The sequence below is a fragment of the Mustelus asterias genome, chromosome 13 (assembly GCF_964213995.1).
Source record: "Mustelus asterias chromosome 13, sMusAst1.hap1.1, whole genome shotgun sequence".
In the NCBI taxonomy this organism is placed as follows: Eukaryota; Metazoa; Chordata; class Chondrichthyes; order Carcharhiniformes; family Triakidae; genus Mustelus; species Mustelus asterias.
In genome coordinates this window covers 98,115,662-98,187,750 of record NC_135813.1, presented here as the reverse complement: position 1 = coordinate 98,187,750, position 72,089 = coordinate 98,115,662, and positions in this window count along the sequence as shown.

Here is a 72,089-nt window from a genome sequence, read left to right as displayed (position 1 = left end):
GTTTTATCTGAAAATCTGCTCAGACGTTGCAAAAATATTTTGCCAACCCTTTGCAGAAAGATTGGATTACACCTGAATATTTGTGAGAAATTGGATGAGTGGGTGGGTGCATTACCAACTGCAGTTACTGCCTCCCCAGTGGCACTGCCAAGCAATGAAGTGTTGCTCACCTCTGATTAGCCTGCAGCTCTTGGTGTGCAGCACATAAGAACATAAGAACTAGGAGCAGGAGTAGGCCATCTGGCCCCTCGAGCCTGCTCCGCCATTCAATAAGATCATGGCTGATCTTTTTGTGGACTCAGCTCCACTTACCTGCCCACTCACCATAACCCTTAATTCCTTTACTGTTCAAAAATTTATCTATCCTTGCCTTAAAAACATTCAATGAGGTAGCCTCAACTGCTCCACTGGGCAGGGAATTCCACAGATTCACAACCCTTTGGTGAAGAAGTTCCTCCTCAACTCAGTCCTAAATCTGCTCCCCCTTATTTTGAGGCTATGCTCCCTAGTTCTGGTTTCACCTGCCAGTGGAAACAACCTCCCTGCTTCTATCTTATCTATTCCCTTCATAATCTTATATGCTTCTATAAGATCTCCCCTCATTCTTCTGAATTCCAATGAGTATAGCCCCAGTCTACTCAGTCTCTCCTCATAAGCCAACCCTCTCAACTCCGGAATCAACCTAGTGAATCTCCTCTGCACTCCCTCCAGTGCCAGTATATCCTTTCTCAAGTAAGGAGACCAAAACTGTACACAATACTCCAGGTGTGGCCTCCCCAGCACCTTATACAGTTGCAACATAACCTCGCTGTTTTTAAACTCCATCCCTCTAGCAATGAAGGACAAAATTCCATTTGCCTTCTTAATTACTTGCTGCACCTGCAAACCAACTCCTTGAGATTCCTGCACAAGGACACCCCGGTCCCTCTGCACAGCAGCATGCTGCAATTTTTTACCATTTAAATAATAGGCCATTTTGCTGTTATTCCTACCAAAATGGATGACCTTACATTTAACAACATTGTACTCTCGCCCACTCACTTAGACTATCTATATCCCTTTGTAGACTTTCAGCATCCTCTGCACACTTTGTTCTGCCACCCATCTAAGTGTCATTTGTGAATTTTGACACACTACACTTGGTCCCCAACTCTAAATCATCCATGTAAATCGTAAACAATTGCGGTCCCAACACTGATCCCTGAGGCACACCACTAGTTACTGATTGCCAACCAGAAAAACACCCATTTACCCCCACTCTTTGCTTTCTGTTAGTTAACCAATCCTCTATCCATGCTAATACATTACCCATAACACTGTGCACCTTTATCTTATGTAGCGGTCTTTGGTGTGGCACTTTGTCAAATGCCTTCTGGAACTCCAGATAGCACATAGAGACTTTGATTGCAGGGAAGGCCCACCATTAACCTTTTAAATGCCTGATTGACACTTAATTCTGTAGGCATACACAAAATAGGTGATACACAGCTTTCATCAGCACTCTAGCCAATGGTGAGACCTCCTTTGCGTACATTATATTGTGCAAAATTTATTGATGATGCAGGTGAACACCAAAGCAAAGCCACACAAGCCTTTACATATTTACATTTCCAGTCACATATGTAAAGTAAACAGGCGGCACGGTAGCACAGTGGTTAGCACTGCTGCTTCACAGCTCCAGGGTCCCGGGTTCAATTCCCGGCTCGGGTCACTGTCTGTGTGGAGTTTGCACATTCTCCTCGTGTCTGCGTGGGTTTCCTCCGGGTGCTCCGGTTTCCTCCCACAGTCCAAAGATGTGCGGGTTAGGTTGATTGGCCAGGTTAAAAATTGCCCCTTAGAGTCCTGAGATGCGTAGGTTAGAGGGATTAGCGGGTAAATATGTGAGGGTAGGGCCTGGGTGGGATTGTGGTCGGTGCAGACTCGATGGGCCGAATGGCCTCCTTCTGCACTGTAGGGATTCTATGATTCTAGTGCATCTCTGGCATAATTGCAGTGGCAAAAATAGAAAAATTGTCTGCTGATGTCATATATATTTAAGTATTTTATATACCTTTTTTTTCACGACGAGGATGAAGATCTGATGATTCAGTTCCACGCTTAGAAGGCTTTTCATTATCTGAAATATGCATCAAAATTTGTATAATTAGCATTTGGTGAGGTATAAAAGATAACTCTTTCTTCTTTTTGTTCAATTTTTGTTCAGTTTCTTAATTCAGTTCAGCCAAGGCTATCTCAGTTACTTGCACCAGTTGGCACGAATAATGAGACAGACCTTCCAGCTTGCCCCACAGGCATAAAATTAGCAATACAGATATAGAGTCATAGAGTCATAGAGGTTTACAGCATGGAAACAGGTCCTTGGGCCCAACTTGTCCATGCCGCCCTTTTTAAAAAAAAACTCTAAGCTAATCCCAATTGCCCGCGTTTGGCCCATATCCCTCTATACCCATCGTACCCATGGAACTGTCTAAATGCTTTTCAAGAGACAAAATTGTACACACCTCTACTACTAACTCTGGCAGCTTGTTCCAGACACTCAGCACCCTCTGTGTGAAAAAATTGCCCCTCTGGACACTTTGTATCTCTGCCCTCTCACCTTAAACCTATGCCCTCCAGTTTTAGATTCCCCCATCTTTGGGAAAAGATATTGACTATCTAGCTGATCTGTGCCCCTCATTATCTTATCGACCTCCACAAGGTCATGTTGCATGATAAAAAATGAGAAAATCGTCCAAAATGAAAAGGTGATTTTCTTCTCACAATAGTCAGCCCATCCATAACACCATTTTAAACTAATAATCTACTCAAATGTTCCAAAAACATTTTTCCCACCCTTTACAAAAAGACTGGATTGCACATGAATAGTTCTGAGAAATTGGATGAGTACAGACTATTTAAGTGAGTGGGTGCATTACCGGCTGCAGTCACTGCCTTCCCAATGGCACTGCCAAACGGTGACGCATAGCTTTCATCAGCACTTCAGCCAATTGCAGGACGGCATTTAACTACATTATATTAGGCAAAATTTATTCATGATGCAGGTGAACACCAAAGCAAAACAAGGCCACACAAGGCAAAGTTGCTTTACATCATTACAGGTCCAGTCACATTTCTAAATCACACAGTGCATCTTTGGCATAATTACATTTGCAAAAATGATTCTCCATTGACGTCATATTTTAAAGCATTTTATATACCTCTTCGTTCACGACAAGGATCAAGGTCCGATAATTCAGTTCCACGTTTAGAATGACCTTCATTATCTGAAATATGCATCAAGATTTGTGTATTTAGCATCTGGTGAGGTATAAAAGATAACTCTTTGTCTTTTCTGTCAATATCTGTTCAGTTTCTTAATCCATTTCAGCCAATGCTATTATAGCCCTCAGAGATCTTGATTGCAGGAAAGACCACTGCACAGTTAAGTGCCTGATTGGCACTTAATTCAGTCAATATAGCCAAAAATTGGTGTCACAAAGATTTCACTGGCACTCCAGCCAATGGAGAGACCTCCTTCAGCTACATTATATTGGACATAAGTTATTGATGAGGATGCAGGTGAGCACCAAAGCAAAGCAAAGCCACAAAGCACAGATGCTTTACACCTTGAAACAGTCACACTGAGGCCCACTGAGTCTCCTCTGCAAATTCATATTGGCAAAAATAGAAAGATTGCCTGCTGATGTCACATATTTTGAAGTATTTCTTATACCTTTTTGTTCACGACGAGCATGGCGATCTGATGATTCAGTTCCACGCTTAGAACGGCCTTCATTTTCTGAAACATGCATCAAGATTTGTGCATTTAGCATCTGGTGAGGTATAAAAGATAACTTCCTTCTTCCTTGTGGATAACTTCCACAAAATTGGCAGGACTTGCAGATAGTGAGGAGCATTGTCAGAGGCTACAGAAGGATATAGATAGGCTGGAAATTTGGGCAAAGAAATGGCAGATGGAGTTCAATCCTGATAAATGCGAAGTGATGCATTTTGGTAGAAATAATGTAGGGAGGAGCTATACGATAAATGGCAGAACCATAAAGGGTGTAGATACGCAGAGGGACCTGGGTGTGCAAGTCCACAGATCCTTGAAGGTGACGTCACAGGTGGAGAAGGTGGTGAAGAAGGCATATGGCATGCTTGCCTTTATAGGACGGGGCATAGAGTATAAAAGTTGGGGTCTGATGTTGCAGATGTATAGAACGTTGGTTTGGCCGCATTTGGAATACTGCGTCCAGTTCTGGTCGCCACACGACCAGAAGGACGTGGAGGCTTTGGAGAGAGTACAGAGGAGGTTTACCAGGATGTTGCCTGGTATGGAGGGGCTTAGTTATGAGGAGAGATTGGGTAAACTGGGTTCTCCCTGGAAAGACGGAGGATGAGGGGAGACTTAATACAGGTGTATAAAATTATGAAAGGCATAGATAGGGTGAACGGTGGGAAGCTTTTCCCCAGGTCAGTGGTGACGTTCACGAGGGGTCATAGGTTCAAGGTGAAGGGGGGGGGAGGTTTAACACAGATATCAGAAGGACATATTTTACACAGAGGGTGGTGGGGGCCTGGAATGTGCTGCCAGGCAAGGTGGTGGAGGCGGACACACTGGGAACGTTTAAGACTTATCTAGATAGCCACATGAACGGAGTTGGAATGGAGGAATACAAAAGAATGGTCTAGTTTGGACCAGGGAGCGGCACAAGCTTGGAGGGTCGAAGGGCCTGTTCCTGTGCTGTATTGTTCTTTATTGTTCTTTGTTCTTTTCTTTCAACTTTTGTTCAGTTTCTTAACTCAGTTCAGCCAAGGCTATTACAGTTACTAGCACTAGTTGACATGAATAACAGGATAGACCTTCTAGCTTGCCCCACAGGCATAAAATTAGCAATACAGATATGTTGCCTGGTATTAAATTGACAAAATCAATAGTCAGCCCATCCACAACACCAGTTTAATCTGAAAATTTACTTAAATGTTGCAAACAAAATTTTTCAACCCTTTACAAAAAGACTGGATTACACGTGAATATTTGTGAGAAATTGGTTGAGTGCAGGCTACTTAATGGGTGGGTGCATTACCAACTGCAGTCACTGTCTCCCCAGTGGCAGTGTCAAACAATAAAGTGTTGCAGAACTCTGATTAGCCTGCAGCTCTTGGTTGGCAAGATAGCAGCGCATAGAGTCTTTGATTGCAGGAAGGGCTACCATTACCCTCTTAAGTGCCTCATTGGCACTACATTCTGTAGGCATACCCAAAAAGAGGTGTGGCACTCCAGCCACTAGCAAGACCTCCTTTAGCTACATTATACTGGGCAAAATTTATCAAGGATGCAGGTGAAATAGAACAAAGCAAGGCCACACAAGGCATAGATGCTTTACACTCGAAACGCATATATAAAGCAAACAGTGCCTCCTTGGCATAATTACTGGCAAACGGAGAACTATTGTTTACTGATGTCATTAATATTAAAGTAGTTTATATATCTTTTCATTTGCGACAAGGATCAAGATCTGATAGTTCACTTCCACGCTTAGAAGGCTTTTCATTATCTGAAACATGCATCAAAATTTGTGTATTTAGCATTTGGTGAAGTATTTCAATTTTTGTTCAGTTTCTTAATCCAAAAGCACTCTCACTCAGCCAAACAGCACTGAAAGTTTGGAAACAATTGCTGGAGTTCTCCATTGGCCTCGGATGGGATTTTATGAGCCTTGCCCGAGTGAGATCGTAAAATCCCACCCAATGTGACTGATATGTTTTTGTTCAGTTTTTTAATTCACCTCAGCCAAGGCTATTACAGTTGCCAGAACTAGCTGACATGAATAACAGGATAGACCTTCCAGCTTGCCCCACAGGCATGAAATTAGCAATACAGATATGTTGCCTGGTATTAAATTGACAAAATCATAAAAAATGAAGAAGTGATTTTTTTTCCCCCGTTACAATAGTCAGTACACGCACGACACCAGTTTTATCTGAAAATCTATTCAAGTGTTACAAAAACATTTTCCCAACACTGTACAGAAAGACTGAATTGCACCTGAATATTTGTGAGAAATTCGATGAGTGTAGGCCATTTAAGTTGGTGTGTGCATTACTAGCTGCAGTCACTGCCTCCTTTGTCACATTGCCAAGCATTGAAGAGTTGCTGGTTGCTAACAGTGGCGTTGCTAGAGGGGGAGCAGGGGGGGCGACTGCTCCCCCTGAGCACATTCTTCAAAAGTGGCGCCTTTTCGACGGGGTGTTCCTCATGGGCCCCTCAGATCTCTTCCCGAGATCTGAAGTCCTCAAGCCTGCCTCCATTTCCCAGTTGCTGATCTGAGAGCTATCAGCCGGAGGGTGTGGCCGACTGGGCGCGAGGCGGGGCGGTTGGAGTTTGGAAGGCGAGGAGCTCGTGCAGTCGCGTCGGGGCTGGCGCGCACGCGAGAGGATGGCGGCGGCTTGGAGGAGGGTCAATGGAGGAAGGGCAATGGAGGAAGGGGAATGGAGGGCTCACCTCCCTGGGCAGGAGAAGGATCGGGTAGGGTCAGTGCCCAGTCTGCTTTATCCGTCCACTTTAAATTAGTTGCTGCGGGAATGGTCGGAATGTTGCAGGGAGTCCAGTCCGCTGGCAGGATGTTTGGATGCGGCCGAGACCTCTCGGTGTGTGCCCGGGTTGCACTGTCCGTGTTGGAAGTGCCTTTGCCGGTAGTGGGCTCTACCAGCTTTGACATGTCCACCGCAAAGAGAGGGAACACCGCAGCCTGCCACAAGATTGTTTTTATTCCAGACTTGCCCTTTGGTCCAGCTTCCAAAAAGTAAATACACTTTTTAATAGTTATTAACTCTATCGAAACTTTACTACGGTGTCTGGTGTGGAGATGTAAGAGGATTAATTTCTCATATTGCTTCGTTTTGTTGTCATTTTACGTTTAAAATGTAAAATAATTAAATAACACACGTGTTTTCATTATGTTGTGATCTTAAATACAGAATACAAATGTATAATGAATGTAACATTATTTGGTATGCGTCATGGCACCCTTTTTATGTGCTCGCTCCCTCTAACTTTAGAACCTGGCTACGCCCCTGGTTGCTAATAGGTGTGCAGGACATCAAACCATGGAATCACTGATTGCGGGAAGGCCCAGCAATGCCCTCTTAAGTGCCCAATTGGCACTTAAATCAGTCAGCATACCCAAAAAGAGCTACAGTAAGAAGTCTCACAACACCAAGTTCAAGTCCAACAGGTTTATTTGGAATCACAAACTTTCGGAGCGCTGCTCTTTCCTCAGGTGAGTGGCATTGCAGGCCACCTGAGGAAGAGCAGCACTCCGAAAACTCGTTGGACTTTAACTTGGTGTTGTGAGACTTCGTACTGTGCCCACCTCAGTCCAACGCCGGCATCTCCACATCAAAAAGAGGTAACACATAGATTTGACTGGCACTCCAGCCAAAGACAAGATTTCCTTTACCTATATTATATTGGGCAAAATGTATTGATGATGCAGGTGAGCACCAAAGCAAAGCCACACAAAGCATAGATACTTTGCATCTTTACATCTCCAGTCACATATCAGTCACATTGGGTGGGATTTTACGATCTCGCTTGGGCAAGGCTCATAAAACCCCGTCCAAGACCAATGGAGAATTCCGGCAATTGTTTCTACACTTTGAGTGCTGATTGGCTGAGTGAGAGTGCTTTTGGAGTTGGGTGGAAACAGAGAGTTCAAGTGGTGAGTTATAAGGAGGTAAGTAGTCATTAAACTTGCTTTCAAGGTGAGCTAAATTGGCTCTTTAATTGGGCAGTTATAAGCTGCACTTTCGTTCATGCATTCCTGAATCAAGAGTCAGCGGAGTTGCTCTCAACTGTAGCTCTGGCTGGTTAAATGCACAACTGATTCAAACCAGTTGCAGGGCATTCTAAGTTGAAAGTTATAAAAGCAGAAGCCTCTCAGTGCTGTCTGGCTGCGTGAGAGTGCTTTTGGAGTTGGGTGAAAACAGGGAGTTAGGTGAAATAGGCAGCAGAGGCTACAAGACAGAGTGCTGATTGGTAAGGAGTGGGTCAGGCTGGTGAGTCTTTACAACTTTTATTGCTTTTTGTGGTTTGAAAATGCACATAGTGGTTCATAATCTGTAAGGGCTGGAATTGGTTAGATGAGGATAAGGAAAGAAGAGCTTAATTAATGCTAAATTTAGTAACTATTTATTTTGATGTGATTGATTAATTAAGACTAGAAATGTCAGTCAGCAGGGTTCAGTACTTTAACTATTAAGGGCAGGCAGTCAGTGCAGGATTCTCCCATGGCTGTCCCTCTAACAGGTATACTGCTTTTATTGGGAGAGAGAGAGAGAGATCTTGCATCAAGCATTCAGGGAGTTAGGCAATAGACTAAGGAGCAGGACCTCAGGTTGTAATCTCTGGATTACTCGCAGTGCCACGAGCTAGTGAGCACAGAAATAGGAGAATAGCACAGATGAATGCGTGGCTTAAGAGTTGGTGCAGGAGGGAGGGTTTTAGATTCCTGGACCACTGGGATCATTTTTGGGTAAGGTGGACCTGTACAAGCAGGACGGTCAACATTAGAGCGGGACTAACATCCTTCCTGGCGGGTTTGCGTGTGCTGTTGGGAAGAGTTTAAACTAGTTTGGCAGGGAGGAAGGGACCCAGACTGCAAGCAGAGTAGGGAAGCAATCCAATCAGAGGGTATACAGTGGTAGTAAGTTCAAGGGAGTAAGACAAGGCTGGAGGGTCTCCACTTTAATGCCAGGAGTATTAAAGGTAAAACGGATGAGTTAAGGGTGAGGATTGACACGCCCTTAATAGCCATCACAGAGACGTGGTTGAGTGAGGGGCAGGATTGGCAGCTCAACATCCTGGGATATAAAATCTTCAGGCAAGACAGAGGAAGAGGCATTGCATTTAGTTGAGGAGACAGTTACTGCAGTAAGAAGCGATGATATCTTGGAGGGGGCATCAAATGGAGCTTTGTGGGCAGAGCTTGGGAATAAAAAAGGGACAGCTATATTGCTAGGTGTACATTATAGACCCCCAGATAGTCAGCGGGAAATTGAATAGTAAATATGCATGCAATTTGCAGAGGAGTGTGATGTAAAAATAATAAGAGTGCAATTAGATTAGGTAATTTCAACTTTCCCAACGTTATTTGGGATAGCCATCATGTTAAGGGTTTAGAAGGTCTAGAGTTCTTAAAATGTATACAGGAAAACTTTTTAAGTCAATATGTAGAGGATCCAACAAGGGATGGCGCAGTGCTGGACGTGATTCTGGGGAATGAAGCTGTACAGGTGGTTGATGTGTTGGTGGGGCAGCATTTTGGTGATAGCGACCACAACATGGTTCAATTCAAATGTTATGGACAAAGAAATAGACAAGTTGTAGAAAAAAGTTTTGGATTGGGGGGGGCAACAGTAGATTGTAACAGAATAAGGCAGGATCTGGCCAAAGTAGAATGGAAAGGGTTACTTGTGGGGAAATCTAACGAACAGCAGTGGAGGGCATTCAAAGATGAAATGGAGAGGATACAGGCCCGACATGTTCCCTCTAGGGTAATAGCAAGGTGTGACAAACCCAGAGAACCATGGATGACAAGAGTCATTCAGGATACAATGAGAAGGAAAAGAGAGTCTCTTAACAAGGAGGGATTGGTGGAGTACAGAAAGTGTAGGAGGGAGCTTAAGAAATCAATTCGGAGAGCAAAGGGGGGGGATATGAGAAAGCACTGGATGGTAAAAGTAGGGAAAATCCTAAGATATTCTGTAAGTATATCAATGGGAAGAGGATGACCATGGAAAGAGTAGAGCACATTAGGGACCAAGGGGGCAATCTATGGGTGGAACCAGAGGACATTGGTAAGGTGTTAAATGAATATTTCACATCTGTCTTCACCCATGAGAATGAGGAGATAGTTATGGAACTCTGGGAGAGAGACTGAGTTTCTAGAGAAAACTTTCATAGGGAGTGACAAGGTATTGGTGGACTTAAAAGTGGATAAATCTCTAGGTCCGGGTGAATTGTATCCCAGGCTGTTGTGGAAGGTGAGGGAGGAAATTGCAGTGGCTCTGACCCAAATTTTTAATTCCTCTCTGGCCACCAGGTAGGTGCCAGAGGACTGGAGAACAGCTAATGTGGTCCCACTATTTAAGAAAGGTTGTAGAGACAAGCCAGGGAACTACAGACCAGTGAGTCTCACATCTGTGATTGGGAAACTACGAGAGAGGATTCTGAAGGAGTGAATCTATCTCCATTTGGAGAAGGAAGATTTGATCAGGGATAGTCAGCATGGTTTTGTCAGAAGGAGGTCATGCCTAACAAATTTGATTACATTTTTTGAGCATGTAACCAAGTGTGTAGATGAGGGTAGTGCGGTTGATGTAGTTCACATGGATTTCAGCAAAGCCTTTGACAAAGTCCCACATGGGAAACTTATTAGTCTGGAGGGGGTGCAGAAGAGATTCACAAGGTTGATTCCTGAGTTGAAGAGTTGGCTTATGAGGAGAGACTGAGTAGACTGGGGCTATACTCATTGGAATTCAGAAGAATGAGGGGAGATCTTGTAGAAGATTATGAAGGGAATAGATAAGATAAGATAGAAGCAGGGAAGTTGTTTCCACTGGCGGGTGAAACTAGAAATAGGGGAAATAGTCCTAAATCTGCTTCCCCTTATTTTGAGGCTGAGTTGAGGAGGAACTTTTTCACACAAAGGGTTGTGAATCTGTGGAATTCCCTGCCCAGTGAAGCAGTTGAGGCTACCTCATTGAATATTTTTAAGGCAAGGATAGATAGATTTTTGAACAGTAAAGGAATTAAGGGTTATAGTGAGCCTATGGGTAAGTGGAGCTGGGTCCACGAAAAGATCAGCCATGATCTTATTGAATGGTGGAGCAGGCTCGAGGGGCCAGACGGCTTACACCTGCTCCTAGTTGTTATGTTCTAATACACATGGGATACAGGGTGATCTGATAAGGTGGATTAATAACCGGGTTAGCTGTAGGAGACAGAGGGTGATGACAGACCACTCCTTTAGTGACTGGAGGCCAGTGACCAGTGGGAAGAAGATAACCATCGAACCACAGGGATCCGTACTGGGCCCCGTATTGTTTGTCATTTATATAAATGACAGATGACTGTGTGGGGTAGGATCAGTATGTTTGCCGATGGCACAAAGATTGGTCAGGTGGTTAACAGTGAGGTTGAGTGTCTTGGGTTACTGGAAAATATAGACGAGATGGTCAAATGGGCAGATGGAATTTAACCCTGAAAATTGTGAGGTGAAACACTTTGGAAGGAATAATTTGACAAGGAAGTATACTATGAAAGGTCTGACACTGGGAAGTTCTGAAGAACAAAGGGACCTTGGCGTGTTTGTCCATAGATCTTTCTTTGAAGGAGGAAAGGCAGGTTAATAGGGTGGTGAAAAAGGCATATAGCACACTCGCTTTTATCAATCGGGGTGTAGATTACAAAAGCAGAGAGGTCATGATGGAGTTGTATAGAACTTTGGTGAGGCCACAGCTGCAGTACTGTTGAAGGGTCAGTTACAAGGGGACACAAGTTTAAAAGTGAGGGGTGAGAGGTTTAGGGAGGATTTGAGGAAAAGCTTTTTTACCCAGAGGGTGATGACAGTCTAGAATGCACTGCCTGGGAGGGTGCTGAAGGTGGGATGCCTCACATTCTTTTAAAAAGTACCTGGATGAGTAACATTCAACATAACATTCAAGGCTATGAGCCAAGTGTTGGAAAGTGGGATTAGGTGGGCACGTCAGGGCCTTTCATGCATTGGTGTGGACTCGATGGGCCAAAAGGCCTCTTCTGCACTTTCGATGCACTGTGAAACAATCAGTGCATCCTTGGCAACAATATAGATATTGTCTTCTGATGTCATATTCATTAAAGTAGTTTATCTACCTTTTCGTTCACGACAAGGATCAAGATCTGATAGTTCACTTCCACTCTTAGAAGGCCTTTCATTATCTGAAATATGCACCAAAATTTGTGTATTTAGCATCAACTTTCACCAGCACTCCTGACAATGGGGAGATCGCCTTTACCAAATTATATTGAGCAAAATGTATTGATGCAAGCAAACACCAAAGCAAAGCAAGGCCACACAAAGCATAGATGTTATAAATCTTTCCATCTTGACTCCCATATCTAAAGCAAACAGTGTCTCCTTGGCATAATTACTGGCAACAATATAAATATTGTCTACTGATGTCATATATATTAAAGTATTTTATAGACATTTTTGTTCACGACAAGGATCAAAGTCTGATAGCTCACTTCCATAGCTCACTTCCATGCTTAGAAGGCCTTTCATTATCTGAAATATGCACCAAAATTTGTGTAGTTAGCATCTGGTGAGATGCTTTTCCTTCAATTTTTGTTCAGTTTCTTAATCCACGTCAGCCAAGGCTATTACAGTTACTTGCACCAGTTGACATGAATAACAGGACAGACCTTTCAACTTGCCCCTCTGGTATAAAACTAACCATACAGATCTGTTGCTTAGGATACAAATGACAAAATCATCCAAAATGAAGAAGTGATTTATTTTTTTCTTACAATAGTCTTCCCATCCAAAATACCAGTTTTAAATCAACTTAAATGTTACAAAAATATTTTCCAACCCATTACAGAAAGACTGCATTGCACCTGAATATTTGTGAAAAATTGGATATGTGCAGGCTATTTAAGTGCGTGAGTGCATTACTGGCTGAGGTCACAGCCTCCCCGGTGGTACTGCCAAGTAATGAAGCGATGCTTGTTGCTGTTAGGCCTGTAGGACATCAGCCAATAGTGGCTCTGATTGCAGGGAAGGCCCACGGTAACCCTGTTAAGTACCAGATTGGCACTTAATTCTGTAGGCATACCCAAAAACAGATGATGCATGGCTCTCACTGGAACTACATTATATTTTTTTGATGATGCAGGTGAATATCAATGCAAAGCACGACCACACAAGTCAGAGATTTTTTACATCTTTACATCACCAGTTGCATATCTAAATGTGTCTTCTTGGCATAATTACATTGACAAAAATAGAAAAATTGACAACTTTTAAAAAGCATTTTTTATACGTTTGTTCACCACAAGGATCAAGTTCTGATAGTTCACTTTGACAATTAAAAGGCCTTTCAATATCTGAAATATACATCAAAATGTGTGTATTTAGCATCTGGTGAGTTGTTAAAAATAACTCTTCCTCCTTTTCTTTCAAATATCTGTTCAGTTTCTTAATCCACCTCAGCCAAGGCTATTAGTTACTTGCACAAATTTGCATGAATAATGGGGCAGACCTTTCAACTTGCCCCTCAGGCATAAAACTTGTTGTACAGATCTGTTGCCTGATATACAAATGACAAAATCATCCAAAATGAAAAAATGATTTTTTTTTCTTGCGCAATCACCCATCCACAACACAGGTTTAAGTGAAAATCTACTCAAATGTTACAAAAATATTTTCCAACTCTGCAGAAAGAATGAATTGCGCCTGACTATTTGTGAGAAATTGTATCAGCGCAGGCTACTTACTTAAGAGGACGGGTGCATTATCGGCTGCAGTTCTGCCTCCCTGTGGCACTGCCAAGCAATGAAATGTTGCTGGCCTCTGATTAGCCTGCAGCTCTTGGTGTAAAGGACATCACCCCATCACTGCCCTTTTAAATGCCTGACTGGTACTTAATTCTGTAGGCATGCCCAAAAATAGTTATGATGTGGAGTTGCTGGCGTTAGACTGGGGTAGGCACAGTAAGTAGTCTCTCAACACCAGGTTAAAGTCCAACAGGTTTATTTGGTAGCATGAGCTTTCGGAGCGCTGCCCCTTCATCAGGTGAGTGCCCAAAAATAGTTACCGCACGGACCATCTGTACCAACAATATATTGGGCAGAATATTTTGATGATGCAGGTGAATAGCAAAGCAAGGTCACACGAGGCAGAAACAGTTCACATCTTTACATCTCCAGTTGCAAATTTAAGTCTCATGGTGCCTCCTTGGCATATTTACATTAGCAAAAATATGTCATCAGGAGACAATTACCTATGTTCTAAAGCATCTGAGATACCTGATAGTTCACGATAAGGATCAAGATTTGATATTTCACTCATATATAGAAGGCCATTCATAATCTGAAATATGTCAAAATTTGGGTATTTAGCATTGGTAAGATGTTAAAGATAACTCTTCCTCCTTTTTTCTTTCATACCTGTTCAGTTTCTTAATCCACTTCAGCCAAGGCTATTACAGTTACTTGCACGAATTGACATGAATAATGGGAAACAAAAACCTTGCTATACAGATCTGTTGTCTGATATACAAATTACAAAATCATCCAAAATGAAAAGGTGTTTTTCCTCCTTACACCAACACCAGTTTTGTGTGAAAATCTACTCCGATGTTACAAAAACGGGCTCCAACTCTTTCAGAAACACTGGATTGACCTGATTATTTGTGACTATTGTATCAGGGCAGGCTATTTAAGAGGACAGGTGCATTACCATCTACAGTCACTGTCTCCCCAGTGGCATTGCCAAGTATTGAAGTGTCGTGGCCTCTGATTATCCTGCAGCACTTGATGTGCAGGACATCAACCCATAGAGTCCGTAAATGCAGGGAAGGCCCACCATTACCCTCTTGTGCCTGATTGGTACTTAATTCTGTAGGTGTACTCAAAAATAGGTGATGCGCAGCTCTCACGGGAACCCAGCCAGTGGTGAGACCTCCTTTACCTACAATATATTGGGCAGAATTATTTGATGAATGCCAAAGCAAAGCAAGGCCACACAAGGTATAGATGCCTTGCATCTTAACATCTCCAATTGCTTATCTAAAGCACACAGTGCCTCTGGCATTATTATGTTGGCAAAAATAGAAAGATTGTCAACAGATGACATATCTTAAAACATTTTATATACCTGAGTATTCATGGCAAGGATCAAAACATGATATTTCACTGCCACGTATAGAAAGCCATTCATTATCTGAAATATACATCAAAATTTGTGTATTTAGCATCTGATGAGGTATGAAAGATAACTCTTCCTCTTCTTTCATCTCTCTTCAGTTTCTTAATCGACTTCAGCCAAGGCTATTATAGTTACTTGCAAGAATTTGCATGAATAACAGGACAGACCTTCCAACTTAGCCCTCAGGCATAAAACTAGCTGTACAGATCTGTTACCTGGTATACAAATGACAAAATCATCCAAGATGAAAGTGATTTTTTTTTTCTTACCACAGTCATCCCATCCACAAAACCAGGTTTATCTGAAATCTACTCAAATGTTACAAAAATATGTTCCAACTCTTTGCAGAAAGATTGGATTGTACCTGACCATTTGTGCGAAATTGGATGAGTGCAGGCTATTTAAGTGGGTAGGTGCATTACCAACTGCAGTCACTGCCTCCCCGTGGCACTGCCAAGCATTAAAGTGCATTAATTGTAGGCAAGGCCCACCAGTGCCCTTTAAGTACCTAAATGGTACTTATTTCTGTAGGCATGCCCAAAAATAGACGACGCGTGGCTCTCACTGGCACTGCAGCAAACAATGAGACCTTCTTTACCTACAACATATTGGGCAGTTTTTTGATGATGCAGGTGAATACCAATGCAAAGCAAGACCACGAGAAAGCATCGATGCTTTACAACTTTACATCTCCAGTTGCATATCAAAAACACACCCTTGGCACACCATTGGCCAAAATAGAAAGATTGTCTACTGATGACATATATTTTAATGCATTTTATATACCTGTTTGTTCACAAGGATCAAGATCTGATAATTCTGTTCCATTTTTAGAAGTACCTCGATTATCTGAAATATGCACTAAAATTGATGTAATTAGAATCTGGTGAGTGATAGAAGATAACCTTCCTCCTTTTCTTTCATTTGTGTTCTGTTTCTTAATCCACTTTTGCCAAGGCTATTACAGTTACTTGCAAAAATTGGCATGAATATCAGGATAGACCTTCCAACTTGCCCTTCAGTCATAAAACTAGCTATATAGATCTGTTGCCTGATATACAAATGACAAAAATCATCCAAAATGAAAAAGTGAATTTTTCTGACAACAATCCTCAGTCCCTCACTATACTCCTTATAAACCTATGACAGTGGCCAAATTACCCTCCAACACGATTTTTCAAGTTTTCTGGTGACACCACCATAGCGGGTCAGATCTCAAATAATGATGAGACGGAGTATAGGAAAGAGATAGAGAATCTGGTGAATTGGTGTGATGACAATCTCTTCCTCAATGTCAGTAAAATGAAGGAAATAATCAAGAAATTTCAGGAAGCGTTGTGGAGGATATGCCCCTATCTACATCAAGGGGGATGAAGTGGAAATGGTAGAGAGCTTCAAGGTTCTAGGTGTCCAGATCACCAACAACCTGTCCTGGTCCCTCCACGCTGATGCTATAATTAAGTAGGCCCACCAACATCTCTGCTTTCTCAGGAGGCTAAGGAAATTCAGCAGGTCTGCTATGACTCCCTCCAACTTCTCCAGATGCACCATAGAAAGCATCCTTTCTGGATATATCACAGCTTGGTATGGCTCCTGCTCTGTCCAAGATTGCAAAAAACAACAGAAGGGCGTGAGCGAAGCCCAGTCCATTACTCAAACCAGCCTCTCCCCATTGATTTTGTCTACACTTCCCACTGCCTCAGAAAAGCAGCCAGCATAATCATGGACCCCACACATCCCGGGTATACTCTCTTCCACCTTCTTCTGTCGGGAAAAAGATACAAAAATCTGAGGTCATGCACCAACCGACTTAAGAACAGCTTTTTCCCTGCTGCCATCAGACTTTGGATTGGACCTACCTTACATTTAATTGATCTTTCTCTACATCCTAAGCTATGACTAACTACATTCTGCACCCTCTCCATGAATGGTATGCTTCTTGCATGCAAGAAACAATGCTTTTCACTGTATACTAATGCATGTGACAATAAGAAATCAAATCCACAACACTTATTTATCTTAAACCTACTCAGATGTTACAAAAATATTTTTCAACTTTTTGCAGAAAGACTGGATTGCACCTGAATATTTGTGAGAAATTCAATGATTGCATGCTATTTATATGGATTATCAATGGCAGTCACTGCCTCCCCAGTGGCACTGCCAAGCAATGATCTGTTGCTGGCCTCTTATTAGCCTGCAGCTCTGAGCGTGCAGGAAATTAAACCATTGTGCCCTTGATTGCGGGAAGGCCCAGCATTAACCTGTTAAGTGCCTGACTGGCACTTAAATCTGTAGGCATTCCCAAAAGGACATGACCCATAGCTCTCACCAGTACTCCAGCCAATGGCGAGATCTCCTTTACCTACATTATATTGGGCAAAAATCTATTGAGGTGAGAGAATATCAAAGCAATCTTTTCATCTCCAGTCACATATCTGAAGCACACAATGCCTCATTGACATAATTATATTGCAAAAATGGAAATATTGTCTACCGATAACACAACTTGAAGCATTTTATATACCTCTTTGTTCACGACAAGGATCAAAATCTGATAGTTCACTTCCACGTTTAGCAGGCCTTCCATTATAAGAAATATGAATCAAAATTTGTGTATTTAGCATCTGGTGAGTTATAAAAGATAACTCTTCCTTTTCTTTCAATGTTTGTTCAGTTTCTTAATCCACTTCAGCCAAAGCTTTTACAGTAACCAGCACGAATTGGTATGAATAACAGGATAGATCTTCCAACTTGCCCCTCAGGCATAAAACTAGCTATACAGATCTGTTGCCTGGTATTGAACTGATAAAATCATCCAAAATGAAAAATGATTTTGTTTCTTAAACCAGTCAGCCCATCCACAACACCAGTTTTATGTCAAGATCTATTCAGATGTTACAAAAATATTTTCCAATTCTTTGCAGAAAGACTGGATCGCAACTGAGAAATTTATATGGGTGGGTGCATTACCACTGGCAGTCACAACCTCCCCCGTGGACCTGCCCAGCAATAAAGTGTTGCTGGCCCCTGATTAGCCTGCAGCTCTCGGTGTGCAGGACATTATTCCCTAGTGTCCTTGATTGCTGGAAGGCCCACCATTACCCTGTTAAGTGCCTGATTGGCATTTAATTCAGTTGGCATATCCAAAAGAGATGGCATGTGGCTCTCACCAGCAGTCCAGCCAATGGCATGACCTCCTTTACCTACATTATACTGGGTAAAATTCATTGATGACGAAAGTATCAAATCAATCGTTTAATCTCCAGTCACACATCTGAAGCACACAGTACCTCATTGACATAATTATATTGGAAAATAGAATGATTGTCTACTGATGACATAATTTAAATCATTTTCTTATACCTTTTTGTTCACGACAAGGATCATGATCAGATAGTTCCTTTCCACGTTTAGAAGGCCTTCCATTATCTGAAATATATACAGCAAATTTGTATATTTAGCATCTGGTGAGGTGTTAAAGATAACTCTTCCTTCATTTCTGTTCAGTTTCTTAATCCACTTCAGCCAAGGCTAATATAGTTACTTGCACTAGTTGGCAAGAATAACAGGATAATCTTCTAATTTGCTCCTCGGGCATAAAAATAGCTATACAAATCTATTGCCTGGTATACAAGTGACAAAATCATTCAAAAAGAAATGTGTTTTTTTTTACCATTTCTTTTCATCCCATCACAACACAAGTTTAGTCTGAAAATCTACTGGGTGGGGGGCGGGGGAAGGGAAAAGTAAAACTACAGGAAGTATAACGGTTAATAGAAAGCAAAGCAGCAGGTTAGCATGTGGGGAGAAGGTTTCAAATACATTGAAAATCAGGAAAGAAGTTAAAAGGAAAGAGAACTCAGGAGAAGTTATTAATGGAGGTGTTAGGATTCAAAAAGAAGGTACAAAAACTAGCATAAGGGCATTTTATCTGAATGCTTGTAACATCCGAAACAAAGCAAGGTAAGGGAGGTGGTGTAGCTCTGATATTTAAGGATGACATCAGGGCGGTAGTGAGAGATGATATAGGTTCTATGGAAAAAGAGGTTGAATCCATTTGGGTGGAAATCAGAAATAGTAAGGAGAAGAAGTCACTGATAGGTGTAGTCTATCGGCCACCAAATAATATCATGGTGGGGCAAGAAATAAATAATTGATGTATTTAAAACTGGTACAGCAATTATCATGGGGGATTTTAATCTACATATCAATGGGTCAAACCAGGTCAGTCAAGGCAGTTTTGAGGAGAAGTTCATAGAATGTATCTGCGATAGTTTCATTGAACAGTATGTAATGGAACCTATGAGGGAGCAAGCTATCCTAGATCTGGTCCTGCGCTATGAGACAGGAATAATTAATGATCTTAGAGTTAGGGATCCTCTTGGAAGAAGTCATCACAGTATGGTTGAATTTAAAATACAGATGAGAAGGTAAAATCCAATGCCAGCATCTTGTGCTTAAACAAAAGAGACTACAATCGGATGAGGGAGGAGTTAGTTAAGGTAGACTGGGAGCAAAAACTTTATGGTGGGACAATTGAGGAACAGTGAAGGACTTTCAAAATGATTTTTCAGTGCTCAGCAAAAATATATACCAGTGATAAGGACTGTAGAAAAAGAGATAATCAGCCATCGATATCTAAGGAAATAAAGGAGGGTATCAAATTGAAAGAAAATGCACAGTGGTAAAGGATTAGTGGGAAACTAGAGGATTGGGAATTCTTTAAAGGTCAACAGAAAGCCACGAAAAAAGCTATAAAGAAAGGTAAGATGGATTATGAGAGTAAACTAGCTCAGAATATAAAAACAGATAGCAAAGGTTTCGACAAATATATAAAACGAAAAAGAGTGGCCGAAGTAAACATTGGTCCTATAGAGGATGAGATGGGGGATGTAATAACTGGAAATGAGGAAATGGCTGAGGCATTGGACTGGTATTTTGTGTCGGTCTTCACAGTGAAAGACACAAATAACACGTCAAAAGAAATGACAAGAAGGCTATGATAGGTGAGGACCTCGAAACTATTATCACTAAAGAGGTAGTGGTGGGTAAGCTAATGGGACTAAAGGTAGACCAGACTCCAGGCCCTGATGGAATGCATCCCAGGATACTAAAAGAGATGGTGGGGGAAATAGCAAATGCACTAGTGGTAATTTATCAAAACTTGCTGGACTCTGGGGTGGTTCCTGCAACCAAATAAACTAAATCAAATTAATGAGGAGACAAATTAATAAGGACAGCTACCAAAAGGAAGGGGACCACCTGAAACAAAAGACAAAGTGGAAAGGAAACTTAAAACACCAAATCAAAATGTGATTAAAGGGGTCAACTGGCAATTATGACCTCAATCAGAAAGTTCATACTCCAAGAGGCCAATCTCATGTGCCTCATTGAAGTCATTACACCCCTCCTCCGCTATATCTGAGGAATCTCGGCAGTTCATGTGCCTCATGGGTCTCTTTCAATATTTCAGCACTGGATCCAGATCCTCCAACTCAGCATCCGACGTGGGAAGAATGTATCTAACAGGCACCTGTCTCTTACGACGCAGGCGTCAGAGTTCTGGTTCGCCCCCTTCCTCGGGTGGCAGAGGAGTGGCCATGGCTTTGTCGGCAGCATCCATTTCAGACTGAGGTCCTAACTACAGGCAACGGAGAGGTGGGGCTGGCCGGTATGGGAGGACTCTTCTCGGTTCTTGGCCTGCTGGGCATAGCTGGCTCTGGGATAAACTGTGATTTTGAAGCCTGCACCTGGTCGAGATGTTTTCAGGATGGCCTCACCCACGCGTATTCAGTAGGATACAGGCCCTCTCCTAGCCTCAACCATTCCAGGTAATCATGCAGGACTATTTGCTTTTTCACCAGCCACCAATTGTCTCTCCCGACTACTATTTAGTTTAGTTTATTTATTAGTGTCACAAGTAGGCTTACATTAACACTGCAATGAATTTACTGTGAAAATCCTCTAGTCGCCCCACACCGGTGCCTGTTCGGGTACACGGAGGGAGAATTTAGCATGGCCAATGCACCTAACCAGTGCGTCTTTCGGGCTGTGGGAGGAAACCGGAGCACCAAGGAAACCCATGCAGAAATGGGGAGAACATGCAGACTCCACACAGACAGTGACCCAAGCCGGGAATCGAATCTGGGTCCCTGGCGCTGTGAGGTAGCAATGCTAACCACTGCCACCCAATTGTCTATACTATTGTCGTGGCCTTTGTGTTGGGCTTCTTGTTGCTTTTCCACCCTTCCTCCCCTAGGTTTAGAAATAGCAAACTTAATCTTGCGCGGAGTTGTCTGTCCATGAGCAATTCTGTGGGTGCTATTCCGATAGTGGCATGGAGGGGTTGTCCTATATCTAATAACCAATGGGACAGCTTGCTGTCCATGGATGCTGCTGGCTGTTTTTTAACCCAGCTTTTAAAGTCTGGACTGCTCTATCCATGAGGCTGTTCAACGATGAATGGTATGGTGCCGTCCTATATCAAATTCCATTCGACTTCATGAATTGGGTGAACCCCTGGCTGGTGAAAGCCGGTCCATCATCAGAGACTAGCACCTCTGGGATCCCATGCATTGCAAATGAAGTTCAAGTTTCTCTACGATTATTGTTGTATTTGCCGAATGCACACTATGTATGTCCATCTGCTTGGAGTGGGTGTCCACTATGATCAAGAACATCAAGTCCATGAATGGGCCTGCACAATCCATGTGCAGCTGAGTCCGTGGTCTACCCAGCCATTCCCACGGGTGTAGGGGAGCTGTTGGTGGCAACTTTTGTCCTTGCTGGCATTCCTGGCACTGACCCACAAGTGCCACCATGTCTGCGTCCATTCCGTGCTACCAAACATAGCTCCTGGCCAGCATCTTCATTTTGGACACTCCTGGGTGCTGTGATGTAGTTCAGCTAGTATGGCACTTTACAGCCTTGATTCGGAACAACGACTTGTGCTCCCCAGAATAGTATTCCGTCTTCTACTGGGAGTTGCTCGCTTCTACTCCAATAAGGGTGGAATTGGGTTACACTGGCTTTTTTTGTTTCCTCGTCAGTACTAAGTGTTTAACTTTTGCAAGGATGGATCTTTTTGCATCCAAAGACATATATTATGTGCGGCCACTGGGAAGGTATCCAGAAAATTCATAGTCATTACCGTCTCTTCTACTTGGAGTACCACTGGTGGAGTGTCTGCTAAAGGTAGCCTACGTAAGGCATTTGCGTTTGCAACTCGACCTCCCAGCAAATGCTCCAACTGATAATTGTAAACTATCAATAGTAACGCTCACCACTGGATCTGAGCTGATGCTATCAGTGACACGATTGGCCTCTCTTAATAATCCCAGTAGTGGCTTATGATGGGTGACAAGCATAAATTTCCACCCATAAAAGGTATTGATGAAATTTCTTCACTCCAAATATTACCGCCAACCTTTTTTTTTTCAATATGGGTCTACTTTCTTTCTGCTAAGCCAAGGTCCTGGAAGCATATGCAATTGAGCATTCCTTTCCATTTGGCCATCTATGTGCTAATACTGCCCCGATGCCGTGTGGAGATGCATCACAGGTTAGTACTAAATCTTTTCCAGGATCATAATGTGCTAAGACATTCGACGATGACAGCTGTTGCTTTATTTTCTTAAAAGCCAGGTCTTGACAGGCGGACCATTCCCAAGCCTGATCCTTTTTTAGCAGTTGATGTAGTGGAACCAAGATGGAGGTCTAGTTTGTATGAATTTTCTATAGTACATCACCAGCCCTAAAAATAACCTTAATTCCTGGATTGAGATGAGAACTGGGGCTTTAATCGCCCACACCGGGTCCGTCAAAGGAGGTAGACCTGACTTGTCCACTTTGTAATTCAGGTCACTTCAGTACCAGGACAATGCATTTCAAAGCGCATGCCGACTCTTGAAAAATAACTAAGGACTTCCTCCAGGTTCTGCCTTTGTTTTACCTGTAATGAGAATATCATCCAGGTAAACCTTGTAATATGTTTTTCATTGTTCTCTGGAAAATTGAGCAGGCTGACGATACCCAAAAGGTAATCTTGTGTATTGATAGAGATCCTTTAGAGTATTGGTCGTGGCATATTTCTGCGAATCCTCATCCAGCTGCAACTACAAATAAGCATGACTCGTATCTAATTTCAAGAATAAGACTCCCCTGCCAACTTTGCCTATAAATCCTCAATTTGGGGAATCGGGTATTTGTCCAAAAGAGAAAATACTGAAAATCTCAGCAGGTTTGACAGCATCTGTAAGGAGAGAAAAGAGCTGATGTTTCACGTCCAGATGACCCTTTGGTCAAAACTAAAAGCTATAGAAAGTGGGAGATACTTATACTGCAGGGTGAGGGAATGAAAGATGAATGATAACATTAGAAACCGGGGAAAAGGACTGCTAATAGCTGTCCACAGAGAATAAATGCCAAATGGCAGAGAAGCTGTAAGCTATTACAGATGAAGATATTGGAGCGGGGAGGGAAGATGGAACAGAGGTAGAATGTAGAAAAGGGGAAGTGGGGGGGGGGGGGGGGGGAAGGTAAGGGAAGGGGGATAAAATAGGGTGAAAGAGTTGGGGGAAGAAAAATGAAGATAAACAATAAAGAAATAAAAGTTAGAGAACAGTAAAAATTTAAATAAAACAGAATGAAAACAAAGGGGCCTGAGGTGGGGTAGAGCAAATCATTGTAGTTGTTGAATTGAAGTTGTTGAATTCGATGTTGAGATCGGAAGGCTGTAAAGTGCGTAGCCAGAAGATGAGATGCTGTTCCTCTGGTTTGCGTTGAGCTTCACTGGAATATAGCAGCAGGCCAAGGACAGACATGTAGGCATGGGAGCAGGATCATGTGTTAAAATGGCAAGCAACCGGAAAGTCAGGGTCCTGATTGTGCACAGACACCTTTTCTCTTTTTCACTCTTTTCTTTCCTTACAGATGCTGCCAGACCTGCTGAGATTTTCCAATGTTTTCTCTTTTGGTTTCAGATTCCAGCATCCGCAGTAATTTGCTTTTACCGTGTATTTGTCCAGCGGTTTATTGTTTGTTTAAAGTCTCCAAAAATGGACTGAACCATCTGGCTTCAAAATAGGTGCTGCCCATTCCACAAACTGGACAGGTTTTAGGATACCTTCTCATTCTAGTCTTCTAATTTCTGTTTCCATTTTTTCCTTTGAAGCAAACGGTACTGGGACGGGCTTTGCAAAATTGTGGGACTGCATCCTGGTCGACATGTAATGTTGCTTTGGCAACTTTTATGGTTTCTAGCCTTTCTCGGTAAACCTTCGGGTATTTGAACAGGACTTGGCTGAAGCAACCATTTTCTAACTGGAAGATGTTCACCCAATCCAAGTGGATTTCACTCAACCAGTTTCACTCTATTAGGCTTGGGCCTGAACCCACCACTACCATTAATGGTAACTGAATTAGTTGCTTTTCGTAAGAGACAGGAACAAAAGTTGTACCCACAACATTCAGAGGTTCCCCTGTATAATTCCTCGGTCTTGCTGAAGTCTTGATTCAAGTTAAGGGTTGGTGTCCAGTGCGAATTTTACGGAGCACTGATTCTCCGACCACCGATACAGTTGCACCTGTATTGACCTCCATTAATTCTGGACATCCGTTTAATCTTATGGTTATATTAAATGGGTCCGATTTGGACATTGCTATGCAGCTTAATTGTTCCCCATCGGATGTAGGTGGACTTCCAGGATGTGCACTCTCCTGAACATTGGCTTGCGTGTCATTTTGCCAAATCTAGGTCTTGTAAGCTTACTTTGCTGCTTCGACTCCGCAGACCGGCAAGATGCGTTGTTGGGAGAGAATTTGAAAGGACGGTTGACTGTCTGGTCAAAGCTTGGCTTTGTTTTCAGGCTGCCCTGTGGGCAGACCTGGGTTTACTTGTATCTGGATCCTTCTTGTGGGAGGCTATGTAATTGCCTGCACTCAAGTGGTGGTCCCTGAACTAAATCGAACTGGTGTGGGTTTGGTATCTGGTGCCTCCAGGAAAGTTGAGCTGTGAATAACTTCAAATGTTGATGGTCCACAAGCGATCAGAGAATGACTCATTGCTTTTCATCTTCCTCAATGTCATTAACCCTAAAAAAGTAGTGCACGCATTCCACATATTGGGCCCAATCCTCCATAGCTGGGGTGGCACGGTGGCACAGTGGTTAGCACTGCTGCCTCAGAGCCAGGGACCTGGGTTCAATGCCCTTGAGTCACTGTCTGTGTGGACTTTGCACATTCTCCCTGTGACTGCATGGGTTTCCTCTGGTTTCCTCCCACATTCTGAAAGAAGTGCTGGTTAGGTACATTGACCCGGACTGTGGCGACTCGGGGAATTTCACAGTAACTTCATTGTCGTGTAAGCCTTACTTGTGACTAATAAATACTCTTTTTTTTAAAAAAAGAGTCCAGTTTCCCAAACTTGGGCATGATGCCTGAAAAAGGTTTACCCTCAATGTCAAGCCGACTGTGTAGATTGTTTGGGTCATGTTGAGATCAAAAAGGAGGAGGTATTGGGGGGGGTCTTGAAAAACATTAAGGTAGACAAGTCCCCAAGGCCTGATGGGTTATACCCGAGAACACAGAGGCAAGGGAGGAAATTGCTGGGGACATGAGAGAAATCTTTGTATCCTCACTGGGGAGGTCCCAGAAGATTGGAGAATAGCCAATGTTGTTCCTTTGTTTAAGAAGGGTAGCAAGGATAATCCAAGTAATTAGACGCACTTGGAGGGAAATTATTGGAGAGGATTTTTTGAGACAGGATTTACTCCCACTTGGAAATAAGTGGACGTACTAGCGAGAGGCAACATGGTTTTGTGAAGAGGAGTCGTGTCTCAGTAACTTGATCGAGTTTTGAGGAAGTTACGAAGATGATTGACAAGGGTAGGGCAGTGGATGTTGTCTACATGGACTTCAGTAAGGCTTTTGATAAGGTCCCTCATGGCAGACTGGTACAAAAGGTAAAGTCGTACAAGATCAGAGGTGAGCTGGCAAGATGGATACAGAACTGACTCAGTCATAGAAGCAATGGAAGGGTGCGTTTCTGAATGGAGGGCTGAGACTAGTAGCGTTCCTCGGGGATCAATGCTGAGACTTTTGCTGTTTGTAGTATATATAAATGATTTGGAGGAAAATGCAGCTGGTTTGATTAGTAAGTTTGCGGACGACACAAAGGTTGGTGGAATTGCGGATAGTGATGAGGATGGTCAGAAGATACTGCAGGATATAGATAGATTGGAGGCTTGGGTGGAGAGATGGCATATGGAGTTTAATTCCAGAAGATAAAACCTGGTTGTATTTTGAGAGACTAAAAAAATTATTTTTTTTGGTTAATAAGTGGGAATTGTATTTATCTAAACAGCATTCCATTAGAATAGTATTTTATTCAGTTTGTTAATAGTTGAGTTAACCTGTTCACTGTTAGTTAGATAAATAAAGTGTTATTTGTTGATTTCAAACAGAGAGTCTCAGGTAGTTATTTTGATTGAACCACAAAGTTGCTGAAGAGCAGATCACACTACTTCTCACACACTTTTAACAGATTATAAAGCCAGGTAATCCTCTGAGTGGTTAGGTGTTAGCTCTCAGAGAGGGGATTATCCTCCCCTTTATAACGGATTGGGGGCTCATCCGGGATTTGAACAGTCCTAGGACCTTGTGTCCTGGATTTGAACAGTCCCAGATCTTTAAGTAAACCTTAAGTGAGAAATGGAAGATCTGTTAGCTGACAACAAGCTGGTTAAATCAAAAGTGGAGAAATGGCTCTTAACATTGCTAAAGAGGTTCTGGGGGTTGAAGATGTTTCCCAAATTTGCCAAGAAAGTTTAGAAAGACAGAAAAAGACGACACTTGTAAAATTGGCAAACAGGCTAGAATTGGGTTTAACAATGGATAATAGGAAAGCTGAAATTGTAATGGAGATAGCCAAGCATTTAGGTATATCAGAAAAGCAGTCAAGTGCAATGGAGTTAGAAAAAATTAAATTGCAAATGAGACGATTGGAGTTAGAAAGTGAACTTAAAAGAAAAAGAGAGAGGGAGGAAAGAGAGGAAGCCCTAGCAGAAGAAAGAGAAATGGAAAAGATGGTTTGAGTTTGAAAAGATGAAGGTGGAAGTTGAAGCAAAAAGACTTCAGATGACAGAAGTAAAAGTACAAGCTGAAAGTGATGGTGAGCAAGCTCAGTGTAGCCAACCGCCTGGTCGGGATATACAAATATGTCCAAACTTACCAAAATTCGATTGAAAAAAATGCATAAACCTTTTTCATTTCCTTTGAGAAATTGGCTACACAGATGAAAAGGCCAGAGGAGGTGTGGGTAATGTTAATTCAGACCAAGTTGATAAGTGGGCTACTGGGGTGTTTGCAGCGCTATCAGAGGAGGTGTCAGGAAAATATGAAGTAAATAAGGCTGTTTTGAGTGCTTCTGAATTGGTACCAGAAGCCCATAGACAACGGTTCAGAAATGTAAGGAAGGAACCAGGTCAGACATATATCAAATTTGAAAGAATTAAGCAGAGCAACTTCGATAGATGGGTGAGAGCGGTAAAGATAGAAAAAACATATGAGGAGACTATTAGAGATATTATTCTGCTGGAGGAGGTTAAAAACTCGCTTCCAGAAATGATAAGAACTCATGTTGAGGAACAGAAAGTTGAAACAGTAAGAAGAGCTGCAGAGATGGTAGATGAATACATATCCGTGCATAAATTGAAATCTAGGGGGTGATTCTCCCATCGCGACCCACAAATTTTCTGGCGGGTCCGATCGGGAGAAACGTGTGTTAGCCATTTCGCGGAATTCGCACATGTGTTCCTGATGCATGCGCGTCTCCCAGAGCCAGGGAACAGGCGCAGTCAGGACTGCGCTGGAAACTGGCAGGAAGAGAAGTAAGTGATTTTAATCTGTTTTAAATATATTTTAAATGGAGTTTAAATGTCATTATCGGGCCCGGCACGGAACAATCTGGGCCCCCCGGGGGTTGGGCATCAGGGAGGTGGTGCCCCTTGAGCATGGGCACCCTGGCAGTGCCAGCCTGTACCCCCGGCACTGCCCAAGGGGCAAAGTGCCCATGCCCAGGGGGTACCTTGGCACTGCCCACCAGGCATCGGGCAGTGCCAAGGGAGTGGCGCTTATTATGGGCGGGGCCTAGGGGGGATCCCACTGCCACTCTGTATGGGGATTGGTCTGGGCTGGAGAGAGGCCAGTGATCGGGGCGGGCTGTGTGAGGGGGAGGGGGGGGGATGGTGGTCTGCCGGGGGGCCTGCCTCCCAGGGGGTGGGGGAATTGCCACTACTGGGTGCGGGGGGCTCAACATTGGAGTGCTCCGGGATGGGGAGGGGGTCGGGGCTGGCCCAGGAATTGTCATGGGGTCCGCAATCGAGCCGTGTGGTGGCGAGAGGGGCAGCACTGCGGGGGTCCCAGGCTGGCCAGTAAAAGTTTAAAGTTTATTTATTAGTGTCACAAGTAGGCTTACATTCACACTATACTGAAGTTACTGTGAAAATCCCCTAGTCGCTACTCTTCAGCGCCTGTTTGAGTATTCTGAGGGAGAATTTAACATGACCAATGCATCTAACCTGCACATCTTTGGTCTGTGGGAAGAAACCAGAGTACCTGGAGGAAATCCACACAGACACAGGGAGAATGTGCAAACTCCACACTGACAGTGACCCAAGCCAGGAATCGAACCCGGGTCCCTGGTGCTGTGAGGCAGCAGTGCTAACCACTGTGCCACCATGCCTCCCTGCAAATGGGGAGACTGACACATCGGGGCCACTGCGCACACGCAGAGTTCCAGAACTGTCAGCCTCTGGTGTGATAGGTAACCCCCGCCCCTCCCCCCACCCAGGTTTTTAATGATATTCACGATTGTGACCTCTGCATTGCACAGAGTGGGGAGATTCAGGTCTGAAGTTGCACTGAAAAGACTGTCATGATCTAGACCAGTTTTCCCGCCAATTCAGCACTTTTGGGAGAATTGTCCCCCCTAGCTTCCGACAGCAATTTCATTCCGTGAGGGATAAAAATTGGGAAAAAGGGAGATCCTTCAATGAAAAACAAAAAGTAGATCACACTGGGAACAGTTTACCATCTGTGGAAAGAGGGTGGAAAAGAGGTGAAAGACCTCAGATGTTTTCACTGTTGTAAGGTGGAACATACAAAGGTACAGTGCTGGGGCTTTAAGAAAGGCATTGGGAAAAAGGATGTGGTAAAAGATGCTCAACCAGCGGGATGAGTTAAAACAGTGAAGAAAATTCTGAGAGAAGTCGAGGAGCTGAAGGAAAGTGCACAGTCTCCGCATGGGCTGGATAGTAAGATAGCACCCGATCTTTTCAAAGATTTCACCTGTGTGGGTAAGGTTTATTCAGGTAGAGCAGGGGGAGAGGGTAAAGAAGTTAAAATATTGAGAGATGCAGGAGCTAGTCTGTCTCAAATAGTAAGAGATGAAAATATTTGCACTCCTTCTGAAATATTGCCCGAGGGACTGGTAATCTATGGAATAAATGAAGAGAGGAGCAGTGTTCCCCTGTGTAAGATAAAGCTAGAAAGTCCAATCAAGACTGGGGAATTGATAGTGGGAGTGATGGAAAACTTAGCTATTCTAGGAATAGAGTTTATCCTTGAAAATGATATAGCTGGATCACAGGTGGCAGTGATGCCCATTGTAGTGGAAAAGCCAAATGAAAACCAGGGAACTGAGCAGTTAAAAGAAAAAAACCCTGGATTTTTTCAAGATTCCTTCGCCATAAGTTAAAGCAGGAAGGGAGAATAAAAGAGAAAGATGAAGGAGTTGACACTCTGTTTGATGAGTGGTAAAAGAATAACCTAAGCAGGTAGAGGATCAGGCAGACGTGTTTAGTTCTGAAAGATTAATGGAGTTACAAATAGTTTGTCTCATCTTTTTGTTGTATCATAAAACCTATACGGAAAAGGAGTCAGAGTGTATTCCAGAATGATATTACCTTCAGGATAAAATCTTAAGTCAAAAATGGAGACCTGTGGAGGTTAGTGTAGATGAGAAATGGGCGGAAGTTCACCAGATTGTGTTGCCAGTAGAATACAGACAGGAAGTATTGCAGATAGCACATGAATTACTTGTAGGAGGTCATCTAGGAGTGATGAAGACTCAGGCTAAGATACAGAAGCATTTTTATTGACCTGGATTACATAAAGATGTGGTTGAAGTTTGCTGTACCTGTCATACATGTCAGATGGTAGGAAAGACACAGGCAGCGATAAAACCAGCATCCTTGATGCCAATTCCCACATTTGAACAACCTTTTACATGGGTTATAGTTGATTGTGTAGGTCCCATCCCTAAAACCAAAAGTGGGAACCGAAATGGATGCATTTCCTTTACAGAATATCAAGCAACAAAGGTTGTGGAGGAGTTGCTTGCTTTCTTTACCTGTTATAGATTACCCAGAGAGATTTAATCAGACCAAGGGTCCAATTTAACTGCCAAATTATTTACGGAGGTCATGGATAGTTTAGGCATCAGACACATAACATAGCGTGCGTACCATCCTGAATCCCAGGGAGCATTGGAAAAGTGGCATCAGACTCTAAAGACCATGTTGAGGGCTTATTGCCAGGATTACCCAATTGATTGGGATAAAGGTATCCCCTTTATATTATTTGCTAGTAGAGATGCTCCAAATGAATCAACTCCGTTTACTCCATTTGAATTGATATTTGGACACAAAGTAAGAGGACCTTTAAAATTAATAAGGAAAAGTTGGTAGGTCCAAAGTCAGAGATCTCACAGTTGGATTCTGTATCTGAGGTGAGAGAAAGATTAAACAGAGTGGGTGAATTAGCTAGACAACATTTGAAGGTGGCCCAGCACCTAATGAAAGAAGAAGCAGATAAGAAATCTAAAATTCGTACATTTGCCTGTGGGGATAAAGTATTGGTGCTATTACCAGTGGTAGGAGATCCCTTGAAAGCAAGGTTTAGTGGTCCCTATCAGATTGAGAAGGAGTTAAGTCAGGTGAATTATCTGGTAAAGATGCCAGCTAGGAAAAAAATCTATAGGGTGTGTCAGGTGAACATGATAAAACAGTACTGTGACAGGGAAAGGGAACCGTAGGAACAGTTACTGCCACTCAAAGTGAGGAATCAAATCCAGATGATGTGGATTTTAATGTGCCTACTAACAATTTGAATAATGAAGAAGTCCTTAAGGAATGGAATAGGATAGTGAGCTATCTGTCCCAGGATCAGAGAACTGAATTGAAAGTCTTGTTACAATGCCATGAGGACTTGTGTAGAAATAGAATGGGGAGGACTAATTATATAGTATGAGGTTGACGTAGGGAATGCTGTTCTGATAAAACAACACCCCTACCGGCTAAATCCTCTTAAAGCAGCGCAGGTTCAGAAGGAAGTGGAAGCAATGCTACAAGAAGACATCAGAGCTGTGTCAAAGTGAGTGGAGTTTTACCAATCGTGTTGGTCCCCAAACCTGATGGTACTCAACAATTCTGTGTAGATTATCGGAAGGTCAATGCTGTGACTAGGGGTGGCATGGTGGCACAATGGTTAGCACTGCTGCCTCACAGAACAATGCCAGGAGGCATTTGAGAATTTGAAAACAGTGCTTTAGTCACACCAAACTTTTTGATACCCTTTGAAGTCCCCATTGATGCCAGCGATGTAGGGATTGGAACTGTGTTGTGACAGGAGGATGATTGTGGAATTGAAAGGCCAATTGGTTATTTTTCGAAAAAACTCCATATCTACTAGATAAGATATTCCACTATTGGAAAGGAGTTATTGAGTTTATTAATGGCCTTGCAACATTTTAATGTTTACGTTACAAACAATGCATCAGAGACAATTGTGTATACCGATCACAATCCTTTGACATACCTGGAAAGATTTAAGGACAAGAACGCCAGACTGTTTCATTGGAGTTTCATGTTGCAAGCATTTAATTTACAGATTGTACATGTTGCAAGTCATGAAAATGTTATTGCGGATGCTTTATCGTGAGTTTAAAAGAGAAAAAAAATGAAGCCATCGTTTCATGATGATGGTACATTTGTTTCTTAAATGGGGGAGGGGAAGTGTTGCGAAGTTGCTGTTTGTAAAACTGTCTGTTATAAAGGTGGTGTTTTGTTCATGTACTTAGGTGTTTTTAAAAAAGAGATGCAGGTGTATATGCAGTACACAGACTGAAACATTGTATCGCGAGGCCAGGCAGTGGTGTTGCCAAAGCAACAGGCTGTTTTCTAATTTTGCCCAATCAGTTTAAACTTGGCACTTTGCTAACAGCAGCCTATTAGATTTAAATTTGATGTTTTGGTAATCTAAGAACCAATCCTATTGTAGGATGTTAGTATGTCATCAGGGATATAAGAGACAGCTCTCAGCTCGAGAGCCATACAGCAGCTGCTCTCTGACACAGCAACTGCCTCTGCCACAGCTCATTTATGTCTTAAGAGAAAGCCTCATCTCAATAGTGAAGATAGCAAAGAAGACACAAGATTCTGGAAGATAAAACCTGGTTGTATTTTGAGGGTGACTAAAAGATATTTATATTTATCTAAACAGCATTCCATTAGAATTGTATTTTATTTGGTTTGTTAATAGTTTAGTTAACCTGTTCACTGTTAGTTAGATAAATAAAGTGTTGTTTGTTTACTTTAAAGAGAGAGTCTCAGGTAATTATTTTGTTTAACCACTAAAAGTTGCTGATGAGCCAATCACACTACTTCTCACACATTTAACAGATTATAAAGCGAGGGACTCCTCTTTGAGTGGTTAGGTGTTAGCTCTCAGAGAGGGGATCAACCTCTCCTTTATACACCAGGACTGATGGAACTGCCAGCCTGTCCGATTAGCTAGTAGAGCAGGACCACCTCCAAATTAAGGGGTGGAAGTCCCATTTGGCCGTTGTTTAGCCAACCTGCAGCGCTTTATGGCTTCAGGTTGGTGTGGGCCATTTTAGCCCCTCACTGACTTCGTTTCAGCATAAACTACAACAGAATATTGATTGGGTGAATGATGTGGCAAATGAATTTTAATACAAACAAGCGTGAAGTTATCCATTTGGGATTAAAAAAGAATAGAGCAGGGTATTTTTAGAACAAATAAATATACAGCACAGGAACAGGCCCTTCAGCCCTCCAAGCCTGCACTGACCATGCTGCCGGTCTGAACTTCCAGGGACCATCATCGATGGAGACGGGAGAGGTTCCGGAGGATTGGAGGATTGCGGATGTTCAAGAAAGGGAATAGGGATAGCCCAGCAAATTATCGACCGGTGAGTTTAACCTCAGTGGTTGGCAAGTTGATGGAAAAAATCCTGAGGGACGGGATTTATGAACATTTAGAGAAGTTTAGTATGCTCAAAAGTAGTCAGCACAGCTTTGTCAAAGGCAAATCGTGCCTTACGAGCCTGGTGGAGTTCTTTGAAAATGTGACTAAACACATTGACGAAGGAAAAGCAGTAGATGTGATTTACATGGACTTCAGCAAGGCGTTCGATAAGGTCCCCTATGCAAGTCTTCTCGAAAGTGAGAGGGCATGGGATCCAAGGGGCTGTTGCCTTGTGGATTCAGAACTGGCTTGCCTACAGAAGGCAGAGAGTGGTTGTAGACGGGTCTTTTTCTGAATGGAGGTCGGTCACCAGTGGAGTGCCCCAGGGATCTGTTCTGGGACCCTTGCTGTTTGTCATTTTCATAAATGACCTGGATGAGGAAGTGGAGGGATGGGTTGGTAGTTTGCCGACGACACGAAGGTTGGTGGTGTTGTGGATAGTCTGGAGGGATGTCAGAAGCTGCAGCGTGACATAGATAGGATGCAAGACTGGGCGGAGGAGTGGCAGATGGACTTCAACCCGGATAAATGTGCAGTGGTCCATTCTGGCAGGTCAAATGGGATGAAGGATTATAATATCAAGTGTAAGACTCTTAGCAGTGTAGAGGATCAGAAGGACCTTGGGGTCCAGGTCCATAGGTCTCTTAAATTGGCCTCGCAGGTAGAGGAGGTGGTTAAGAAGACATATGGTGTGCTGGCCTTCATCAATCGAGGGATTGAGTTTAGGAGTCGGGAGATAATGATGCAGCTTTATAAGACCCTCGTCAGACCCCACTTGGAGTACTGTGCTCAGTTCTGGTCGCCTCATTACAGGAGGGATGTGGAAATGATTGAAAGGGTGCAGAGAAGACTTACAAGGATGTTGCCTGGATTGGTTGGCATGCCTTATGAGGATAGGCTGAGGGAGCTCGGTCTTTTCTCCTTGGAGAGATGAAGGATGAGAGGTGACCTGATAGAGGTGTACAAGATGTTGAGAGGTATAGATCGGGTGGATTCTCGGAGGCTTTTTCCCAGGGCTGAAATGGCTGCTACGAGAGGACACAGGTTTAAGGTGCTGGGGAGTAGGTACAGAGGAGATGTCAGGGGTAAGTTTTTCACTCAGAGGGTGGTGGGTGAGTGGAATCGGCTGCTGTCAGTGGTGGTGGAGGCAAATTCAATAGGGTCTTTTAAGAGACTTCAGGATGAGTACATGGGACTTGATAGGATTGAGGGTTATAGGTAAGCCTATATATAAGCCTAGGTAGGAAGGGACATGACCGGCGCAACGCCTGGGCTGAAGGGCCTGTTTGTGCAGCATTTTTTCTATGTTCTATATCTCTCTATCCCCGTCCTATTCATGTATTTGTCAAGACGCCCCTTAAAAGTCACTATCGTATCTGCTTCCACTACGTCCCCCGACGAGTTCCAAGCACCCACCACCCTCACTGTAAAAAAAACTTGCCTCATATATCTCCTTTAAACCCTGCCCGTCGCACTTTAAACCCCTAGTAATTGACTCTTCCACCCTGGGAAAAAGCTTCAGATTATCCACTCTGTCCACGCCCCTCATAATCTTATAGACTTCTATCAGGACACCCCCTCAACCTCTGTCATTCCAGTGAGAACAAACTAAGTTTCTCCAACCTTTCCTCATAGCTAATGCCCTCCATGCCAAACAACATCCTGGTAAATCTTTTCTGTATCCTCTCCAAAGCCCCCATGTCCTTCTGGTAGCGTGGCGACCAGAATTGAACACTGTGTTCCAAGTATGGCCTAACTAAGGTTCTATAAAGCTTGCCAATTTTTAAACTCAATGCCCCAGCCGATGAAGGCAAACATGCCGTATGCTGCTTGACTACCTTCTCCACCTGCATTGCCACTTTCAGTGACCTGTACCTGTACATCCAGATCCTTCTGCCTATCGATACTCTTTTTGAAAAAAAACAAGCTGCCTGCTTCCACATGATGGCTTATTTCAAATGTTTTCTGCTGTGGAAAACACAGGTCAACTCGGCTTGATAGCAAGCTTAATTGGCCCTTGGTAACTTACTTGAATATGATGGATGCGCTGCCGATTTTGGCACCAGCCGCCCCGCATTGGGGAGGTGCAATCAGGTGTGGGCAGGAATGTGGTGGATCTCGGCACCCACTCTACTGTACCTGCCCTCCCTATCCAAAACATAACTGGCAGGTGCCACATAAAATACAGTCTATGGAGTGTGTCTGGAACCTAGAATTTCTGTTTTAAAGATAGTAGCACCAACTGAGCCATACGATCCCCTGAAAATGTTTCATTAGGCTACCACCAACATACTCCATTTCCTCTTGTGGGACAATTTGACATAAGAGCAGGATAAGGCCACATCCTGGGGGCGATTATGAGCCCACACCCCGTCTGCAGAAATGGCAGCACGGGCTCAAAATCCGGAGAGCGCAATTCGTGCTGGTGAATTTCTGAATTCTGATCTTCCCGGCACCTCACTGGTGGAGTAGCCTGAAGCATGCTGCGAGACTGCAAAAAATTCATTTTAATATGTGAGCATGTTATTAGAGAGCACTCTCTCCAGATATTGGGCCCGCACAGTGTTTTCAACTGGCGCTGGAGTGACATCACCCTGGCGCCATTTACAACAGCTCTGTATTAGCGCAAACCTGGTGCCTTCACGTCCGGTGGGGTTCGGAGGTGAGGGCTTAGGTAGCCAGCACCCTCGGCGGAGTGCATAATAGGAGGCATCGGAGAGGACTCGGGGGACACGGATATGTTCATTTCGGGTCAGGGGTGGGGGGTCCCAGAATCAACATTTTGGGGAGAGGGGTCAGGAGAGGCACCCCTTACTCTAAAGGGATTGTGAAGGCTGGTATGCAGGCAATGCTTCTTGTGTCCTCGGTCTTGGGTTCCTCTCATATCGCACTTGAGGGGGTGCCCTTCCTAAGTGAGGGCTGGCAAGAAAGTGGAAGGGACGTAGCACAGCCATTCACATACTCCACAGGCACAGTGGCAAAGTGATTACAACTGCTGCCTCACAGCGCCAGGGACCCGGTTCAATTCCGGCCTTGGGTGACTGTGAAGTTAAAATGTTCTCCTCTTTTCTGTGTGGGTTTCCTATGGGTGCTCCAGTTTCCCACCACAGTCCAAAGATGTGCAGGATAGGTGGATTGGCCAAGCAAAATTGCTCCTTAGTGTCCCAAGATATGTAGGTTAGGGAGATCAGCAGGGAAAAAAGGGAGGTTACGGGAAAAGGGCCTGTCGGACAGTTGGTGTAAACTCAATGGGCTGAATAGCCTCCTTCTGCACTGTGGGGAATTCTACGTTTCGTGTATGTGGTGGCACCCCTAAGCTTGGTGGCACGAGCAGACAGGATGGAGGCTCTGTAGGTGAACAAAGTGAAATTTATTGATAAACATTCAGAACAAAATGGTGACCTTACTGCGATAGTGCCTATATTCACCCATGCCCACCAAGTGCCTATGGTTTCTTAATCTATCTCACCCTCCCACTATGTCTAGGAGTCTTCCCAGGATACACAGCTGAGGTTGAGGTGGCTGGTGACTTACATGCCCTTTTGCCTGAGATGACTTTGGCTGCCATCTCCTGCAGTCATTGTGGAACAAATGCTGGGGACTGCTGGGGAGCCGTTTATATGGAGCTCTCCAGTGCTTACAGCAGTTAAGTAATTATGCCGAGGAAGAACAGAGGGAACATGCCGCTGGTGAAACTTGTGGGAATAGAAATTAATACTAATGAGGCGTAAGATTTGGCCTGAAAACAGCCAACGCTGTTGGCATGAAACATTCCATATTTCAAGACGAACCCAACACTCAGCTATTTTTTGATAAGGTTTTACAGCCTGTGTACACTCGAGTAGATGTTTACTATTATGGGTAACATAGAAACTAACAAGGTTGTTGCACATGGTCACAGGATTTCTTTTGTTCCCTTTCACACTGCTATCATTCTCTTTACACATGACAAAATGAATTTACCTAGAATCATTCATTTGCAGGATAGATATAAACTCCAATGAGCATCTGGTTGGCACAAAAGGAAATCAGAGCAGTGCTTCATTGAATACAGAAAATGGAGCGATTACCGACTGAAGGCATTATTTAAAGACTAATCCAAATATACATTTTTATTTACCTTTTTTTTCATGACAAGGTTCAGGATCTGATATTCTTGTTTTACGTTTGGGCGTGTCTTCTGCATCTGAAATGTTTGAGAAGTAGTATAATTAGCATCATAAATAAAAGCAAAATACTGCGGATGCTGGAATCTGAAACAAGAACAGAAAATGCTGAAAAATCTCAGCAGATCTGACAGCATCTGCAGAGAGAACAGAGTCAATGTTTCGAGTCTGGATAACCCTTCGTCAGAGCTAAGAGCAAAGAAAATCAGAAATGATTTATACTGTGAGGATGAGAGGGGGCTGTAATAGTACGAAGGGAATTTAAATCCGATGAAGGAGGCTGAGCGAAGTGCTAAATGTATCCATTAAGTGATCAGATAATTAGCTTCATGTAAGGCATACATAGGGAGATTTTGCCCTCAATATATGCCCCTCAGGTAAAAAATTAGAATGCAGATCTTTTGAAATTATACAAATGATGGATTCAAGGAAAATGAAAGTATCTCTTTAAATGTAATTACATTGGCCGGCATTTTCAACTCCCGTTTGTGTTGGGTGGGTTTGGTGACAGGAGTGGAAAATATCGTGAAGTACAAAGTCGCGTTTTACGTCAGCGTGAAAGCAAGATGCAAATATCCCCTCCCATCAGTGACAGGCCACGTTCCCAAACATTCAACATCAGGAACATCATTATAATAAATTAACATCTCATTATTAGACCCAAATGCTGGAATCATCGGCCCATGTCAAAAAATCCATCCATGGCAGCGTGATGGCAGAATGGCGGGCAGCACAAATGGTCTCTAAAGGTGTGCACCTGGTGAGCAGATGTCCCAGGAGAGCTCGGGTCAGTGGTGCACTCAGAGGGTAAAGGGTGATGCCTGATTAGTGGCAGAGTGGTGGGAGGGCCACGTGGGTGAACTGGTTTGCTTGCTATACACTGGAGCAGCCTTTTAAAATGGCACCCTGGATCATCAAATGTCTAAGTTGATGGAAGTGCATGCGAATCAGAGGCCAGCCTGCCAGCGATACACTGTGGGACCCACGACTTTAACATTTTTTCTTCAAAGTGCTGCACTGCATGATGGTTATACCAACCACTGTGGTTGGGGGCTTCAATGTCTCTTTTCCCACATTTTGGCCTTTGCTGAGATTGGGGAAAATCCTGGCAATTGACTTCAAAATAGCAAAAGGTGTAAAGCATTAACATCTACACACATTCTAAAGTACCTTTTTGTTTCTGACAAGTATCATGATCTGATAATCCTGATCCACGCTTGCCTTCTTTATCTGAAATATATATCAGAAATAGCGTAAATAGCATCAGGTAAAATATACAAAGGCTGGGATTTTCCGTTTCCCCTCCACAGTGGCAGGTGTTCTGGTGGTGCAAGTGACTTGCCATTGCTTGTGGTGGGATCTTCCTCTCTGACCAAAGTTAATGACCACCTGCATTGCCCAGGGACCCACCGCAGTTGGATGTCTGAAGGGGGACCTGACGATTCTGTCGGCAGAAAGGGCCCGAAAATGCCATCCAAAGTGAGCTTTTCCTGCTTTCATTTCTGGTCAGTGTTGCAATCCACTTCAACAACAGTAATTACAGTTACTGGCATCAACAAGCATGAATAATGGGATAGATTTTCAACTTGTTCCCCTGGCTTAAAACTAGCAATGGAGATCAGTTGTCTGTTATACAACCAATGAATTCAATGAAAACGTAAAGAAAATCTTTGTAGAACATTTGTCCCATCAACAGTTTTACGTAAAAATGTACTCCAATGTCACAAAAAATGTTTCCAGTGCTTTGCAGAAAGATTGGATCACAGCTGAAATGAGCTGAAGTCAAGGGGCTGGTGCACCAGTTACTCATCAATCTTATGCTGCTGACCTCATGAGTCACCTCTAGCCATGACTTCCTGATCAGCTTTGCAGGCTTTCTATTGCTGCGGAACAGATTTACATGAAAATCTAGTTCAACGTTATAAAAAAAGAGACATTTTCCAACTCTTCACAGATTCACAGGCTCTTCTTGGGACCCTCGGCCCCGGCTCTTCTTGAGCCTCACGGCCGAACTGACCCACACAGGGACCCTGCAGAACCCAGTGGAACCCAGTTTGGGAACTCCTGTCTTTAGTACTAACATATACACATTTTTATTTACCTTCTTGTTCATAACAAGCACCAGAATCGGATATTTTAGGTCGATATTTTGGAGAACCTTGTGTATCTGAAATATGTGTTTTAGAAGTAGTATGATTAGCATCAGGTATACGAAGGTAGCTTTCCCAATTTCCATTTGATTCATTTTCCCTCGGCCACGGAGGTAGAAACTTGTAGGACTGGCTGTGAGCACAACCTATTACTTTGTAGGTCAAATAAAATTAAACCACAATTTGATAAAGCACTGGGCATGTCATTGTACTCATTAAATATTGTGTGTTTTCATTTAATCTTGGCAAAAGGCAGGAAAATAGAAAATAAGGATTGAAAAAGCAAAGAAGTGTGCTTTTAGAATCTCTACAGTGAAGAATGAGGCCATTCAGCCAATCGTGTCTGCACTGCATCGCTGAAAGACTACTTTACCTGGGGCCACACCCTGTCCTATCCCTGTAACCCGACATATTACCCTGCTAATCACAACCTACACACTAAGGGGCAATTTAACATGGCCAATCCACCTAATCCACGCATCTTTGGATTGTGGGAGAAAACCCACCCTGAGGAAACCCACGCAGATATGGGGAGAATGTGCAAACTCCACACAGTCACCCAAGACCAGAATCGAACCCACATTAGCAGTGTGCTACTGGGAAGAATATGTCTGATGGAGAGTCTTGCAAATCTTTAACCATTGGAATGTTGTTTACTTTTGCGCTCAATGTATGTTTGCTTTCATAAAGTGAAGGAGAATTACCTCTCCAAACTGCCGTACAAACTGAGTGTTGGTCAGGTGAAAAGTGTCTGGATCAGAGTGGCTCGTGTCCCTCCCATCCTGATAAATACACTGCTTCCTTAGCCTACAAAGACAATATCCCTGTAAAGCAGAGGGACTGCTCTTCAGTTCTCTTTTAGCTTCTTGCTTGACTTCTTTGTTCTCTTCCTCCTCTGAGGAGTTGTGCTGTTCCAATGCCTCTCCCTCTCAAGATGCATACTTCTCTGGAGGGCCATGTTATGAAGAGCCAGACCAATGCATGAGACCCTTAAGGCACCACACAACTGGTCAGAGCATCTGAACCTCTAGTCCAATTAGCTTGTTTAATGATGTCTTTTGTGCTCAGATGGTATTGGTTGTAGTGTTTCTCCATTTCTGTGGCAGGATTATACACTGGAGGCAATAGCCACATAAGATGAGAATTATCTGCTAATAGCTATCTATTTCCAAATCCTCCATGAGGATTTCCAAATCCTCCGTGAAGAGCTATGCCATACCAATGATGGATGAAGCTGTCAAAGCAGCTACCAAGATGGAAAGTAACACCTGCATAAAGTGTTTGCTATGGTTGCAGACCAGCTGGAGAGTTAGGGAGTGGAATCCCTTCCATTTGAGGAATTTGGTCAGTCAGTGCATTGATGTGTATAATTTATAATCCACTGCACCTGAGGGAAACTGGTGATGGAGGCAAATCCCATTGTTCTTTGAGCTTAAGTGTTGCTATTTACCTTGAATTCAGTGTGATTCCCTGCCATTTCAAACAGAGTATTTGTTGCCTCCAGGATGCAATGATGTGTTGCTGCATGCAACTTGCCACCAATGTTGGCTGTTGCTGCTTGGAAGAATGCAGTTATCAAACAGTATAAGATAGCTGAGACTTTTATAGCTGGGGGGAAAAGCCAGTTCCTGTGTGAAATTGGATGACCCTCAGTAAGGATATACAACTAACCACATGCCTGGGCAGGCACACCATTTTGGAGCACTGATGCTCTGACATGTCCACAAGGCTTCTCCTTTGGCGATAGATCTGTTGCTGATATATCTTTGCTATCTTTCTGCCCTGCAATCCTCAGCCTTGTGCTCCTCTTGTCTGAGGGTCTGCCTCTCGGGTTGCTCCTCATTGAGAGTATTGTTGAGTGACGTAAGCTCATTTTCTGTTATATCCTTTCTATTGGAATATGCAGTATTTCTTAACCTCATAGGTTCTCATGAACCTATGAGGTCTATAAGCCGAGGGATCAGTCCAAAATCTCCCACTCCAACAAAACAAGTCCCTCCAAAATGTCTTTGTAAAGATTTAAGAAATATGACAGACAATTCTCCTGACTTTATACAATTGCTTGCCTGTGCAATAGGAGCTGCTCCTCTTTAATGGTGCCACTTGCTTTTGTCTGATTGGCTCCCACTTAGCTTGTGTCTCCACCTTACTGTAAGTTGTGACCCTGCATGGATATTTTTTTCACGGTTTCACAATGTAAATTTTTTCACTTTATTCAAGTGATTAACAATTAGTAAAATGTGGAATGCTCAGCTTTTACCAATGATAAATGGGAACACAACCATATCTTACATCTAATTAATGGCACTTTAGGTCTTTGGTTTCTTCTTCTTTTCATCTTTTTCCTTTGCTTTTTCAATTTCCGAAACATAGAATAGAATAGAATCCCTACAGTTCAACCCATCGGGCTGCACTGACTCTCCGACAGAGCATCTTATCCAGGCTCTATCCCTGTAACCCCACATATTTACCCCACTAATTCCCCTAATCTATACATCTTGGGACATTAAAGGGCTATTTAGCATGGCCAATCAACATAACCTTCAGATATTTGGACTGTGAGGGGCAACCAGAGCACCTAGAGGAAACCCACACAGACACGGGAAGAATGTGCAAACTCCACACAGACAGTCACCCAAGACTGGAATTGAAGCCGGGTCCCTGGTGCTGAGAGGCAGCAATGCTAACCACTGTGTCACTGTGCCACCCTTGATTTCTTCAGGATTTAAGATTCTCGAGTTGTACATGCTTCATCACTGCCAGTTCAATGTGTTTTCCATCTGACTGCAAAGGTAAAGTAGCCACAGTCCCCTTTTAAGCTGGTGACTGGTGATGATTTAACTTGAGGATCACCACACCTCAGGCAAGGAACAAGGTTGAGAAGGCGAGGCCTTCATGAATAACCTCAGCCGGTATGGGAATTGAACCCACGTTATTGACATTACTCTACATCATGAGCCAGCTGTCTAGCCAACTGAACTAACCGTCTTCCTGACTGTACAACCTCCAGCAAAGCCTTGATTACAAGCTTTATAGTACCACAGTCCATAGCAGTGGCTTTTTCAATGTAGTTTTCCTTCAGGAAATCCCTGATAGCCTTTGCACTTCTTCCTATTGCATTGGCCTTCTCTTCATGGTAGATACCTGATGGGTCCTGAGCCTTAGAAAGGAAATTCAAAGCTGACAATTAACAATAAGCTGGTGAAGAGGCTTAACTGGCCCACTTATGAATCTCATATTGGTTGCTTTGGCTGAACCTTTTAACAGCATCTGGCGGCCTAGGGGTCACAAGATACCAATCATTGGAGCCCATACCTTCAGGGGGACTGGGCTCAGGCAACACCACCATGTGGCTGCCTCACACCTCAATGTGCTGGCACAAAGCACGCAGTGGGCATTCCATTCAGGGACAAAGTTCCAGCATTTGAGATTTGATTGTCCTGGAGTAAGAGCCTGCACCCTTTATTTTGACATGGTGTGTTCTGGTGATGTAGTTCACCCTTGAAAGTGCTCTCAGCCTTGGCAGATGTCAGCATACTCCAGGACTACAGGAGACAATATTGTGGGATGGTAGGCAAGGAGGAGCAGTGGCTGCTGCAACAGCAAGTGAGTGACTGATTGAATGCTGGTCGCGAAAGACTCTGGGGGCAATTTTGAGCCCAAACTCTCCATCTGCAGGAATGGTGGCATGAGCTCAAAATCTAGAGAGCACGATTCGTGTCAGCGAGTTTCCGAGTTTCGATCTTACCAGCCCCTCGCTGGTGGAGTGGTGTCAAACATGCTGTTGGACCGTAGAAAGCTCATTTGAATACATTAGCATGTGATTAGCCCCACCCTCCCACCTCCACCACCAGATATTTAGTGGGCACCAGCGTGATCTCATGCCATTGCCATTTACAACAGGTCCACAATGAATATGAACCTGGCATCTTCACCTCTGAGGGGGATTTTGAAGGTGAGCGCTCCGGCAGCCAGCACCATCCATGGTGTGCACTGCTCAGGAGGCACTGGAGAGGTCTCAGGGCTGGTACCTTTTAACAATTATGATGATTTGGAAAGTTGAGCAACGGCTGTAGATAACCACCAGAAATCTAAGGTAGCCGTCATTGCCCCGATTAATATAATGGACACCAGCGCCAGTGCCGCTGCAAAGACAGAAGGGACTCAAATCAGGTTAAATTGGTTGGTCTGAAGCGTGATAGACCAAAGAAGGGAGTAAAGGGTTTAAAGAAACAAGCAGGCACTGACTCTGTATGGCACAGAGAGAGAGAGAGAGAGAGAGGATGTAATTGTGTGATCGAGAGCCTCATGTGGTGGAATAGGGTATAGCAGATCAAAGTGATTTGCTTCTCTGTGTGCGAGTTTAATAAATTACTTTCCCCCAGTTGAAATTTTACGATAGTGCAATTGAGGCAGGGTCAGGATTCCTTACTCTTGGCGGCCATGGTCATTTTCAAGAGTAGGAATTGGACAGAGATTTGAGCTCTGCCATGTGGGAAAGGTGGCATTACATTACATCTGAAAGGTTGTAAGGAGAGTTAACCATTTAGGCACACAGTAGATTTGATCTTGTATCTGCCTGTGTTGGTTACAAAGGCAGAGCTGTAGAAATAATTAATCATGCACATTTTTGAGCGCCCCTCCAGATGAGTTCTTAGAACCCCCACATGACTGCTTACTAAGGAACTAATTTCTAACCTCTCCCCGCCCAGACCTGACTGACGTCCCACTCCCTTCATCAGACCTTATCTTGTTTGTTGATGGCAGCTCATCTATGTCCCCCTTGGGTACCCCCCTCTCTGGATACGCGATTGTCGATGCCGCCTCCACATTAGAATCGGCGGCGTTTGACCCCCCGGTGTTTGCTCAGAAAGCACAACCTTTTGTCCTCACCCGTGCTTGCATTCTAGCCTCAGGAAAGTCCGCAAATATTTACACTGACTCTCGGTATGCCTTTGGCGTCTCCCATGACTTCGGCCAACTATGGTCTCAGCGTGGGTTTTTAACGTCCTCGGGCACGCCCATTCAGAATTCTTTGTATGTCCAAAACCTTCTCCAGGCAATCCTCCTCCCTAAACAATTGGCTATTAGCAAATGCGTTTCCCATGCCTCCAATGACTCTGCAGTTACTCAGGGCAATGCTCGGGCTGATCAGGCTGCCGCAGATCAAACTTTTATTGTGCCCTCTATGAGCAAGCAAGCGATAAATCGCTCGCCTTCTTCGAACACGACGGGCATGCCAGATATTGTCACTGTTCAGCGCTTACAGGGGGATGCCCCTGCCTCTGAAAAGGACATTTGGAAGGCGCATGGATGTTCGCATTCTGCGTCATCAGGCCTTTGGGTTACTCCAATCGGCCAAGTGTGTATACCTGCTGCTTTGTTGCCTTTGCTCATTGATTGTCTTCATTCTGATACCCACCTTGGCAAGGAGGGAATGAGTCGTATTATGCTCCGTACCTGGTGGCACCCCCGACTAGCTGAGGCAGCCCAGTCTCGTATAGCATCATGTTTGACATGCCAGCGAAACAATGTTGGTCAAGGGGTGAGATGCTCACCAGGAAGAACACCCTTGCCAGGTGGACCGTTTGAATATATTCAGCTAGATTTTATTGAATTGCCGCGTGTACATTGCTAAAAGTATTGTCTTGTGATTGTTGGTGTATTTAGTAGATGGATAGAGGCTTTCCCAACGACAAACAACAAGGCCTCGAAGGTAGTAAAATTGGTGCTAACTGAAGTAATACCAAGGTTAGGGGTGCCTCGACAAATTAGTTCAGATAGTGGCCCCCACTTTGTAGGAAAAATCAATAAGGAATTGTGTGATGCGTTACACATCCAACAACAATTCCACAGTGCCTACCACCCCCAGGCAGCAGGAATAGTGGAAAGAGCTAATGGAACTCTTAAAGCTAAATTGACGAAGTTAACGTCCAAAACCGGCCTTAACTGGGTAAAGGTTTTGCCCCTAGCTCTGTACTTGCGTTTGATAAGGTTCCCCATGGTAAGCTTTTGCAGAAAATACGGACACATGGGATTGAGGGTGATTTAGTGGTTTGGATCAGGAATTGGCTAGCTGTAAGAAAACAAAGGGTGGTGGTTGATGGGAAATATTCATCCTGGAGTTCAGTTACTAGTGGTGTACCGCAAGGATCTGTTTTGGGGCCACTGCTGTTTGTCATTTTTATTAATGACTTGGATGAGGGCGTGGAAGGATGGATTAGTAAATTTGCGGATGACACTAAAGTCGGTGGAGTTGTAGACAGTGCGGAGGGAAGTGGCAGGTTACAGAGGGACATAGATAAGCTGCAGAGCTGGGCTGAGAGGTGGCAAATGGAGTTTAATGCGGAAAAATGTGAGGTGATTCACTTTGGAAGGAGTAACAGGAATACAGAGTACTGGGCTAATGGTAAGATACTTGGTAGTGTGGATGAACAGAGGGATCTGGGTGTCCATGTGCATAGATCCCTGAAAGTTGGCACCCAGGTTGATAGGGTTGTTAAGAAGGCGTACGGTGTGTTAGCTTTTATTGGTAGAGGGATTGAGTTTCGGAGCCAGGAGGTCATGCTGCAACTGTACAAAACTCTGGTGCGGCCGCATTTGGAGTATTGCGTACAGTTCTGGTCGCCGTATTATAGGAAAGATGTGGAAGTGTTGGAAAGCGTGCAGAGGAGATTTACCAGGATGTTGCCTGGTATGGTGGGAAAATCGTATGAGGAAAGGCTGAGGGGCTTGAGGTTGTTTTCCTTGGAGAGAAGAAGATTAAGAGGTGACTTAATAGAGGCATACAAGATGATCAGAGGATTAGATAGGGTGGATAGTGAGAGCCTTTTTCCTCGGATGGTGTTGGCTAGCACGAGGGGACATAGCTTTAAATTGAGGGGTGATAGATATAGGACAGATGTTAGAGGTAGGTTCTTTACTCAGAGAGTAGTAAGGGCGTGGAATGCCCTGCCTGCAGCAGTGGTGGACTCGTCAACGTTGAGAGCGTTCAAGTGGTTATTGGATAAACATATAGATGATATTGGAATAGTGTAGATTAGAGGGCTTTAGATTGGTACCACTGGTCGGCGCAACATCGAGGGCCGAAGGGCCTGTACTGCGCTGCAATGTTCTATGTACCACATGAGAATAATGCCCCACTCTACTACTGTACTTTCGGCGGCAGACATAATTTATGGCCGACCCAGTAGAACACCCTGGGATGCAAATACAAGCCTGCCCACCCAGATAGATTTACACATTATGGGTGATGAAATGCAGAAGTACTTCCGACAGCTAACATCGTCTTTAAAGTTTCTTCATTCACAGGTACAGTGCGCTTTTGGATCAACTCCACGGACACTGGATCAAGATTCTGACCTACAGGATTACGTCCCTGGACTGCAGATGGGAGACTTTGTGCTTATTTGAGATTGGGATCGCCCCAAACTTGGACCAAGGTGTAAAAGACCGTTTCAAGTGCTTCCCCAAACTCCGACGGCAGTTAAAGTTAAAGGACAGAATCGCTGGATCCATTTGGGAAATTGCAAGCGGTGGACCCCTACAGCTAAGTGATTCTTCATGAAGGTGTGTTTCCTAATTCTTGGCCTCTTGGCCCTTTTTCCGCCCTCCGGATCAGTACAGAAGAGGAGTTTGAAAGAAGGGCTGACTAATGGACGATTTCACTCTAACACCTTTTTGTACATGTCTTATGAGTATGCTGTAAAGTTTAATGTAAGTGGATGTTGTGTCTGCTCACACATATCACCACATGCTAAAGAAGGGATTCCTCTGTTCCCTATTCCTCTCAACCCGCAGGAAATGATAGAATGGATTTTGCATCAAAACGGGACTAAAAATGGAATGAGGGCAGTGTTCAATCCTATAGGCTTCACAAAAGTTAACGGACAGGTCGTCCCTCTAATGGTACCTAAGGACAAAAATATTACTCAATTTGTAGAAAGGTGGAATATAACAAATTCTTTTAAGAACCATTACCAACCCAACTACGATAGATCAGACTCCCCACCCCACTTTGTTGTAAAAAATCAACAAAGAGGATCTATCTGCCTGACAAGAAATGGAACCATACCCGTTGGCCGTAGCTACTGCATTCAGCAGTTTAATATTACCAATCCCAGGCGGAAAGAAAAAAAGGTTTCTTGTCCCATTACACAAACTGGGATGTTCATACAAAACGCCATCTCATCAAAGGAATGTAAAGGTTGGGGTTGGGAAGGAAGAAAAATTACATGCCCCAATGACAACAGTTTCCCAGCCAATCCCGGCCTATTAGGCATATGATAGCGTACAATGGCACCTATTTTGTCTATAAACGCCTATCCTTGGCTTCCCTGGGACGGGTCCGGATCTTGCTATCTAATGTATGTGGTCCCCCATGTCCGACATTATGACTCCCTGCATCTCCACCCCAAGACACATCTGTTAAGATCTAAACGGACCACCACTCAACAGTTTTGGATGATAGCCTTTCCTGCCTATGGGATAGCAAAGGCAGCTCGAGAGCTGATCAATATGGCATCAGCTCTTGAGAAAATAGCTAATGATACTGCGGATGGATTAGAGGATGTGAGCACCGCTATCTCCGAAGTTTCAGCTGAAGTCGTAGCTATGCGGACGGTGGCACTCCAAAATCGAATGGCTTTAGATTACTTGTTGGCAGGAACAGAGGCACCTGTGCCCTAATAGGCTCTGAGTGCTGTACATACATTCCAGACTCCTCCGACAATATCACTGATTTAGCTGAGCATATTAAAAAGACCTCTGACAAAATTAGGGCTGAAGGGCAAAACTTTAAGAACTATAATACTCCTGGCTAAAGTATCATAGTTCCCCTCTAAAGAGGCTAGTGTTATCATGGAATGATAAAAGGAGGGAATGAGATATTAAGGGGTTAACATCCCATGAATCTCCTATGATCTTGGGTTTTTAAAAAAAAAATGTGTGCTTGCAAACTTTTGAACTTTGCAAACGCAGCTGGTTGCTGCAAGATAAGGTGAAGTAAATTCTTAGCCTGAAACTGTGATTAACTTGCTGTCTGGAACAATTTGTGCTAGTAACATATTCCCTGTTCTAAATTGTCAGCCCCGGCCTTTCAAATATCAACTCCTAATGCTGTCCTTGTTTGAAGGAGATAACATTCGCTTTATGGGCAAAGTAACGTCCCAAGATATATGGGAACGGTTGCTATCTCAGTTGAGCAATGGTGGACGTGCAGTTTCGATGGCAACCGGGGGTGGGTTTTCAACACATTTATGGGTTTTTTCACATACTGTCTTTGTATTTACTTTTGCTGTTGCTAAGCACGTCATCTGGGTGAAGTTATACTGTGTACGTGACTGATTGCTGTAAAAAGAGTATAAAGGGAGGAACTTCCCCCCGCCCCCCTCCCTGTTCGGAGAGTATTGCTCGGCGAAGTTCAGCACACTGTGCTGATTTAGTAAAGCAATCCTCCAAAAGCTTGTACTTGCTTGAAAATAAAGGACTGGGTTTTCTTATACAGATCAGAGTCTTACTCTTGCATCAAGTATGTAAGGGTCTCTGAAAAACGAACCTGACAATAAAACTTAAAGAAATCTAAAACTAGAAGAATGTGGAATTAAATTCCCGGTACTCTGGGAACGGGAAGACATGAAGTTAGTTGTGTTTAGTGATGCTTCACATATCAATCTACTAGATGGACATTCAAGCAGTTCTGGTTTCATAATATTCTTGGTGAGTAAGGAAGGAAAATGTTGCCCCTTGGTCTGGGAAGCAAAGAAAATAAAAAGGGTGGTCAAAAATACATTGGCAGCCGAAACCCTTGCGTTGGTGGAGGTGGTTGATATAGGGATATATCTGTCTGACATATTACCAGAGTTATTTTTCATGGCAGCGTCAGGAAAGAAGATACCAATTGAGTGTTATGTGGACAGTCGGTCCTATAGGACAATGTTCACTCTACAAAAAGTGTAACAGAAAAGCGATTGAGAATTGATTTGGCCAGCATTAAACAAATGCTGGAACACGAGGTTTCAAAGCTAAACTAGGTTGGTGCAAATTGTTGAGAAGACTGGAGGATGGTTACCTAAAATTAATATGAAAAAGAGAAAAAAAAGGGGAAAATGATGATGTAACCAATGGCAACACGTTGTGAGGATCAGTGGACCAGCTAACCCAGTAAACAAAGTAACCAATGGCAAAATGATGTGGTGGTCAGCTGATCAATTGACGTGGTATAAATAGAAAGCAGATGGGGATTGTGGGGAGCCTTTGTGACCCAGGGCGTGGCCCAAGTGGTGGTGTAATAAAGTTTATTTATTAAACATCTTTCTTTGATTTACTTTGTGAGGTCAGTTCTTTTATTGCTTGCTACTGAAGTATCCTTACTGCTGGATGAACATGCAGCAGCAATCAAAGGCATTCATACACATAAATGGTGCTTGAGTGGGCACAATTGCATGGTTAGTTTGACTCCAGGCATGTCAATTGAGTTACAGCTGCAAAAGGTTCCTGATCACTAACATGTCTTTCCATTAGCCTTGCCCTTGTCATCATCCATCCTGCAGAAGCTCCCCTTCTCTGCAGATTTCAGTGGAACCATCAGTCCATGATACGTCCCAACTCACCCACCACAATACTCTAGGCTTCCTTTCCCTCTGAGGCACTTCCAAGAAGCCTATGTCTCAGGCTTCCTTTCCCTTTGTGAGGTCCTTCCAAGAAGCTCGTGTCCAGCCTTCCCTTCTAGACGATGGCTGAGGACAAGAAAGCCAGAGCATCCAAGAAGGGTGCCAAATGAGTCATCAGGAAAGCACCATCCAAGAGTGGCAAGAAGAGGAGGAAGTCCAGGAAGGAGTTATAGAATTATAGAGGTTTATAGCATGGAAAACAGGCCCTTTGGCCCAACTTGTCCATGCTGCCCAGTTTTTACCACTAAGCTAGTCCCAATTGCCTGCATTTGGCCCATATTGCTCTGTACTCATCTTACTCATGTAACTGTCTAAATGATTTTTAAAAGACAAAATTGTACCCACCTCTACTAATGTCTCAGGCAGCTTGTTCCAAACACTCACCATCCTCTGAGTGAAAAAATTGCCCTTCTGGACATTTCGTATCTCTCCCCTCTCAACTTAAACCTGTGCCCTCTAGCTTTAGGTTCCCCTACCTTTGGGAAAAGGTGTTGACTATCTACCTTATCTATGTCCCTCATTATTTTATAGACCTTTATAGGTTCACCCCTGAGCCTCCTACGCTCCAGAGAAAAAAGTCCCAGTCTACCCAGCCTCTCCTTACAACTCAAACCATCAAGTCCTGTTAGCATCCTGGTAAATCTTTTCTGCACTCTTTCTAGTTTAATAATATTCTTTTCATAGTAGAATGACCAGAACTGTACACAGTATTCCAAGTGTGGCCTTATCAATGTCTTGTACAACTTCAACAAGAGGTCCCAATCCCTGTATTCAATGTTCTGACCAATGAAACCAAGCATGTCGAATGTCTTCTTCACCACCCCGTCCACCTGTGACTCCACTTTCAAGGAGCTATGAAGCTGTACTCCTAGATTTTTGTTCTATAACTCTCCTCAACACCCAACCATTAACTGAGCAGGTCCTGCACTGATTCAATCTCCCAAAATGAATCACCTCACATTTATCTAAATTAAACACCATCTGCCATTCATCGGCCCACTGGCTCAATTGATCAAGATCCCATTGCAATCCTAGATAACCTTCTTCACTGTCCACTATGCCACCAATCTTGGTGTCATCTACAAACCTACTAACCATGCCCCATAAATTCTTATCCAAATCGTTAATATAAAAAACAAATAACAGTGGACCCAGCACCGATCCCTGAGGCATAATGCTGGTCACAGACCTCCAGTTTGAAAAACAACCCTCTACAAGCACCCTCTGCCTTCTGTCATCAAGCCAATTTTGTATCCAATTGGCTACCTCACCCTGAATCCCATGAGATTTAACCTTATGCAACAACCTACCATGCGGTACCTTGTCAAAGGCCTTGCTGAAGTCCACGTAGACAACGTCGACTGCACTGCCCTCATCTACCTTCTTGGCTACCCCTTCAGTAAACTCAATCAAATTCATAATTTTCCACTCAGAAAGCCATGCTGACTCCCTAATCAGTCCTTGCCTCTCTAAATGCCTGTAGATCCTGTCTCTCAGAATACCTTCTAACAGCTTACCCACTACAAATGTTAAGCTCACCAGTCTGTAGTTCCCAGGTTTTCCCTGCAGCCCTTCTTAAACAAAGGCACAACATTTGCTACTCTTCAATCTTCAGGTACCTCATCTGTGGCTGTCGATAATTACTCCATTTACATCTCCAAAATTATGAAGTAGGTTCACCCCGACACCAACATCTTCTCCAAGGCTATGAGCATTATGAATCTGTTTGCGAACGACGTCTTCAAGCGCAACATGGGTGAGGCTTCCCACCTGGCCATTACAATAAGCACAGCACCAGCAGCTCCTGGGAGATCTAGACCGCCACACGCCTGCTGCCCAGGGGACTAGCCAAGCATGCTGTGTCGGAGGGGGCAAAAGCGGTGACCAAGTATACTACTGTGTAAAACTAACCACATACTGAAAAATATCCCCTCTTTGAGGCCCTTCCAAGAAGCCCATGGCCCTGCAGCAGAAGGTATCCTCAGGAATAGTGCACTTCACTCTTAACAGTCTTTCCCCCAGTACCTCCAAGTCAACCCCCCAATACCATTCATCTCAACCCTCTGGTACCCTGAGTCATTCCCCCGGTTCCCCCAAATCAACTTTTTGGTACCCTGGAGTCTTCCCTCCCGTTTCCCCCAACAAGGCCCCTGGTCCCTGGCATCATTGGCCCCAGTATCCAGGAGTTTTCCAGGGTATCCTGAAGTTAACCCCAAAGTAAGCTGGAGTCTTCTGCCCTAGTACCCTGGAGTCGTTGCTACAGTACTCTAGAGCCTTCCCCCAGTCTCCCCTCACTAGGCCCCCAGTACACCCTGCAGTCTCCGCCCCCAATCTCCCCCAACAAGACTTCCGGTACCCTGGTGTCTTCGGCTCAGTACCCTTAACACAACACCCGGGGACTTTGGAGTCTTTCATGCCAGTACCCTGACATCAATGCCCTGGAGTACCCTGGACATTCCACTGGTATTCCATGACGAGGTCCCCAGTATCCTAAAGTCTACCCGTCTCTTCTGACTAAGCCCCTGATACCCTGGAATCTTCCCATCAGTCTCCCCGACTAGGCCCCCAGTATTCTAGAGTCAATCCTCCCCTGTATTCTTGGAGTATTACTCCAGTATTACCTCAGTTTTTCTCCAGTGGTACCCCAGTACCCTTCCAGTGTTACCCCAGTGTCCTTCAAGTCAGACCCCGGTTGCCTCCGAGTAAAGACTGGTCACCCCTGAGTAAAGCCTGGTCGTTCCCAAGTCAGATCGGTACCCCTAAATCAAAAACTGGTCACTCCTGATTCAAAGGTTGGTCATCTCTGAGTCAGAGTTGGTATCCTTGAGTAAAAAGCTGCTCACCCCCTGTGTCAAACGCTGCTCACCAGTGAGTCAAATGTTGGTCACCACCGGGTCAGGGCTGGTGCCTCCAGGTCAGAGCCAGAACCCCCGAGTCAGAGTCAGTACCCCTGAGTCAAAAGCTGATCATCCCAGGTGATCCAAAGCTTAGATAGCACAGCATGTCTCTTTCTTCAGCAATAATAGAGATTGTTCATGAATGAAATATAGTTTAATGAACAAAAATCCACATTTATTTTTAATATACCTTTTCGTTTGTTGCAAGGATCACGATCTGATTTTCCTGTTTTGTGTTTGGAAGTATCTTCTGAATCTGAAATATATTACAGAACGTTTGTAATTAACTTTAAGAAAAGATTAAAAAGGTAAGTTTTCCTACTTTCATTTCTGTTCAGTTTCTCAATGCATTTCAGCCACAGAAATTAAAATCAATTGCATCGATTAGCAAGAATAATAGAATACATTTTCAAAATGTCCCTCAGACATTAAACTACCAATGCAGATCAATTGCCTGTTAAACAAATGATAAAGTCAATTGGAATAAAAAGCTCTACTTTTAGAATAGTTGTCCAATTCACATACACGGATTTTATGTAAAAATTTATCCTATGTTGTAAAGAAATTGTCTACTCTTCCCAGAAAGATGGGTTTGATCCTGAACATGAATGTAAAATGGACTGAGTGCATGCTGCATATGCCTGTTCAAGTTTATGCAAAAAACAGGTCATTTGTTCCCATTCCTAAGTGCATTAAAAATGGCAGCTGCCAGCACTGCTCAGGCCTTTGATTGACTGTTCAGCTGATCAGGATGCATGAAGTGTGGAGATGGAATTTGCAGATTTGCTCCTTGATTGACGCAGTTACGTACCCTCAGTGCTTGACGCTTGTTGGTGTGAATAACATTTGTGCCACACAAGTGCCAGGCAATGATCATCTCCAACATGAGAGGATCTAACCATTGCCCCTTGACATTTAATGGCATTTCCATCGCTGAATCCCCCACTATCAACACTCTGGGGATTACCGTTGATTAGCCATATGAATACTGTGGCTACCAGAGCAGGTCAAAGGCTAGGAATTATAAACAGAAAATGCTGGAAAATCTCAGCAGGTCTGATAGCATCTGTGGGGAGTGAATACAGCCAATGTTTCAAGTCTAGATGACCCTTCGTCAGAGCTGAAAGCAAAGAGAATCAGCGGAGATTTATACTATGAGGGTGAGGGTGGACTGGGACAAAGGGAATGTAAATGAGTTTACAGAAGACTGAGAAGGTGCTAAACAGTGTCTATTAAGTGATCAGAATGCATGAATGGCAGAACAGAGGTACAGATTGTTAAAGGACTGCCTGAGGAATGTGGCAGTTGCCGTGAAGACTAGGAATCCTTTAATGAGTAACCCACCTCCTGACCCTCAAAAGTCTGTGCACCATTTACAAGGCACAAGTCAGGAGTGTAATAGAATGCTTTCCACTTGCCTGGATGACAGCACTCAAGAAACGTGACATCATCCAGGACAAAGCAACCCATTTGATTGCTACTCCTTCCACAAACATTCGCTCCATCCTCCAATGAACAGTGGTAGCCCTGTGTACCATCTACAAGATGCACTGCAGGAACTCACCAAGGTCCTTAGGCAGCACCGTCTAAATCCACAATGACTATTACCTAGGCCAAGAGCAGCAGAGACCTGGGAACCCCACCAACCTGACTTGGAAATATATCCATGATGTGGAGATGCCGGCATTGGACTGGGGTAAACACAGTAAGAACTCTCACAACACCAGTTTGAAGTCCAACAGGTTTATTTGGTAGCACAAGCCACTAGCTTTCTGAGTGCTGCTCCTTCATCAGGTAAGTGGGAGTTCTGTTCACAAACAGGGCATATAAAGACACAAACTCCATTTACAAAATAATGGTTGAAATGCGAGTCTTTACAGTTAATCAAGTCTTAAAGGTACAGGCAATGTGAGTGGAGAGGGTTAAGCACAGGTTAAAGAGATGTGTATTGTCTCCAGCCAGGACAGTTAGTGAGATTTTGCAAGCCCAGGCAAGTCGTGGGGGTTACAGATAGTGTGACATGAACCCAAGATTCCGGTTGAGGCCGTCCTCATGTGTGCGGAACTTGGCTATCAGTCTCTGCTCAGCGACTCTGCGTTGTCGTGTGTTGTGAAGGCCGCCTTGGAGAACGCTTAGCTGAAGATCAGAAGCCGAATGCCCGTGACCGCTGAAGTGTTCCCCAACAGGAAGAGAACACTCTTGCCTGGTGATTGTCGAGTGGTGTTCATTCATCCGTTGTCATAGTGTCTGCATGGTCTCCCCAATGTACCATGCCTTGGGACATCTTTTCCTGCAGCGTATCAGGTAGACAACGTTGCCGAGTTGCAAGTGTATGTACCGTGTACCTGGTGGATGGTGTTCTCACATGAGATGATGGCATCCGTGTCAATGATCCGGCATGTCTTGCAGAGGTTGCTGTGGCAGGGTTATGTGGTGTCGTGGTCACTGTTCTCCTGAAGGCTGGGTAGTTTGCTGCGGACAATTGTCTGTTTGAGGTTGTGCGGTTGTTTGAAGGCAAGAAGTGGGGGTGTGGGGATGGCCTTGGCGAGATGTTCATCTTCATCAATGACATGTTGAAGGCTCCGGAGAAGATGTCGTAGTTTCTCCGCTCCGGGGAAGTACTGGACGACAAAGGGTACTCTGTCCGCCGTGTCCCGTGTTTGTCTTCTGAGGAGGTCGGTGCGGATTTTCGCTGTGGCGCATTGGAACTGTCGATCGATGAGTCAAGTGCCATATCCTGTTCTTATGAGGGCATCTTTCAGCGTCTGGAGGTGTCTGTTGCGATCCTCCTCATCTGAGCAGATCTTGTGTACATGGAGGGCTTGTCCATACGGGTCCATAGCCTTCTTTAACGTGTTTAGGATGGAAGCTGGAGAAGTGGAGCATCGTGAGATTTTCCGTGGGCTTACGGTACAGTGAAGTGCTGAGGTGACCGTCCTTGATGGAGATGCGTGTGTCCAAGAATGCAACCTTGCAACACTACATACTTGCAACTTGGCCAACGTTGTCTACCAGATACGCTGCAGGAAAGGATGTCCCAAGGCATGGTACATTGGGGAGACCATGCAGACGCTACGACAACGGATGAATGAACACCGCTCGACAATCACCAGGCAGGGGTGTTCTCTTCCTGTTGGGGAACATTTCAGCGGTCACGGGCATTCGGCCTCTGATCTTCGGGTAAGCGTTCTCCAAGGTGGCCTTCACGACACACGACAATGCAGAGTCGCTGAGCAGTTCCGCACACATGAGGACGGCCTCAACCAGGATCTTGGGTTCATGTCAACCCAATGGCTTAAATGGGGTTTTGTTACACTATCTGTAACCCCCATGACTTGCCTGGGCTTGCAAAATCTCACTAACTGTCCTGGCTGGAGACAATACACATCTCTTTAACCTGTGCTTAAACCTCTCTCCACTCACATTGTCTGTACCTTTAAGACTTGATTAGCTGTAAAGACTCGCATTCCAACCATTATTTTGTAAATGGAGTTTGTGTCTTTATATGCCCTGTTTGTGAACAGAACTCCCACTTACCTGATGAAGGAGCAGCACTCCGAAAGCTAGTGGCTTGTGCTACCAAATAAACCTGTTGGACTTTAACCTGGTGCTGTGAGACTTCTTACTTGGAAATATATCGCCATTCCTTCAATGTCACTGTGTCAAAATCCTGGAATTCCCTCCTCAACAACATTGTGGCTGTATCTACACCTTAGAGACTACCGCGAATCAAGAAGGCAACTCACCATCACTTTCTGAAGGGCAACTCGGGATGGGCAATAAATGTTGGTCAACCCAGCGACTCACACTCCTGTAAATGAATTTAAAACAAATTCCCTCGACCCACCTTAATTACTTTTAATTCATCTCTTCCTGCAGTTACTGCCTAACTAACATTATTACCTCTTTCATCTTCAATGTATTTTCAATCTGTCAGGCAAAACACACACTACCCTACTCCAACTGCACAATCTTAAAATGTTTCATTTGGTCACAACCACCACACTCCCTTCTTTCTTAAAGTACATATTGACATAGCTTCTGCCTATTGCTGCATATTGTAAGCAGAATGGAAGCATATCAAATTCCCAAGGAAAAAGAGATGGTTCTCATTATGGGCAGAAAGAATAGAAACTGAAAAGGTCATAGGACACAATGTACAATCTTACACTCTTTTCTCTTTCTCACAATTACTATTGCTCCCCGGACACTTCTCATGGCAAAATGCAGGAGATATGAGCAGCCATTAATTTATAGGGTAGATAGTGGTGCTCTCCAATATCCATCCAGTTGTACACATGAAGGATTCAGAGCAGTGTCTCCTTGAATATAATTACCTCAGCAAGAAAAGCTATTAATGATACATTTTTAAAAATACTTACATATGGACACGTTTTTATTACCTTTCTGTTTGTGACAAGAATCAGGATCCAATACTTCAGCTCCACTTTTGCAAGCCTCTTTACCATCTGAAATATAAAAATATGTGGTACAATTAACATCGGGTAAGGTATAGAAAGATCATTTTAAAATCTTTTTCAAGGATAGCAATCACAATTGCCTGTATCGGTTATCATGGAATGGGATAGATTTTTAACTTGTCCCTCAGGCATAAATCTAGTAAGGCAGATCTAATGCCCAATAAACAATAAGAAAATCAATGGAAATGAAAATCAATTTTTTTTGAATAGTCATTCAAAATGTAACAGAGGTTTTTTCTGAAAATCAACTCCAATATTGCAAAATGAATTTACCACCTGTTCCAGAAAAACTGCTTTGCAGTTGAATGTGTATGTGCAATGGGATGAGGGCATGCGATTTGCGCCTGTTTAAGTGGACCCAAGGACCATATCCTATTGGTTCTTCTCCTAAATTGGTTTCAAATAGGCTGTTGGCAGTACCCAAGTTAAGATTGCTCCTTGGTGAGGCACTTGTGCATTCTCAAGTCTTCCCATACCCGCCTCCCTCAACTCTCCTCCAATTAATGCTACCACATTTCAACCCACCTACTGCCATGCTGTACTTCCTACCATCCATATTATTACTTCCCTAAACTCCCATATTTCTGCAATCTGTGCATAACATCTTTATAAAACTATCCTGAAATAGACATCCTCAGCATAGCTCACTAGGCCAACTCAGGCATGTACTTTTTTTCTTGTAGTACAAGCTAACAATACATGGAAGTAATTGAACATTAGAGGAAGATGAGGCAACGTCTGTACATACTCAAGGAAAAGATGGTTGTCATTCTGGGCAGAGGGCATAGAAGCTAGCAAGGCTGCAGACCACAATAACAGGGTTTCTTTATATCACACCCTCCTTTCTCCTTGTGATGTTAGTGTACCTTTAAGATTTTTAAAAGAATCATGTTCTCTGCAGTTCTCATAGCTTCAATTTTTTTCCATTATGGCATCGGCCATCTGCTAGAAATCTATTTATTGTTGCTTCAATGGCTTAAATGGGGTTATTGTTTATTTTTAATCCGGGATCTTTTATGACCCTGCATTATGAGAGGGAAGATTGATTGACAAGTCAAAGTCAGGTGGTTCTTCCCCAGAAAAAAAACCTAAGGATTTATTTTCAGTTTTAGTTTAGAAGGGGGTGGACATCAAGCTGGAAAGCAGTGTTTCTCTCTCTCCTTCCTGGTTTTTGGAAATTTTTCTGTTAACTGGAAGCAATGTTCCTGGCCTTCCTGGAAAAGAAAGTCTGCTGTTGGTGGCTGGCTTGCCGAGAGTCTTTCTCTCTCCCTGGTGTTTTGGGAAGCTATTCTGACTCTAAGCTTGTCTGTGTGTGCCTCAAGAGAACTGTAGTATTGAACCAAAGGACTAAATTCCAGTATCGCGTGAGCATTAGTCTTTGCTGTGTTAAATCTGTGGCAAAGATTTTGTTTATGGGATTCGTTTCATTGGGACAGTGTTTAGCTGTTCAGGTTTATACAATATCATGATTGTTTCTTTTCTTGTTTGTAATTGGTAAAAGTTATTGCTAATTTTCTTTCTATGCATGTTAACTGTATACTTAAATAAATGTTGTTTGATAAAATCTCCTTAGTAGGTCATTTGAATCATACCTGAAGTGAAATATCTCATGCTCACCCTAACCAAATACAAAGAGCAAAACTTCTGATCCAGGCGGACTTCATAAAACACTTTGGAGTTTCTGACCTGAATTATAACATCCTTCTTACTGGTATTTCTCCTTACATACTTTGTATGTCAAAATGAAGCTGCTTTGATCGACCATTAATTTGTAGGATAGATAATAATGCTCTCAAATTTGCATCCAGTTGCACATATAAAGTATACAGAGCAGTGACTCCTTCAATGTAATGACATTGACTAGAAAATGGATTGTATATTAATGACATAAAACATAAAGCATTGACATTGTACATACATTTTCATTTGCGGCAAGGATTAAGATCTGGTAGGTCAAATTCATGTTCGGAAGGTTCATCGTTATCTGCTATATGCACACAAAATACTCTGCACTTCTGACTGACTGCATTTTACTTCTCATATCCCTGCAATCTGCACACAACATTTATAACCCAACCCTCACAGGCACATCCTCAAACACCTTACTATGCCACCATGAGCATATTCTTTTCTTTCTTATTATAAGAAATGGACACATAACGTGCAGAAGCATTTGAGGACTCAAACAAAGAAAGGCCATATCCTGCCACACTTGTGGAATATGCTTGCAAATGTGCAAACGGAAAATCAAAAGGTACATAATATGTGTATATGTGGTAGTTCTTTAAACTATATGTTGGCCTTAGACAATAGCTGCATTTTCTAATCAGCGTAATTATACACAAGGAGGAATTGCTTTACAACTGGAATAGATTGCAGAGCTGTATGATCAATGCGAAAATGAATGGCTACTCAAAGTATCCTTACTATGTGATGTAAACTGTGTAGGGAGATGTGGCAGTGAGAAGGGGAAAACACGGTAATATGTAAGTAAAGCTGTGATTGTGCCTGATCACTTTGTAACTTAATATGTCCTCTGTTTACAATGATAAGTATCTCATAGAAAGTGTTTCAGAAGTTGTGCAATTAGCATCAGGTAAGGCATACAAAGGTAGCTTTTCTCACTTTCATATCTGTTTAGTTCTCAATCCATAGCAATTATAATTACCTGTATCGATTAGCATGAACAGTGGGATAGATTTTCAACAAGTCACTGAGGCGTAAAGCTAGCAATGTGGGTCTGTCACCCAGTTCACAAATGATGAAATAAAAATTAGATTTTTTTTCACAAATTTGTCACATTCGGAACAAGTTTTGTATGAAAATCTACTCCAATGTCTCATAGTAATGTGTTCCAATCCTTTGCGGAAAGACTGGATAGTACCAGAATATTTGTGTGAAATTATATTAGTGCATGCTGCATATGCCTATTGAAGTGGATGCAAGGACAATGTCTCATTGGTTCCCCTCTCTTATTAGATTAAAACAGGACAGCTGTGTGTGCTACTCAGGCTCTTTTTATTCTTTCATAAAATGTGGGTGTCACCGGCATGGTCACCATTTGTTGCCCATCTCTAATTGCCCTTGAACTGAATGGCTTACGAGACTAGGGCAGTTAAGAGACACATGTAGGCCTGACCTAGCAAGGATGGCAGATTTTCTTCCCTAAAGGACATCAGTGTACTTGGTAGATTTTTATGACAATCGATGATAATTTTGATGGTGCCCATTACTGAAACTAGCTTTCAATTCCAGATTTATTAATTGAGCTTAAGTTCAATCAGATGCCATGGTGGAATTAGAACCCGTGTCTCTGGATTACTTGTCCTGTGGCATTACCACCATGCTCCCATCTCTTCACACCTCTGATTAGGTTCCTTACAGTCAAGCTGTGGAAATTATAATGGTGAACAAGGATATGACAGAGAAATCGAACACATACTTTTGTTCTGTCTTCACAAAAGAGGACAAGAATAACATTCCAAAAATGTTGGGAACCAAGAGTCTAGTGAGAGGGTGGCATTGAAGGAAATCAGTATTAATAAAAAAATAGTGCTGGGGAAATTAATGGGGTGAAAGGCTGACAAATCAAAACTGCTGAATAATCTAGATCTCCAGAGTGCCCCTGGAAATAATGGATGCATTGGTGGTCATCTTCAAAATTCTGTAGACTCTGGATCAGTTCCAACAGATTGGAGGGTGGCAAATGTAACCTCACTATTTTCAAAAGGAAGGAGAGAAGAAAGGGAGAATTACAGATCAGTTAGCCTGACATCAGTAGTGGGAAAATGCTAGAGTCTATTATAAAAGATTGAATGGCGGGCCAGACTCAAAGGGATGAATGGCCTACTCCTGATCTTAGTTTCAATGTTTTTATAAAGGACACAGAGCCTCCTTGAATATAATATATTGATCAGGGAGTAGAAATATTGCCCATTAATGCCATGTAGTTTAAGATACTAGCATATACACATTTTTATACCTTTCCGTCTGTGATGAGGCTGATCTGAATTATCCCTCGTGTAAGCATCTTCTGGCTCTGTAATATTTCAGAAATACAGTAATGAGCATCAGGCGGGGTATGCAAAGATAACATTTCCTGCTTTCATTCCTGTTCAATTTCTTAAGCATAGTAATTACAACTACTTACATGGATCTGCATGACCTAAAATAATGGGACAGATTTTCAACTTGCCATTCAGACATAAAATGAGCAATGCAGATCACTTGCCCATTATTAATATTCTTCCATTTGTACTTTGTCAAAATCAAGTTGAAAATCTACTGTAATATTATAAAATAATATTTACAACTGTTGTCTGAGAGATTTGTTTGTGCCTAAATTAAATGCAAATTGGGCTCAATGCATGCTGTACTTGGGTGCTGACACGGATACAAGGATCTTGCCATCTTGATCACCCCTTCATAATTATATTAAAAGAAACCAACTGCCAAGACTATGCTGATGCACTGACTGGCTGAAAATTGGGAAGGCCCAGGGCAATTCAAAGGCTGCCAACATTTCTTCAAGGGACGGTATTAATAAAATTCTATTCTCAAAATATGAAATGGCTGAAAGAACTGATGAATCTGTGAACTCAAATTTTCAACAATATCTCATTGGAGGATCTTGTGGAAGAGATTGGGAGGTGAACTGATGCATTGGTAAAGGAGCTATCATCAGGCTACTTCCCTGCCGTAAGTGGGAAGAGGCGGCAAATCTTATCAATATCAGGGATTTTACACCAAGGACTGGCTGAAATAGAGAAATTAGTTTAATGATCTGTTCAGGTTATTAAACTAAGACTTCTGAGTCTCAGCATAATGGGATTCCCAATGGTGCAGGGTGCTTATTGACATATATGGTTCTGTGGGTCCCTATGTTAATAGGAGAGGTATACGAATCACGAGAAATACCATTCCATCAATGCATGCTAGAATGTGTCTTCAAGGCCATGGTGGTCTGCTGTATCCTCACAATATTGCTATCTTGAATCTGCAGATCAGTAGATTTCTGGATCCCAATGATATTAAGAGATATGATGATAGTATCAGCAGAAATTCATCTCAAGGAGGAGGAAACATGCTAAGAGGAGGACAAGGCATCCATGGCTGCTGAGGGAAGTCAAGGACAGCATAAAAGCAAAAGAAAAAGCATACAAAGTGGCAAGGATTAGTGGGAAGCCAGAGGATTGGGAAGCCTTTAAAAGCGAGCAGAGGACAACTAAAAAAGTAATAAGGGGGGAGAAGATGAAATATGAGTGCAAGCTAGCTAGTTATATAAAAGAAGATAGGAAGAGCTTTTTTCAATATATAAAAAGGTAAGACAGAAGCAAAAATAGACATTGGACCACTGGAAAATGAGGCTGGAGAAGTAATAATAGGAAACAAAGCAATGGCAGAGGAACTGAATAGTTACTTGCATCAGTCTTCACGGTGGAAGACACCAGTGGGATGTTAGAGCTCCAGGAGAGTCGGGGACACAGGTGAGTGCAGTGGCCATCACTAAAGAGAAGGTTCTGGGGAAACTGAAAGGTCTGAAGATGGGTAAGTCACCTGGACCAGATGGACTATTCCCCAGGGTTCTAAAAGAGATAGCTGAGGAAATTATGGAGGCATTGGTGGTGATCTTTCAGGAATCACTGGAGGTAGGGAGGGTCCCAAAGGACTGGAAAATAGCGAATGTAACACCACTATTTAAGAAGGGAGGGAAGCAGCAGACAGGGAATTATAGGCTGGTTAGCCTGACTTCGGTCATTCGGACTTCGGAAATGAAGAGCAAGATTTTAGAATCCATTATTAAAGATGAGATCGCGGAGTACTTGGAAGTGCATGATAAAATAGGACTGAGTCAGCGCGGCTTCGTCAAGGGGAGGTCATGTCTGACAAATCTGTTAGAGTTCTTTGAGGAGGTAACAAGGAAGTTAGACAAAGGAGAACCAGTAGACAATGATTTATTTAGATTTCCAGAAGGCCTTTGACAAGGTGCCGCATAGGACACTGTTAAATAAGTTAAATGCCCATGGTGTTAAGGGTAAGATCCTGGCATGGATAGAGGATTGGCTGACTGGCAGAAGGCAGAGAGTGGGGATAAAGGGGTCTTTCTCAGGATGGCAGCCGGTGACTAGTGGTGTGCCTCAGGAGTCAGTGCTGGGATCACAACGTTTCACAATATACATTAACAATTTGGAGGAAGGAACTGAAGGCACTGTTGCTAAGTTTGCAGATGATACAAAGATATGTAGGAGGGACAGGTGGTATTGAGGAAGCGGAGGGGCTGCAGAAGGACTTGGACAGGTTAGGAGAGTGGGCAAAGAAGTGGCAGATGGAATGCAATGTGGAAAAGTGTGAGGTTGTACACTTTGGAAGGAGAAATGGAGGCATAGACTATTTTCTAAATGGGAAAATGCTTCGGAAATCAGAAACACAAAGGGACTTGGGAGTCAATGTTCAAGACTCTCTTAAGGTTAATGTGCAGGTTCAGTCGGCAATTAGGAAGGCAAATGCAATGTTAGCATTCATATCGAGAGGGCTAGAATTCAAAAGCAGGGATGTATTTCTGAGGCTGAATAAGGCTCTGGTCAGGCCCCATTTGGAGTATTGTGAGGAGTTTTGGGCCCCATATCTAAGGAAGGATGTGCTGGCCTTGGAAAGGGTCCAGAGGAGGTTCACAAGAATGATCCCTGAAATGAAGAGCTTGTCATATGAGGAATGGTTGAGGACTCTGGGTCTGTACTCGTTGGAGTTTAGAAGGATGAAGGGGGATCTTATTGAAACTTACAGGATACTGCAAGGCCTGGATAGAGTGGACATGGAGAGGATGTTTCCACTAGTAGGAAAAACTAGAACCAGAGGGCACAACCTCAGGCTAATGGGACGATCCTTTAAAACAGAGATGAGGAGGAATTTCTTCAGCCAGAAAGTGGTGAATCTGTGGAACTCTTTGCTACAAGAGGCTGTGGAGGCCAGGAAATTGAGAGTGTCTTTAAGACAAGGATAGATAGGTTCTTGATTAATAAGGGGATCAGGGGTTATGGGGAAAAGGCAGAAAAATGGGGATGAGAAAGAAAATCAGCCATGATTGAATGGCAGAGCAGACTCAATGGGCCGAGTGGCCTAATTCTGCTCCTACGTCTTATGGTCTTATAGTACGGGAAGATGGTATTGAGATAAGGGAATAGTTATTATCTAGTTAAATGGTAGTGCAGGCTGCAGGGCACAAATGGTCTACTCAAGCTGCTATGTTCATGAGCATTGTGTTTGGCTGATGCTTCTGTCATAGTTATAAATAACTGGAGATATTTGAATGCAATGAGGGGTGGCTTTGAGGCTGTCATTAGGGGAAGGTGAGTGAGGGTGAGGTGAAGTATCTAGGCATTCCCTTGAATGCTGGGGACTGCTAATTGGGAGTGATAGGAACATAATAAGAACATAAGAACTAGCAGCAATAGGCCATCTGGCCCCTCAAGCCTGCTCCATCATTCAATAAGATCATGGCTGATCTTTTTTTTCTCATCCTCATGCCAATTCGCATGTGGCTCGGGTAGTAATCCAGAGATTTGATTTGATTTATTATTGTCACATGTATTAACATACAGTGAAAAGCATTGTTTCTTGCGTGCTATACAGACAAAACATACCGTTCATAGAGAAGGAAACGAGAGAGTGCAGAATGTAGTGTTATAGTCATAGCTAGGGTGCAGAGAAAGATCAACTTAATGCAAGGTAAGTCCATTCAAAAGTCTGACAGCAGCAGGGAAGAAGCTGTTCTTCAGTCGGTTGGTACGTGACCTCAGACTTTTGTATCTTTTTCCCAAAGGAAGGAAGAGGAAGAGAGAATGTCCGGGGTGTGTGGGGTCCTTAATTATGCTGGCTGCTTTTCCGAGGCAGCAGGAAGTGTAGACAGAGTCAATGGATGGGAGGCTGGTTTGCATGATGGATTGGGCTATATCCATGACCTTTTGTAGTGTTTTGCGGTCTTAGGCAGAACAGGAGCCAGACCAAGCTGTGATACAACCAGAAAGAATGCTTTCTATGGTACATCTGTAAAAGTTGGAGAGAGTCGTAGCTGACATGCCAAATGTCCTTAGTCTTCTGAAAAAGTAGAGGCGTTGGTGGGCTTTCTTAACTATAGTGTCGGCATGGGGGGCCAGGACAGGTTGTTGGTGATCTGGACACCTAAAAACCTGAAGCTCTCGATCCTTTCTACTTCGTCGCCATTGATATGGACAGGGACATGTTCTCCTTTACGCTTCCTGAAGTCAGTGACAATCTCCTTCGTTTTGTTGACATTGAGGGCGAGATTATTGTTGCCACACCAGTTCACCGGATTCTCCATCTCATTCCTGTACTCTGTCTCGTCATTGTTTGAGATCCGACCAACTACAGTGATTATAACCCTTGAGGACCAGTTCTTTAATTTAATTCCTAGTTCCTGATAATGCTCAAACAGGTCCTCTTTCCTAGTCTTGCCTATGTTGTTTGTCCCAATGTGGACCACAGCAACTGGATCCTCCCCCTCCAATATCCTTTCAAGCCGATCAGAGATCATAGAATCATAGAATCCCTACAGTGCTGAAGGAGGGCATTAAGCCCAAAGAGTTTGCACTGACCATAATCCCACCCAGGCCCTGGATGAGATGTCCCTCATCCTGACACTGGGCAGGCAACATACCATGTGGGAATCTCGATCCTGCTTAAAAATCAATCCCCCTAATTATAGAATCCACTACAACGATCACTTGTCATTTTGCTCCCCCCTCTTGAATGGTCTCCTGTATCACGGTGCAGTGGTTGGCTAGCTCATCCTCCCTACAGCCCTGATAAACTGATCATCCAGAGATGTTGGTGATGTTGTGGGTAGGAGATGTCTTTTGAAGATGTATTTACTGACTTGACCGAATGAAGTGATGAAAACCTTTCATGGCACTGTTGCTCGGCCCTTGGGCCCGTAGATTGACGTCTCTGGCCATCAGCTCCAATTCCCTTTGGGCCGCCTCAACACCCATTATAAAATGGTATCTCTTTTCCTGTTAACCTGCAAGACTAAAGCCACCGTGAACCTTCATCCATGAACTTGGGAGAGGCTTCTTGGCCTTTGTCTTTCATTTCCAATGTTTCCAATTACAATAAAGTAATCAGTAGCAGCCACCTTTTATTCAATGCCACTCCCTGGGGTTGGGGAGCTGACTACAACAATGATTTCAGGATCAATAACGGCAATATTAGCTGTAAGAGTAATTGTGGCAATGAGAGTCAAGCATGCTAACATTTTCAGTCAAGTTATAATCAATAACAAATGCAGGTCATACAGTTGCTGCAAGTTGTGACCTGACACTTCCTGTGCTGACCTGTTTGGACCATACTAAACACATTGGAGCCATACCCATATATGGATTAAGGCTATGTGACCGTGATGCCATTTGAACAAAACATTATGAGTTATTTGTGACTAAGTCCATTGGCCTAGTCCAATTACACCATTGGCTGAGTGCCAAGAAACTTGCTGGAAAATTGGGACAGTTTGAGGATAAAGACCTGTATTTCAGCGAGAATTCAGAGACTAATTAATCGTAAGTGAGCCCTGAAAGAACATGTTCAGAGAACACAAAGAAGACAAAAAACCATGAGGATGAATCTACATTGGGAATGGACCTGGTCACTTCGTTCTGAGCCACGTAGTACCTGTTTTCAGTCAAAGAGTTAGTAAGTTTTAGTTAAAGAGCCTGGGGGTGATCTTACCTTCTTATAATTCTCACAATCTTACCAGTACTGGATATCCAGCAAGATCAGCCTTGCACCCAAAAAGGGCACGAGGCAGATCTCAATATTTAAATTCCATTTTAAATAAAATTTAAGTATTAGTGACACTATCGTCCCGGCTCACTTGCCACAGTGGCCTCGCCAGTGAAGGACCTCACTGGCCCTCTGGGGACCTGTCGTGATGGCTTCACTGGTAGGACCAGAGGCTCCACCCCCGTAGTGGGGGGCACCAGGCAGTGCCAAGGGCCGGAGCCTGAGGCTACAGGGCTGACTGAGAGGGAGTGGGGACTGAACGGGTGGGACCTAAGGGGTGGCAGGAAGGGGAACAGTGCGTACTCTGCCACCAGGATCCGGTGGGAGCGGAGGGGGTACTGTGCACTCTGCAACTGATGCCCACCGGTGGGGGGGGGGGGGGGGAGATCAGCTGACCCGTGCGGGGGGGTGTGGGAAAGAGATAATTGGCCAGGGCAGAGAGAGTCAATCTTTACTGAGGTTATGACAATGTCTGCTACATCTCCCTACTTAGTCTTAGCTTTCCCAAGACATTGCTTAACAGTGATTACCAAGCAGTGTGTCAGGGATGATGAACTCAATGCATTTTGTACTCTGTTATTCCACGAAGATAAACTTTCCAATACAATGCTAGTGGAGCAGCAAATTCAATAATGGTGAAATACTCCAAATATTTGAATGTTATAGCCTTGATCCACAGCTGTCATTTATTTCATTAAAGCCAAACAATTACACTCCAATAGTTGGCACAAAGACCCAAAATAAACTAATAGCAGGTGGAAGCAAAATAATGGAGTCATATTGACAAAACTTATAGGCTGGAATTTTATCACCCTGCCCACCACGGGAATCAGAGAGGGTGAGGGATGGACCATGGAAAGGTCCATTGACCTTGGGCGGGATTTTACGGTTTTGAGATGAGCGAGGCCATAAATTTCCGCCCATAGTATGCAGATTATATATAATAAACTGTTGTATAAAGGGCTTCATTATGTGTATTAGGGACATTAGAGAATGTTACTGTTGTGCTGCTTAATGTCCAATACTTTTTGAGCTACTTTTGTTATATTGGAACTCTGTAAGGAAGACAAAATTACTTGTTAAACTCATGTTCATGGGACATGGAAAATGTCAACCTCAGGAATAATTTTGAATAGTATTGAAAATTTATTTTCTGGCAAGATGACTGTTTTTATTTGTATCAATATATTTAACTAATACCATTTGTTTTCCAATTCCTTTCTAATTATGGAGGATTCAATGCAATTTTCTAAACATATGCACTTTTTCAGCAAAGGTGCTTCATACATATGCCCAATCTTAATGTTGCTTTTTGCACCAACAAATAATTATTGCTTAGGAAATATGGCCATTATTGCCTCCTGCTGGGCTTCCCAGGATTTGTTTTACAATTATAAAACCATGTGATGAATTCAGATTTCTGGCTTCTCAGTGGCCAACTTCATGAAGTCTGTATTTTTCAGCTCTGTTCTTAACTTCGAACAGTTTCTGTTCCAATTCCTCTTTCCCTTTAGTGTCAGTTTCCTTGTCTCTCTCTTTCATTTCCTGGTTTCTTGAACTAACTGTCTTTTAGTTTCTCTGGGTCTTGCATTCTTGTCCAATTCTCCATCGTCTTAATTCTACTTCTGGCAGAGCTGAGAAAGCTGTTTTCTCCCTAGTGTGATGTAAATGTACAAATGATATTGATATATATTGGCTGGAATTCTCTGGCTGTTCATGCCCCTCTGACGCTGCCAGTGAGGACGGAGAATTTGGCGCTCAGCCAAATCTCCATTCACTGCAGCGGGACGAAAGAATCCCAACTGCGAGTGAGGTCGGAGAACCTGGCCCATTGTGTGTTATTTAATATTTCAGGAAAATGTTTTAAAGTTCAGCTTTTTTCTACAGGTAGTCGGTAAGTCTGGAAGGAATACAGCTCGGATGCGGGGAGTGCAGAATAATTACTTATTTATGGTTATGTTAAATAGAGTTAATGGACTTTTGTTTGGGATTTCAGATTAGAGTGATTGATAGAGTCATGTGATGTCGTTGTTTATGTGCAGTCTTGGATCTGTAGAAGAAAGAAACAGGCTTTTACAGAAAATAAGTTGAAGTTAGGAAAATTTTGCAGGTTTCTGAAAGCTCTATGGGCAGGATCTTATAGCCTCGTTCGAGTGGGGTTGTAAAATCCCGCCCAAGGCCAATGGAGAGTTCCATTCTGGGAACCTCGCCTGCCACAAAAGCGAGGCAGGTGAGAAGGTGGAGTTTTGGCCTATATCTCTCTGAAGACTCCAAAGCTGTCTACACTCATAATGGCAAGTATATTTGTGATTGCTAGCTATATTTAAAGTGGGTTTTAAGTCTGTAAGAAGAATATTACTTATTCGGAATTGAAATAGTGATAAGTTAGAAATTAGAATTGTTTCTTTTCACGTTTAAAGATTGTTCAACTGTTAAGAGTTAGGGTGCTGAATTTTGTTAGAGTTATATTTAGACTCCATTATGAATAAAGCTTGTTTTGATAAAATGTGCCTAATTTGTCAGTGGAATTTCTCCTGGCGTGAAACATCCTTTCCATACATTTATGCCAAAATAGAAAAAATTGTTGGAGACAAGTCTGACTTCATGATATACCTTGGGGTTCTCTTCCGGAACCCTAACACTAGCTTCTAAGCTCCTTCCGCGAATGGGTTCAGTTAAACTAAAAGCAAAAAGGCCACTGCCACAGTTGGGATTATCCGGTCCCGCAGCGGTGAACAGAGATATGGCTAAACGCCAAATTCTCCTTTCACATTGGCAGCTATGGTGGGCAAACAAATTGGAGAATTCTGGCCAAGATATTTTCCTTAAAGGAGTTCATGTTTGTTGAAAAACAACTCATTCTGAGTTCTTGTTTACTTTTCACAACAGAAACTCCCTAAGCACAAAAGAGACACAGTTTAAAATGAAACAAAAAAAACTATACATGCAAACATCCTTTTCTTTTAACATGAATCTAACTAGAGCTTTAGCCTTTTTTTTTACACAGAAACACTTCAATTAAATGCAACTAAATCATATACTTAACATATTTCATTGATAATTTAAAATGCTTAAAATTAATCACTGATTTTAAAAAATATATGGAAATCATACATAATCTGTACTGACCTTTTTGTTTCTCTGGTGTTTCAATATTTTCATCATAATACACATCCGTAACTGAAACAAGTTTAATAGTTACCTTAGTCAACTCAAAACTTATAAGAACTTGCCCTAGCTGCAATTTTTGTCAACGTGCTATATATTCATTATCAAAATGTAGTCATTTAATAACTAAACAAGAGAATTCTTAGTATAAATTGTTCATGCCTTAAAAAGATATTGTCAATCAATTTGTAAAAAATGATTGACATATTTTTAGAAAATTGTGAAAAATGCTGGAGAATGAAATGAATGACATAATTACGTGGCTATATCATTCACTAGAAATGTGCATCTGGGGTAAAGTTACCCAGGTTGCACATTGAATGTGTTAAATGGAGGCAGCAATTTGTGTTTGAATTGCAACTTCATGGAACATATGTAGATTGTTAATATATTGTACAACAGACCAAAGAAGGAAATAGATGCTGGCAAAATAGAAGATATTAGGACTTAAAATTATCATTATTTGCAAATGTACTTTACAATTCCCACACATTCAATCAGCTACCCAGAAATTCCATTGCCGAGAAACTTAATACTCAAAGGATCTATGCATTAAGCCACAAAAACACTTCACAGATTATTTTTCCGTTCAGTGCATACTATCCTTTTCATTGTGGAAAGAGGTTGCTTTCAATAAGAAACCAAAATCAAGCAGCTTGCAAGACAAAACACATCAAAACCTTGAATAACTTCAAAAGAAAACTACAGAGGTTACAGAATGGAATGACCTATATATCAGTGATAACAAGTGATAGAATGATCATGCTCCCTGTTTTGAATCATTAACTCTGCAAATACGTTCCAACAAAGGATGCAAATGAAATTGTTCTTTCAATAGAAAACATCAAAACCAAACAGCCTTCCGGACAATGCACATCAAAATTGATAACAGTTTCAAAAAATCAATTACTGATGTTGTACAATGGCATAACATATCTGGCACTGGTGACAACAAGTGATAGAATGACCAAGCTCCTGCTCTATTATTGTAATTGGATCATGTAACTCAGCAAATATGCTTCAACAAGTGTTGCAAATTAAATAGTATATGCCATGTAAACTCTGGAAACAACCTATGCACTTTGACTGATCATGTACTGCTTTCTTCATTTTACAGATACCTAAACTCCTTGGAGCAGAAAATAAGTTCTCCAACTAACAAGCCTTATACAGCACCCTGAATCATTTGTATTTGAAGCAGGCAACAGACCAAATATAAGCTGATATTGGACAGTCAGTGTGTTTTGTTTGTAAAAGGTGACTCATTTCAAGACAGGACATACCTCGGCAACTTTCCCATTGTTGGGTAGGTGTCAGTGTTATAGCCATACTGGAACACCATAGTTATGGTTGTGGCTGATTCTGGAGAACAGATTTTCCGCAATATAACCTGGAAGTTATTAAGGCTCGCAGCCTTTCTCATGTGCAGCGCACTCACCCATTTCTTTATGTCACGTGAAGTGAATTGGATGAAG